Here is a 72,089-nt window from a genome sequence, read left to right as displayed (position 1 = left end):
TCCTGGCCCCTCTTGCTACAGTGACCTAATAAATTATTTTTATCAAACCTGATCTTAAGATAATTGTTATGGTGATATTTTCTCTGGTAAATATTACATGGAAATGTTTTTGAGGATTTCTTTGTTTCATTTTTAAGGCATCAGGAGTGTCAGAAAATCAAGGTGCTTTGAGCATCTCTCAATTGCCCAGAGACTGTAAATGGATGAATGAAGTGAGTTGGTGTCACTCAGAGCTGGGATTCATCCCTGGGTCTCCTGACTCCTAGTCCAGATACTGAACGTCTCAAGGGCATGTGTGACGACTCAGCTTGGCACATTCTCATCTCTGAGCCCGCGCGGGTGGCTTCTTCTGCATGACTCACTCCTCTGCCCTTTGTAACTTGGAAAACTTCCCGATCATTCTGCAGGTCTCAGCTGAGATATAGCCTGCTCCAAAAAATCCTGCCCTTATGCGTCTCTCCTTCATTCTGGTTTATGTGGTTCCTGAAGGCAGATGCCTTGTCGTTTTTTGTTTGCTCCTTTATCCAAAATTCCAACACAGTGAGCAGGTCCAGTCAAAGTTCTCAAGTCGTTGCATTATTTAATTCTGTATGAACCTCCATAAGCAAACGTAGAGCTGGCCATCAGGGATACTTGTCGAAAATGGTCTACTTTGCAACTATTTCTTTGCCTGGGCATCTCTTGTGCTTTTCCAAGGTGGCGGCCAGTATAGAAAGTGAGTAGCTGGGTTATCATTCTCATCCCCAGAACTTATCTTCGCCTGATGCTGGCTTTTCTCATTAGCTCTTATATAGAGAGCTGAGATCATTCAGACCCAGCATATGGCAATGTGACATTGCCACGACTGCTTTTTATTGTTTAACGGCCTTTCATTCAGGCTTTGCATCCCTTACCCAACTCTGCAAAACACACTCAGATGTTTAAACAATAATTAATCTAGTAGATATTTATTGAGTACCTACTACATGCTAAGCACTGTCCCAACACTGGTGCTACAGTGGTGAACAAGACAAAGAAGAATGCTTACACTGAACATAGCAGGGCAGAAGGAAGGAAAGAATCTGTGCTCTTGGTGACGACATCTGACTGCTAACTTACCCATCCTGTGGCTCCCACACTGCCAATTTCTTGGTATGTGAGCGTATATAATTTCCCTGTTGCTTACAGCCCAAACTGGCCTCACTGATGTAGTTGACTATAAATCTCTGCTTGTACTGTGCCCAGTAGAGTATAACACAGGGGTCAGGAAACTTCTTCTGTAAAGGGCCACATGGTAAACACTTTTGTCTTTGTGGATCGTATGGTGTCTCTTGCATCTAAGTTCTGCTGTTGTAGCTGGAAAGCAACCATAGATAACGTGCAGGAAGGTAGCCATAGCTGTATTCTGATAAACGTTATTTACAAAACGAAGACCTGGCCTGGATATGCCCTGCCAGCAATAGTTTCCCAACCCCTGGTGTGACAGAAAGCCCGTGGACTTTGGAATTCTTTGCCATAAACACATTAAAAAAATTTTTTTTTTTAATCTTCATTTATTTTTGAGAGGGAGACAGAGTGTGAGCAGGGGAGGAGCCCAGAGAGAGGGAGACACAGAATCCGAAGCAGGCTGCGGGCCCTGAGCTGTCAGCACAGAGCCCGACGTGGGGCTCGAACTCACGGACCGTGAGATCATGACCTGAGCCGAAGTCGGATGCCCGAACAACTGAGCCACCCAGGTGCCCCCTCCCCTTTTTTTAAAATTCTAGTTTGTCTTATGGTATATATTTAAGCACAGTAATTGGATATACTTAGTTGTTTATATTATTCGTCTTTCCATTAGCATGTAACGTCCACAAGGGAATAGCCTTGCTTCCCTGATACACTGCCAGGAGAGTGTAGAATAGGGGTGCCTGGGTGGCTCAGTCAGTTGAGTGTCAGACTCTTGATTTCAGCTCACGTCATGATCCCAAGGTCATGGATTGAGCCCCACATTGGGATCTGCGCTGAGGATGGAGACTGCTTAAGATCCTCTCTCTCCTTCTTGCTCCCTCTACCCCTCCCCAACTCTCTCTTGCATGTGGACACTCTCTCTCAAATAAAAAAAAAAGAAGAGTGTTGAGTGATGTAATAAATTATGTGCGATCGAGGCTCCTAATTATGTTTCTGATGCTGCAAGGGGAGGGGGACTGCATCTTATACATGTCGCCATAGCACCTTACAGGACCTTTCACACAAAATCTCTTCATGCAAGTTATCCGACTGCAAAATTATCTGCACAGTTATCTGACTATAGTGTTCTCTCACTTATTGCCACAAATATCACAGTCTCAGCCATCTACTCTGCAGGTAAATGCTAGTGGTGATTATGGCATTAATTATGTGATGTTATATTATATTATATTATATTATATTATATTAGTGTATGATATATATATATAGGATATATGACATATTTATATATACATGCCTTGGGGGGCAGGGATATTATTGTGATTTCCGTATTATACATAGTACCTTGAAACTGTCTGAAATTCAATAAATTCCCGACGTTCCATTTATTCCATCAATTTTGCCAATGCACTTAATTAGCTTAAAAATCAAACGGTGAATTCAAGGGAAATAGACCCAACTGAGCCCCTGCTGTAGGTCCCGGCTTCTACTTATGGACATTTTAAACCGATGATAGCTTCCCAAGAGATGCTTGTCAGTAGAATCTTACCAGCCGAGAGATGGAATCTCAGAGGGGTTAAATCACGGATGTGCAGGTCATAGGAGAGGATCTGGTGTCCAAGCCCCGCACTTTCTCTCCAAAACACAAGCTCTTTGCAGAACAAGATACTTAGTAATTACCAAGCGAACTTCCCCAAACCTGGTTTCAAGAAAGGGCAGTCACAAGAACTGGTTCCTCACGCTTCTCTCCTTGTTCCTCTCTTCACTCGGGGGATTTTTAGAATTCCTCACTTAGTCCCAGACCGTCATTTCACTGTGCTTCCTTGATGGAGCCAAAATGAGAGGCAGGATTGATAAGCTTCCATAATGTTTTTCAATGAGTACTCAAGCCTGCCCGGAAACTTACTAAAATGGATCGTGCTTGGCAAAGAAAAAGAACTTATGGAAAACTCCTTTGTAGAGCAAAGCAAGGTCAATGACTTTCCAAGTACGAACGCTTGTGTTACAGAACAAGTTTCTTTTTTTTTGTTCAAGTTTACTTATTTATTTGTTTATTTTGAGAGAGAGAGAGAGAACCCAAGCAGACCCCGTGCTCTGAGCCTCATGTGGGGCTTGAATTACGAAACAGTGAGATCACGACCTGAGTCAAAATCAAGAGTCAGACACCTAACCAACTGAGCCACCCAAGCACTCCCAGAACAAGTTAATAATCTTGTTAGAGTCCTTGATAATATAATAGGGAATTCTGTGGACAGAGTTACACATCTAGACAGTGAGAAGAAGCTGACATACGCAGGTGTCCACTTGGGTCCAGGCACTAGAGTAAGACTCAGCTCATGTGAAGTCAGCCCCATTTTCCCACCCTGTGCCTTCATCAGGACATGGGCTGCCCTTGATCCTATCTAAGGCCAAGCCTCTGACTTGTACACTGGGCTCCATTTACTTACGCTATTCCAGCACATGATTTATCCTCGTTGACTTAATTATTAACATGCCCTATATCTCCCGTCTTAAAAAGAAAACACTCCCTAAACAATCTTGGCCTCTCACAACTTCCTCCAGGCACTACCCCGTTTTTCTGCTTTGTCTTATAGCAAAGGTCTTCAAGAAATTTATTCGCTGAATTAATTTTCTCACTTCCTGTTCTCTCCCTATCTTGCCGCCGCTGGTATCTGATGCCGCTTTCATAAAGGTCATTAACAATCCCCGTCTTGCCAAATCCAAAGGTCAGTTCTCCAGCTCTCCGTGCAGTCAGCCTCTCAGCAGCGTGCGACACACTTAACTAGTCTTTACTAGAATATTCTTCACTTGCCTTCAGGATCTCACACTCCCTTGCCCCTCCTCCTCCTCAGTGGCCACTTTCTCCAACTGCTTTGCTCAGTTCCCACACCATAGAGTCTACAGGGCTGTGTGGTCAGCCCTTTCTTCTACCTGACCCTTCTCCCTGGAGATCCTATCAGAGCCCATAGCTTTACAGACCTACTATGTGCCAGGGACCTGAACTCTGACCTCTTCCTCGGACTGCACGTTCAATATCTCCTCTCGACCTCTAGTAAGCTTGTCAAACTTACCATGTGCAAAATAAAGCTCCTGGCTACTCTATTTCACAATCTCTCCTCGTCTAATTACCCCCTCATCTGGGTGAATACCAACATTACTCACTCAGTTTGTTTTCTCCTCACGTGACGCTATCCACCTACTTGCAAAGTTTTGTTGGTTCAACCCGACCGCCTTCCACCACCTCTTCAATCCCTCCGACATGTCAAGAGTACTGCAGTCTGAGATCTTTTCATTTTCCTTTGGTTCTGTGAATTCTCACTCTGCTGACTCTGTAGAACTCACATGCTTGCCCCGTTCAGAGATTTCACATCCTTTGACAACCGTTTACAAGACGGATTCCCTCAATGTGGCTCCATTTCATTTTACACTCTGGCTTATTTTTCTTAATAGCATTTACCGCCATCTGAAATTAGGTGGAGTATTTATTAATATTCTTTCCGTTTTCATGACCCTTGTATAACTGTGTGCACAGCTATTTTGCCAGGGCCTAGAAATGGACCTCGCCTACAGTAGACACTCAGATATTAGTTGAACTAGTGAATTTCTTTGCACCGAGCCCTTATATTTTCATATTACTTCTGAAATTTCTAAGGTGTTCTTTCATATAATTCTCATATAATAGTAATAGTTAATCATCATTACTCGCGGGAGCCTTGTGACTGACTCACTCGCTCTGCTGATGAAGTCTGCTGCCTGGTTTGCCTGGTGCCTGACCTGAGCCAGTGGTCAGTTCAGATGCTCTCTTTCCATGCTGTGGGCACACTGGGGACCCTTCCCAGGGTCTCTCCCAGTGAGCAGAGGCAGCTCAGAAAGCTGGTGGCCCCAAGTGAGGCACGAGTGTGTCCCATTTACAGATATAGATAGATAGATAGATAGATATAATAAAACAAAACAAACCAAAAAAAAGTGAATATTCTTATGTCCTTAATGCTGACAAGGCAGTTTCCCACAACCAATCTCATTTAATATTTACTGTGAATACTGATTTTATTACCAGTTGAGAAATAAAGTGAGAGTAGCTGATATTACCAACCCCATCCATGCCTTGGCAGGTAATTCTGCTTCTATTCATAATCAGCCCATGATATTCCTGGAGCAGAAAGACTCAGGCAAGACTTTAACGATTATAGGAAAATATCCTGCTCCCTTTTATAACAATCATCTGATGAGGCAACTATTCCTTCTTTCCTTAAGATAATAAAATGGAGAGATGCAGAGACGATAAGGGAGTTGCCCCAGGGATCAGCCAGACCCGAGCCTTGGCTTTAGATTAAGGTTTGCCATCACCCTTGACTTTCTGTGGCCCCAGGCCTGCCTCCTGTGACTTCAGACCCATCCCCTTTCAGTAGGCAGCTTTCCGGGTGCTGGTCACTACATTCAGCATATTTTATACCCTTCTTATTTTGGGGCTGTGTCCTGGTGACATGGAGGGGACCTCAGAGGTAGAGGAAGCAGGACTGCCACATTCTCTGGGTATCCCAAGATGACTTCACTGGTGGCTCATGCAGGTTACATGTGTCAGGAGGGCTTATGCCTATGCCAACAAGCCTCAGCTTGCCAGAGGTGGCATTACAGGTGGCCTTGAGTATCCTAGCCTGTGACCTTTGGTCAGGTGTGAGGCCTCTGTCTGTTAGAGTCCCGGGATGACCCCTGAAGCATCTTCATGGTGACCAACAGAAATATACTTCTCAGGACTAACGACAAAGGACGGGGTCCTCTAGGGTGCATCCTGATTATAGAAACTCAGACAGTTTAAGACACTTGTCCACAGTCCTATATCTATTAAGAGTGGCAGAGCTGGGGTAGGAACCCAGACCTTTCTAACGATTCCAAAATCTCTGCTTTGCCCATACACAATGCACATGAACTTGAGAACTTTGGGGAAATGAAAACCACACATAGAATCCAGTCTGTTTCACTCATTAAATATTCCTTACATCAACTGAAAAACTTTTGTTAGTTGCCTATCCCGTGGGAAGCCTATCTGTTTGGTGGAGTGGGGGACAGAGCCGGTAAGTGCTGGCATTGTTCCTCAGGGTAGCGTTAGGAGATGTGTGGATATTATTCCCTGTGGTCAGAACAATGCGAGCTATTTTTCTAAGCAGGTCCTAGTTGACCCTGCAGCCAGTAATTTCCTGACTCTCAAACCGAGTGGGCCTGGGCCATTCAGGCAAGCCCCAGGTGGCCCTGGGTTAGAAGACGGATGCCTGACTGCTTGGATTCATGTCCTTCCAAGAAGGCATTGTGGAAGTGCAGGCGCCAAGAGTCAAGGAAGAGGAGGAAAAAGTCCTCCTTCCGTGTGCAGTGTGTTTTCCATAACACGTCGGCCATTCAATTGGTGGGAACATGCTGCTGGCGGGGCTTATGTCCTGAGAGTGGGGCTGGGTGGGGGAAGTGCACCAAGGACTTGGAGAGACAGGATCTGCTTTCAGGAGAGGGGGGTGGGTTATGAAGACATATCTGGCCTGGAGTCGAAAAGACAGAGTTTTGTGTGCCACGAAAACGCTCTCTGAGCTGTGAATTCCCAATGGGACTGGCCAGAAGACATGGCCTTGCCTTGGACAATGGAGATAAAAATACCAAGGTTTCAGGATCATCGGATGAGTAATTCGAAAAACAGTGGTGATCCTTGTTACCTCTACTCACGAACAGCAAACTCAGCACCCATTGGGAAGACAAGATAAGCACCCCTGAAATTAGAAAGACCAGCATAAAATGGTGTTTAATTTGGACTAAGCTATGTGACATAAACCCCTTGTCCTATAGGGAGTAGAAGGGAAAGGTGGGGCTCAGAACAACTGAAGAAATCCAGAAAAACTTCAGGGCCATGGTGGAACTTAGGGAGATGAGAATGAATCCTATGACTATGTTTTCAACGATTTAGGTTAATTTCGTCAGCATGTATACATAAATCATATAATCCTAATAAAACTTGTGCAGTGAGTTTCGCTGTATTTAATGTTGTCGCTACAGGTTTCGAGAGGCAAAGTCAAGGTTTCTTACGGTGTGAGTCACAGATCGTTCATCACAATCACCTGGTATGCTTGTTAACAGAAAATCTTGAATTGCCCTCCCGTCCTACTGACTCAGAATCTCTTGGGATGAAACCAGCAATTTGCATCTTGGTAAGTTCTCTGGGTGATTCTCATACAAAATATAGTTAGAGAGCCAGAATTTTAGCTATTACTGGCACATTGGGAACCACCTGGAAACTAGAACACACTCATGCCTATGGCCTAACCCCAATGTAATGATTAGATTATCATTAGATCATTGGGGCTGAGGATTGGGATTTATAAAGACTCCCCACGATATTCCGATATTCGGCCAGGTTGGAAACCCCACTTATATTTGTGACAGTTATTTTTCCAACACAAGTAAGTTGGCCAGACAAATACAGGACACTCAGTTAAATTTGAATTTCAGATAAAAAGTGAATACTGTTTCTCTCCCCCCCCCCCCCACCACCCCCTGCCATTTGTTGCAATTATTGCATCGGACATACACTTAAAAGGTACTTGGCAAATCTGGAAACTCTAAGACCAGTCGGTGTCTCTAACACTAAAGCCCGTTGCCTTCTAACTACACTGCGGTGTTTCTCTTTCTCAGTTTTGAAGGATCAGTGAAATTGAAATAGCATTTAGAAATTTCTACCACCTTTGAAAAATATGAACTTGAGTAAATCACTATCAGCAACAGCATTTGGTAAATACCTCCCCAAATAGTCAATCAATACAGATATACAAATACTGCTGGAAACATTACATAAAGTGAGAATCCCTTGGTAAGTCAAGACCCACCTTCTGTGCTAGCTTTCCATTGGCTGCTGTAACAAATTATCACAAACTTAGTGGGGTAAACAATGCAAATTTATTACCTTGCCGCTATGGGTCAGGAATTTGACACACAGCTTACTGAGCTAAAGTCTAGATGTCTAAAGATTCTAGGGGAGAATCTGTTTCCTTGCCGTATCCAGCATCAAGAGGCCACCTACACTCCTAGGCTTCTGGTCCTCTTTTCCATTTCTCAGACAGCAATGTTACATCCCTCTGGCCATTTTTCTATAATCACGTCTCCCTCTGACAACAGTTGGGAAAGATTCTTCTTTCTTAAGGATTAGATATGCATCACCTGGGTAATCCAGGATACTCTTTCTATGGCAAGATCCTAATTGATTCACATCTTCTGAGTCCTTCTGCCATGTAATCAGCATATTCACAGGTTCTGGGAATTAGGGCATGGTTATCTTTGGGGGACAGGGGGACATCATTCTGTCGAAAATACCTCCAAGTTTATTTATTTTTATGATTTAGGTTAAAAATTGATTCTCTGAAAGCAATACCATCTCATATGATACAATACACTCTTGGGTAGCATACCGTATTATTCCTAAAAGCTGAGGTTACTTTTAACTTTTTTTAGCAGAATAAGTGGGAACAAGGTAAAAAGGGGAAGTTGAAAAGATGGCTGTTTATTCTAGTCAACAAACACTTGTATTGTGCTTACTCTGTGTTAGGTGCTATTCTAGGCTGCTTCAAAAAAGTGAACCTATTTAATCCTCATGTAACAGAACAATAAACTAAGAGCTATTATCATTCCCATTTGACACATCAGAAATGAAGTCCAGACAAGTTTATAACTTTCCCAGGTTTACCAATAAGAAAGTGGTGGGGCTGAGTCCCAAAACATTTCAGTCATTCTTCTCTCCTCTGACCTTGTTTTCATGCTCACTGCGTTTGGTGGCAAACTGAGCAGGACTCCATGAATACTCATCTTAGAATAGCATTTAGAAATTTCTACAACTTTTGAAAAATATGAACTTGAGTAAATGACTATCAGCAACGACATTTCTTAAAAACTAGTAAGGGGGGGTGTGGAACTGAAGAAATGTTGGGTCTTCATTTAGTTGAAATATTTAACTTAAGTTGAGGATGTGGGTTAGGACATCAGACAATCATCGGGTAGGGCTGAGTGAGTCTGAGCTACAAATAAGGCAGGGCCATGGAAGGTTCATCTATGACCCCAAACCATAGCCTCAGTTAGGGACCAGGGTGTGGGCTGTGAGGTCCCAGGAGATTATAAGCTCAGTTAAAATGCTGAGGTGTGGTAAGACTCTTGTTCAGGGAGGTTGATGCGGTTTAGAAAGACAGGAAAGCCAAAACCCAATATTACCCAAACTTCGCGCTTCAAAAATGCCCAGAAGTTCAATAGAGAACCTCCCTTTCCCCACACTTCTCCATGTAAGTGCAACATACATCTCCAATGCCTCTGTATGTTTCTGCTCACTGCACTGTGTGCATTTAGCCAAACCATCAAAAATCCCTTTGGAACAGGTGTTCCAAATCAAATTCATGTTCTCCAACATCATTCTAGTTGGAAAGACACTAATGAAAGGAAAATGAAAGCAGGAAAATAAACACCCTGGGTCAATGTATCCCTGCCAAGTTCTTTCATCGTCACAGAAGCACCTGGAATTCATTCAGGTGAAGAAAACCCAATGAGTAATGAATGAGTTCTCTAATGAATATTAAGGTATTGCTTCTCTTTCTGTTTCACTGCATATTGTCTGTTTGCTATACCCATTTACACCTCTGGATTCACTCTCCACCCTTGTCCATTCTGGTAGGTACCCTGGGATACTATCTTGTGTGGACTTTATGGTCCTATCCTCCGGCTTCTCATTGAATTTGGTCAATGGGATGCACCAGCAATTAAATGGATGTAAAAGGAAAGAAAGGCGACGGGTCTTTCTTCCTGTGGTTCTCTTTCTTGCCAGCAGCAGCTTGACAATGACCATGTTCCTCTTTGGAACATAGCAGCTCCTGTGGGAAATTTTCTCGGACCTTCGGCTTCCATAGGGTTCCCATAACTGCTCTCTCCTCTTCTCCATAGGAGTGGCCTGAAATACCTTTTCTAATTAGGGGTGATTCTTGGTGCAAGAAGTGAACTACAAAACAAAAGAGGGGGAAAAATCCCTCTACTAGCTTTATAATATAATGGGAAAGAGAAGGTAGACGAAGAAAAAATAAAAACATATGGCAGATCGTGACCAGTTCTAGGAACAAAAGCAAAGCAGGGGAGTGAGCTAATGAGCACTGGAACAAGGGAGGGTGTACCAATTTCAAAAAGTGTTTGAGGAAAGCATGAATGACATTTGAGTAAAGACTTGAAGGAGATTAAGAAGCAGCTATGAAGGTACAGAGAGAACAATAGTCCTGGTAGAAGGGAAAGTGTCTATAAAACCACAAACATGAGTATTCTTGGTATGTCCATGAGGCAGACTGTATTTTGAATGATGAGTACTTCTTGGACAATTTGTTCTGAGGAATGATGTGAACTGATTTGTCTTTTTAAAATAATTAGTCTTGCTTTTACCTACAGAGCATTCTTGGTTCATGTGTTAGAGAGAGAGAGAGAGAGAGAGAGAGAGAGAGAGAGAGAGAGAGAACAATTAGGAGTTATTGCAACAATCCAGAGAGAAACCATGATAGCTTGGGTCAAGGAGTAGAAGCAGTTAAAAAAAAGTGAAAATCTAGATTTACAAAGAATGAAGACTTAACAGGATTTTCTATCTTTGTCAGGATTCTCCGGAGGAACAGACCAGTAGGATCTGTCTGTTTATATATATCTCTGGAGATTTATTACGAGGAATTGGTTCATGTGATTACGCACTCTGAGAAGTCCCAAGATCTGCCTTCTGCAGGTTGCAAGACCAGGAAAGCCAGATATACAGTTTAATCTTAGTCTGAAGTCCTGAGAATCAAGAGAACCAATGGTGGAAGTTCCCATCTGAGTCCAAATGCCAGACATCAAGAAAAGCAGATGATGCAAGTCCCGGTCTGATTGTAGGAGGAGACCGATGGCCCGAGTTAAAAAGTGGTCATGCAGAAAGTATCTGAAGGTTGAGAGATTAGAGTTAAGAATGGCTCTGACGTTTTTGACCTAGCCAACTAGAAAACTGCTGTCGCCGCTAATTGAAATGAAGAGGTGTTCATAGGCACAGATGGGGTGGCAAGTGGGAAATAGCAGGAGGTAAGTTTTAGATATGTCAAATTAGAAATGTCTTTTGGGGCACCCGGGTGGCTCAGTCGGTTGAGCTTCTGCCTTCGGCTCAGGTCATGATCTCACAGTCCGTGAGCTCGAGCCCCGCGTCGGGCTCTGTGCTGACAGCTCAGAGCCTGGAGCCTGCTTTGGATTCTGTGTCTCCGTCTCTCTCTGCCCCTCCCCTGTTCATGCCCTGTCTCTCTCTGTCTCTCAATAATAAATAAACATTTAAAAAAATTAAAAGAAATGTCTTTTTAGCTTCCAAGTGGAGATGTCAAGTAGGCAGTTGGACTATAAGTCAGGATTCAAAGGAAAGGTCTTGGCTAGGGATGCACATTTGAGGTTCACCAGAGCAGGGATGGTCTATAAAGTCATACATCTGGATGTTTTTTCCTAGGAAACAAGCCCAGATTAGACAAAGTGCAGTTTCGGAGGGCTGCTTCGATGTCTTCTTGAGAGTGAGGAGGAATGAGCCAAGTCAACTTTGAAGTGGTTGCTCAGAAGGAAACAAGGGGGGGGGGGTCTTGGAAGTCAGAGAAGAAAGTATGACCAAGCGGAATGAGAGCATGCATTAAGTGCTGTTGGGTTAAGGCAGATTGACTGAATTGAGCATTTAATTGGCATTGTGGAGGGCCTTGGAGAATGAATTGGAAGCAGTATCTGGGAGCACTGGAGACCAAAATGATGCCTCTAGTTCAAGAGAGAACAAAAGGTAAAGATTTGGAGAGAATGAATGTCAACTACTCATTGAACATTTAACCATCCATGGGACAAAGAAATGAGGTGATAAGTGGAGTTGAAGGTGGAACCTCAAGGGAGGATTTCATTTTTTTAACGGAAAAATATTTCACATATAATTGTAATCAGACTGATCCAGAAAAAAAGGGGAAATTAACGATGCATGAAAGCAAGAGAACAATTGCTCGTTAACTTCATGGAAGGCAAAATGAGGAGATATGAACATTGGACAGTAGAGCACCTGGCTTATTGAATCTGATCCCAGGAAAAATAGATAGAATTATTTGGGGCTTCTCATCAGATTAATGTAGGTCAATGGTAAAAGATGATTCATCTCCACTTGTGATGTACACACGGCTCTTCAAGAATACTTTTGTTGAGTAAAGGGATGTATACTTTCATTTGCCTGGGAGGATACAAGGAAAATACACAGGTGCATGACTCAGTAGCATGGGGGAAACTCTTGGGCCAGACGGCTTTGTTCCGGGTTGACAAGGGTCATCAAATTGGAAACTGCTTTTACACTTCGAGCGGTAATCTGTTCTTCTGCACTGGTTACCTGTTGGGCCCGATTCTTCCTTCAGAGTCCTCATGGTGGCACTTCCTGTGACCGCTGACACCTTTCAGGTGCTCCTAAGTTTTGTGTGCCGCAGGTTAACCATATGAGTTTTTTGTTTTCAAATATTCTTTTTAAAAAAAATTTTTTTTAACGTTTATTTATTTTTGAGACAGAGAGAGACAGAGCATGAACAGGGGAGGAGCAGAGAGAGAGGGAGACACAGAATCTGAAACAGGCTCCAGGATCTGAGCTGTCAACACAGAGCCCGACGCGGGGCTCGAACTCACAGACCATGAGATCATGACCTGAGCCGAAGTCGGATGCTTAACCGACCAAGCCACTCAGGCGCCCCTCAAATATTCTTTATGTATTTTCATTTTGAGACCCTCCACCATTTTGGTCATTCTCCTCTGACCTTGTTTCTGCCTGCAAAATCATTTTATGATGTATGATTCTTGGAGGAGACATTGAGATCCCAGTTTGATCTGACCAGCTTGCGTTAAGCATAACTCTCACTGCGTTTTCCCTGGTCACCCCATTTGCCTTAATGCGGCCACATGTTACATTTATTCTCTTGGTAGCCGTTTGAAGCTAAAAGCTCTTGTACTCATCTCAGACCCATCGTCTTATGTTTAGACAACATCACCTAAGGGCTTGGCCTGTGATATCTCATCTAACCCTCTCAACTACCCTGTGGAGAGTGTACAGTTAATGTAATCTGACAGAAGAGGAAACTAAAACTCAGCAAGCCTATGGGATGAGCCCAAATCCTACGGCAGAAAGTCAACCTCAACCTGATAACATCCCAGGTCTATCTAAAACCCTAGCTTTTGTCATTGCCCCAGAAGGCTCCCCAACTGAATGACTACAGTACAAATACGGGTGAGGCCGAAGAGATACACACTGTGGTTATGGAGCAAATGAGACGGAGTTAATTCTGCTTTACGGGATTATGCTTATTCGGAAAATCTTCAAGGCGAGTGGCTCACCACTTCTCATTGGTGGATGTGGCATTTTCTGCATGACTGTAAGAGCTGGAATGAACCAGGAAGCGGCTTCATTACAGGGAAGTGTCTGGTTAATTAGTCACTGCCCTCCTCCTTCAGTTCAAAGACAACACCCTGGCACCGATGAGCCACCTTCCTGCCCAAGGGTGTGTGTGAGAAAGGAACTCAAGAGTTATAAGTCACCACTTATGAGAACAGTTTTGAGATCAGGTATCTGTTGAAAACCAGACTTTAAAGTGTGATTTTCAAGATGTGGTAAATGGGCAGTTAAATCGGATCGGGTTGTAACCAGAGTACAAGTGAAAAATAAGCTAATGGTCACAGGATTCCCAAACAGAGGTAATGGGACTGCGTAGGATTTACTAATGCTATCATGCAGGAGGAACATTGTGATGTAGCCTAAGCACAAACCGTGAAACATTTTGAATTTCGAAGATAATGCTGCTATACCCAATACACATCCTCATAGCCACCCCATCCCCAACCCACGTTTGACCCCGGCCTCAGCTCTGGCAGCTTTCCTCAATTCCCTCCATCTTTCATCCCATCTGTGAGCCTCACCACATTATATGGGGTGAGGCTCTATATACATTATATAGACATTATATAGACCACACCAAATCGCCCCTTGCACAGCCTTGTCAAAATGATGGCAGGACAAATGTCCTGCTCTGCGAGGAGGAATGGCCTCAATACAGACCTGTAGGTTGGAACATTTGCAGTGGGTGAAGACCTTGACAGGAAGAAAGGCACTCACTAAGGAGGCCTGAAGGCAAGTCACAGGGCAAATGTCCCTAGATAAAGGCAAGAAGTACAAAGTCACTTGGCAGTGAAAAGTAATATTGGGTCTAAATCCAGCTCTGCTTGTTCACAAGACAGGTGGTAAAGGCAGGTGTTCAGGCAGAGAAGACGGGGGAAGAGAATCTTCACATGTTTAGCCGTGTCACTCCTTTGACCCTTTCCCACCCCACTGTCTAAGCCAGCCCCTCTGGATGCTAAACATTCCCTGAAGACCCCTGCATGGGGCCATCTCTGCTTTGGCTCAAAACAACGCCCTTTCTCTTTCTATACAGGTCAAAGTGACTTCTACTGTAAGTCCCAACTCCCAAGTCACATTCATCTTGAGTCTTCAGATCTCACAGGCAGAACTAGCCTGGGTCCTATCCGTCCCATAGACACACTGAACTTCCCCTCCTGCTTCACCCTCTACTGTGCTGTGGTCACACAGGCAAAACTCTGCCTCCATCGTGTGGTTCGGGGAAGCCTGGAGTCATGGCCAAAATCGGGTTTCTGGATAGACCTGGGATGTTACTAAGCGTATGTCACATCCTACACTAAGGACATAAGTCACTTGCCCTATCAAGGGCCTCAGTTTCCCTTCCTTTAAAGTAAAAGCTGGATGAGATAATGCATTTTGAGGGCTCAGGGTAACACTTGGCACAGATAGGGCAGTTGTGACTTGTACAAAGGTGATTCCTTTTACCCTCATCCTGACCCCATCTGCCTTGTGCCCTTTGGTCCACTCCCATGCCAGGCACCTCACTATACTTTTATGTGTCCCCTTGATGCTATCCCAGTCTGGGAGGGTTATATGTGTTTTAGTTTAACTGAGTACGACATACGACTAGAAGTTTCACATCTGGAACAGACTAACTCTGTTAACACTAACTCTGGAACAACACTAACTCTGGTGTTGGAAAGAATTTGATGTAAGTATGGATAATCCAGGCTGCATTCGTTTACATGGACTGCGGTAACAAAACACCCACAGATTGGGTGGGTCACACAGCAGAAATTTATTCTCAGGGTTCTGGAGGCTAGAAGTTTAAGATCAAAGCATTGGCAGGTTGGTTTCTCCTTGCCTTGTATATGGTCAGCTGCCTTCTCCCCTGTCTTCACGTGGTCTTGCCTCTGTGTGTGTCTACATGTCCCAATTTCCTCTTCTCATAAGGACACCAGTCTGATTGGATATGATCCCACCCATATAACTTCATGTTAATGTTATTGCCTGCTTAATGACCTTATCTCCAAGTACAGTCACATTCTGAGATATGGCTGCTTAGACTTTGAAATATGAATGGAGGAGAGCACACGCTTTAGCTCATGACACACGCCGTTGTGAAAACAGACAGAGCTAGAATTTCTTGCCTGAGCAGTATTAACAACAAAGCAGCATCGACAACTCAAAATTCTCCCACCTTGCAAACCTTGGAGGTGGGGGTGACTACATGAGACCAGACATGCCTGAGAAGCTCACTGGCTGAGGGAGCTGTGGGAAGAACAAAATGCAGGAAACAGAGACAGCATTCCTACCAATGCAGCAACTTACAGGCAGCCAAGTTCATGGGAGGTGTTCCAACCCGGCCTTTGGGGTTGGCTGACACCAAGTATGGTGGGGGGAGAAGGACTCCAGACCCAGATGAAAATGAATTTCTGCCCTAGCTCTACCACCAACTGAAAAGCCACGGCCATTCTTAAACCTTCGTAAGACTTCTCTTCCCTTCTGTGAAATGAGCTCATGATGATACTTGCCCAACAGAATTGCTGTGAAGGTTCAATCACATGATGCCTAGAAAGTCTTTTCCATAGTGTGGGATCTGTTGTGAATGCTTCATAAATGAGAATTATGATTATGTTTTTTAATAAGAGTGTTTAATTATTATTACAATGAATACAATCATTATTTTGCAGAGTGAGAACGAGGACCTTGCTTTTCTCCCCGTTAAACTGAATCTACATTTTACCATTGTGGCTCATACTCTCCATCAAGGCTCTCCTAGAAAACTAATGTATTCAGGAGTGGGGGCACAGACCAATGGGTGGAGACAGGTAGCCAGGATGGAAAGCTTTACACCAGGAAGTTAGCAAATGCTACTAATCAGGGCTTTCCCCTGTTCCCTTATTGTTCCCAGCTTATTGTTACACATGTATTGGGTATTAGCACCTCATCAAGATGGGAAATAGATCAAGGAGTGCTCATTTCATCCACTCCCAATGCTACAGAGGTTTATCTGAGCTATGTAGCAAGCACCATTTTCTCTTCCCCAAATTCTTTCAGGCCTTAATGGCATCTCTTTCTCTGACCCTCCCTGATTTGTATGTTTTCCTTGGATTCCAACTGTCTTTAAGTTCTTTGAGATCAGTGGTTTCAACGGTGATCAGACAGTCTTGGACCTTTGTTCTCACTTTGAGAAACTTCTTTGTCACTTACTCTTGGCGTTCACTGGAATTCAAATACTGAAGACCTGAACTCCCAGTGTGACAGCTTTGGGAGTTGGGGCCTCTGGAAGGTTCTTAGGTGTCAGTGAGGTCATGGGGGGGGGGGGGGGCTTGTGATGACATCAGTGTTCTTATAAGAAGAAGAAAGGAGACCAGAGCTCCCTCTTTCTCTCTACCATGCGAGGACACACTGAGAAGGCATCTGCCCACAAACCAGGATGAGGATACTCACCAAAAGCCCAATCACAATGGTGCCTTCATCTTGAACTCTCCAGCCTCCAGAACTGAGAGAAAATAAGCTTTTGTTGTATAAGCCCTCCAGTCTATGATATTTTGCTATAGCAGCCTGAGCTATGACAGTGGTCCTCTGCTCCAGTCTGTGTTGAGGGGGCCAGGAATCCTGTTGTGTTGGCCAGGAGACTTAGTCACTTAGGAGACAGTTTAGTCAGGAAATGACTGTGGAAGTCCATGGGGGACATGGTTGCATGTCGTTCAGAATGGAGATGGTCAGCAATAAACACATTTAGGATCTACTTTGAGGTAAGAATGGGCAATCTTTGTGATGGATAAGATAAGGTGTGAGAGAGGCATGGGTCAAAGATGACTCCAAACTTTGGCCCAAGTACATTTGTTAAAAATGGTGTTGCCCTTAACTGAACTAGTTATGGAATATGGGAGGAGGTGTGATGATCAAGTTTTAGAGGGAATGTTCTAGAGATCTGTTTGGAGTATGTTAGAGAGAGATGCTTATGAGACATTAGGAAAAGTTGCCACATTGGTAGTTGGATGTCTGAATGTGGTATGGAAACTCCTCTCCAAATCCTCAAGTCCTGCCCAAGGCAGTGAAAAGCCATAGGGTGCTCTGCTCTTACCAATGAATTGATTAAAAAGAGGTCTTGAGGATGTATGTGTTCCTCAGGGGAAGAAGAAAGGAAACAGGTTCAGAGGTGTGAAAAGGCAAGCACAGATTAGGAAATGATATTGGTGAGAAAGTGATAGGATGGAGAGTTTGGTCCTGAAGTTATATTATCACTACTTTTCCTGAAAATCACATCATTAATCAACTGATTAATTCAACAAAAATTTATTAAGTGTTTACCGTGTACCAAGTCCTAAGGATATAGATTTACAAATTTGGCTAAATTTTAAAATCCTCTTTACCAGTTAGGATTCTTCTGTGACAAAAGATTATAATTTACAAATCTATTTCTAACTTTTATCATCTTATGAAAATTCAAGTCTGTTCATAACAGGATTTATTATTCTATAGAAGATAACTATGGCTGCCCAGCCAATGGTTGAATACTCTAGTGTTAACGAAAGCACTATTTTTGAAAACAATTAGGGGATTCTTATTTATTAAGATCATTTTATCAGCTCACTGAACAACTAGAATTTTCCAGAACTCCAGGTGCTATTTTCCAAATGCCTATGTCCCTATCACTTGCACTGTACTGTTTGTGTTATCTCTTGTTGGAGGGTTTCAGGCTTGCCTCGCCTGGATACCTTGTTGTAGGAGTCTATGTCTAGAAGGAGTAAACATTGAGAATAGAAAATGACCCTGTGATTCCAGAATTAAGATTTGGCTGCTGGTTTTGCCATTCATGAGATTGAGGTAGGGGGTAGACAAAGAAAGAGTGGATATGGTTTGTTCACAGACTGACATTTCAGGTTTGAGGTCCTTTATGGTAAGCAAGTGGGAAGGTCTAGTTGGCAGTTGGGTACACAATTCTCAAATTCTCAAAGGAATGGGGTTGCTCAGTGGGAACACATGAAAAGAAAATGAGGTGAGGGGGCAGAATTCTGGGGCCAGTCGACCCTTCAAGAGCAGGGAGACTAGAAGCATCCCATGGAAGTGACCGAGGCATTCAATGCCTTTTCCATGCCTTCTTTAGATACACTACGGTTTGAAATGAGTATTATGAATCAATTTATAGATGAGAAAATATTGCCTCAAATCTTACGGGATTTGCCAGGGATCATAAAGCTAGTACACAGTAGACAATGGATTTCCATTAATCAAGCGCTTAAACTCTGCAACACCAACTCTTACTATCAAAAAGTTGTTTCTTGTATTGATCGGGAAGCTGAATTTCTCTCACTTTTAGGAAGTTGCTTTTCTTTTGTTCCCGCATCCCCAGACAGGAGGTGATTTTTCAGAATGAGAGAACTTCTTCTTTTTTTTCTTTTTAAATTTTTTTTTATATTAATTCACTTTTGAGAGAGAGAGACAGAGCACAAGTGAGGGAAGGACAGAGAGAGAGGGAGACACAGAATCCAAAGCAGGCCCCAAGCTCAGAACTGTCAGCATAGAGACTGACTGACGCGGGGCTCGAACTCACAGACCGCGAGATCATGACCTGAGCCGAGCCACCCAGGCGCCCCTCAATCTTCATATTTTTTAAAGACAGTAGTATACATACAAAAATCAGCAATTCCAGAGGCGGACGTGATCCACTTTTCAGTTTTACTTCCTAGAACTCAGGCGAGAAACAGCCTAAAGATAGAATGAAAACGCCGAATGAGTCCTGAATAGACGCTGCTCCCGATTCTAAAAGTTGGAGCTCCGAGATGTGCTCTGACGTAGGCAAGTGAGGGAAAGATTGCAGGAAGTGAGAGTGCACATTTTCTGGAAACCATGTACTGAAAGAAGAGAATGGTGATGCTGTTCGACGTAAGTCAAGGACGGAATCCAATGTGAATTATGATTATATGTTATGTCCTAAAGATCAAGGCACTGCAAAATAAAACACAACAGAAAACCTCTCTACACAAATTTATTGAGTAGCTATTATTTCAAGGATCCTCTCACAAAGTGTGAAAACTAGCCTACCCTATGGAGATCGTCGGAATGTTGCTAAGGTGGCCTCAGTTGGGCCACTCCTGACAATTTGGGAAGGATAGTTTTCATTCTCTGGGAGTGTTCTTTACATTGCAGGGTGTTTAATATCCCTAACCTCACCCACCTAGTGTCATGGAGACAATATGAAAGCCTCCCCACTTTCTCCATGACCCCTGGGGCTCAGTAACACACCCACATGGGTATCGTGCACTCTCTGACCCCTACTTTTCAGATGAGAAAAGAAAATTCAGAAAAGGAAAGTGTCTTGTGCAAGTCCAAACATGTATTTCCTCTTGCTCTTAATTCTTGGACCAGAAAGCTTTTTGATTTCACTGCTACCTCAAGTACTAGTAAGCACTTTGAATCACTGATTCCTTCGGTCAAACCCAATTTCTCTTTGAGAATCAGAAGTTGGAATTGGAAAGAAACTTGATCCAACCTCCTCATTTAGCCAATGAGAACACGAAACGCAAGGGCAAGGATAACTTAGTGGATTAAATTCAGGCTCTGGGAGAAGGGTGATAACTCAGGCATTGCTGAAACCCAGATACTTCAGTGAAGTTGGTTTATTGTAGAGTGTTAGTGTTGGAACTGACATCGAGGCTGAAGGAATAAATGGGTGGCTGGGGGACAGGGCTGATCATAGTGGCGTCACTGGTGATGTGGATGGCATAGGGCACATTTTGCCACGAAACTGACGTGCAAAGGGCAAAGAGATGAAGTCGAGGTCGGGGTCCTGGATGTTCAAACGTATAATCATGACTTAATGTTAGCAATGGTAATTATGGTAGCTGTCATTTATTTATGCCTTACTGGGTGCCAGATACATTACCTTTCCCAGTTTGTGGACCACAGAATTCATAAAGAAGATACAAGCATCAGGGTTAAATAGAAAAGCTGGGGCTCTAGGGTTCTGACCCAACTCTGGCTGTGAATTACCAGCGGGTTCTGCTTCCCTTGGGTCTTTAAATACCTGGGAGTTGGAGCATAACACAGATAAGGTCAGAGGTGACAGGCACCTGATGTGGTACATCCCCTTCCCACATTTTGCCTGGCCCCATTCTCAATCTGGGCATTTTCTGTCCTTTGACAAAAATGTTCCGCTTCCTCTGCTCTCTCTCACTTCCACCCTCTTCTGGCTGTCTTGTTTCCACTCTTCAATGACTCTGGGTGTCCATGCTTGCCCATGCTGATTCCTATGGGGGGAGGGGGATGTACTGCTTTCCTGGGTGTGTGATTCTAAGAGGTCACTTCTTTGGGCCTCAGTTTCCTCATACGTAAAGTGAGAAATCCCTCCCCTGGAGTGCAGAGGGCCACATCTGAGACACGAATGCTTGCTGTCAGCAGTGACAGGTCACAAAAACATTTTCTGTTATCAGTATCGTAATCCTGAATTTATAGCTAAGGATAAGGGTGTATCTCAGAGTTTCTAAGTTTTGTGGCTTGCTATGTGTAACTGGGAAAAAATACAGTTATTTGCATTTAAATACAAGTCTAAATCCCTCCCGTCCAAAAGCGGTAATAACTACCCCAAATGAATTATACATTTTCTAATTTTAAAAGGCCGTTTTATGGAAATGAGGTTATTTGTGCTGCATGGTACGTTCTTGTTGCATCAATGCGAATGCCAAAGGGTGTGATTTATCCAGACTACACCACCAATGGGAGGAAAATTTAGGGACTTGGTTTGTATCACATTTTAAACGTTCTGTAAATACATTACCTGCAAAGCCCCTTGTGAGGAGGGAGGAGAAATAACCATCGGGGCCCTTTCATATTTTCTCAGCTGAGCTTGGTGATAACAATTTGCTCTAGTTATCCTGCGTGGAGTGTGTGGTAAATCCGGAGGAAATGTGATCTCATTTTCAAAGATTGAATGCAAGCTGATTTGTATGTACAGTCCAGAATGATTTTGTGAATGCCAAGTCCTACTCTGTGTTTATAGTCACTGTTCCCCAAATCTGAGTGTGTAAATCCAATTTGGGTGTTCAATTACATCCATTTGAAGAGCACTCTTTAATACAAGTGGCTGTGTTAGTTTTCGGAGTCAATGACAACAGCCATCTTTTTTTTTTTGCAGCCATGATGGGTAGGGATGGCGTTCCTTGCTGGGGTGCATGTGACTTTGGCCCAGGAGGAGCATGGCCACAAGGCCTGGGGAGACTCCTTGGACTTCATCACATACTCCATGCATATGCAGTTGGGGAAAAGTGGGTGGGTTGGAAGCCTGGCTGAAGAGAAAAGCTTTCCTGAAACCCTCCTCATTATTCATTAATGAATAATGTCTTTTCAGATGTAGAATAATCCCCAGGGAAGAAGAAAAGCCTACCAAAAAATACAAAATGCTAATGATGCTTTTCCCATGAAGTATAAATAAGCAATGATTTTTTTTTTTTTTTTTTTTTTTTAAGAAAGGAAAGAAAGAGGGAGTGAAACAAAAACAACTTCCTCTGGGAACCAACCGAAAATACGTCTTGTGTGACACCGTTAAGAGTCGCTTCAACTCTTGGGGTTTTCTACTTTTTAACACTTAAGATTAGGAGGTTGTACTAGTAATGTTCAGGGCAGAGGGGCCAAACCTCTCTTCTTTTTTTAGTGAGAAGTAAGTGGAACCCCAATGAATAAAATAAGGCGAACTGATATTTTACTAGTAAAATTGACTTCATAAAATTCATGTTTGTTTATCTTAGTGAGAGTCAGTGGGAGCAAAGAATCCATTTTAATAAGGGCAGCAGCTAGAAATTTGCACTCCTTTGGACAACCTGTGGTAAGAATTAGGTTTTTACCTCGTTTAAAAAACCACGGTTCGTTACTGAGGTCAAAATGTTGCTTTTAGTCCCGCCCAAATAGACATCTTTTGCACCCGTACACTCAGGTACCTGAAAAGAAAGAGTTGCCCAGGTCTGCGTCGTAAATAGCTATACTGGTATGGTGAACTCGGAGAAGATCTGGAACTCTGAGATGGTCACAGTGGCCAGCCCGCTATCTGGGAGGCCCCAGCTTTATTAAGAACGGTGTCCCACTTCACTCTCAGTGTTTTCATTTGGATGTCCACGCTAGCTGGACCCTGTGGAGGTGTATTTACCGAGTGGGAGTGGGAGGTCCTTCCTGAACTGGTACAGAGAGGACAAAGAGGTCAAGAGGCTGCCATGCTGGCCCTGAGAGGGCGGAGCCTTCCTTCCTCCGCCTTCGGATATAGGAAAAAACATGCTTACTGACATTCCAGACAACATGGTAACCCTCCCCACTTGTCTAGTGTAACCCGGAGGACATCAAATACCTATATTTCCTTCTCCGATACAAGAAGCTAGTATGGCGGTGGTGGACGCAAGGACCACGATCACTCTTTCCAAGATCTCATGCACCAGCAAAGTGGTCATGATTCCTCCTTCCCTGTGGGGCATATCTGATCTGAGGGGACACCTTATTTATCCTCCGGATGAGAATCCTTTGAGAATGAAATGGGACACTGTTACCAATAAAGATAGGTCAAGGGCCAAAAATGGAACTGTTTCCTCCCCTACAAGAAGACACTATCTTCACTTGTCTCACTGTCCTGCTTTGTATTCTTATCCTTATTTTAATGTTTTCACAGTTGAGTCAGGCAATGAGTGCTCTCACCTGGGTACAACAACAATGATCCAGAAATCTGCGATACGTTTGGAAGAATATCTGTGATTTGGAATTATGTGACGAGGAGATAATTGTTCAATATGCACGCAACTTTTATTTCCATAGTACTTTCTTTCTGGCGACGACACATCCCTTTGAATAAACAGATTTACGGTGGGAAGTATTTTATTCCTGGGAGATACCTCTGTCCTGACTTGGTCCTAAATCATACGACTCAACTACCTTAACTAACGTAACAAGGGCTGCTGCCTAGGGACCGAGCACAGATGAAAGACAATTGTAGTAACATTGCCTAGCCCAGTTGTCTCCTTTCAGAGGTTTTATGACCACTGTGTTGGTCAGAGTTCTTAGCTGCAAAAACCAGAATTCACTCCAGTTTGTTTAGACAGCAGGCTGTCTATGAATGGAAATGGGTAGCTTGCTGAATTATTAAGGGATCTTCCCAGAGCCTCTGTGCAGAGCTGGCCCACCAAGGAAAGAGCTGCACTTGCCTAAATCAAGAAACTGCTGAATCAGGAAGTTGCTGCTATGGCGAGTAACGAAAATGGCGCAAAAGGAGATGAGGAAATACAGGATTAAAAAAAAAATCAACCTGACCAAGGTGGCGGGATTTACAACTTTGAGGACCCACCTGTGAAAATGTCAAAACTACCTACTTCTCAGGTGTTCTTTGCCACTCGTTTTATCTTCTAAATCTCGTGCTGCCAAGCTTCTTGAAGATCCTGCCCTGTTTACCTGTGTGATTCTCTCTCTCAGTCACCCTTCTTTCCCCACTCACCTCAATTCTGTGCCTAGTACAAGCCCCTGCCTTTGCATGGTCTTGTCCTCTCTACTGAAGTCTCTCTCTCTCTCTCTCTCTCTCTCTCTCTCTCTGGTATCCAACTCCAGTTTGGAGCACCATACACCTTTAAACAGGGTGACTTTCCTAGGGGAAACCAAATCAAGCTTCAGACTTATGCCTAACTCCGTGTCATTTGCTCAGGACATTACCCTATCAGACATACCTGTTCCTGACCTTGGATCCTTTGGACATGCCAACTTTCATCCATCACTTGGTCCCTCTCATACTGCTACTGTGGACAGATGAAAGGCAGGCAGCTGTCTAAGGCATCTTGGGTTACTTTTACCACCGGTTAACCTCATCACCTCACCTTTGCCTGTCCAACAATTTCAGACACAATCAGACTCCTTGAACTCTGGCTCATCATGAATTTTAATTCATGACCGGCCCATGATTCTTCCGGCTTCTAATCTCCAGTCACTGGTTACTCTTTAAAACCAGTTGGCACTTTAGGCCTGCTACTTGGCATTGCCTTTCCAGCTTTGACCTTTGACTATTTCCTCGACCACAGCTTATTTTTCACCACTGGATCGTGCTTCCTTATCCTTTTATAAATTGCTGTGTATTACTAATTCACTCTGCCCAGTCAGGCAAGTCTGTTCACTGTATCTCAGCTGAATTCCCCTCAACATCCTTTCCTAAACCCAGATGTCTCCCTGATAGACTCAAACCACTACACCCCAGCCTGTGAGGATGCTAACCGTTGTGGTCCCAGAACACAGAATAATGCCTGGCATACAACAGGCAGACAATAAATATGTGCTCAGTGATTGAATGACCCATCTAGAATTCTGGGGCCCCTCCTTCTCAGTGAGCTAAATGATGACTTCCGTTTCTTCATTGAGGTTGGTGAGTCTTCTTGTGGAAACTGGTGCTCGAGATGAGTAAAAGGCATGTGATGGAATTTTATGGTGAACTTCTCTGGTATATTGGGTAAAATAATGAATGCCTGCAATTCTCAAAACCTTATTGGAAGGAGCTTAAATTAAATCGTGGGTGATTAATCAGACAGGACTTGTGTAGTCTTGCCTATAAACGATCAGGAGATTCTACTTTGTACAAACGGTGCCTTTCCCACCCTGAGATTTGACCGGCCGTAAAATAGTTTGTCTAGTGTAGAAAATTTCAAGTTCACATTAATAGAATTCTATCATAAAATGTCACTCTTCTTCCCTCCCTTCTTCCAAGCACTTTATTTTATTCAGTTTGACTAAAGATTTCTTTAAGCAATTTAGCAGAACACGAGCAAAATAAAGGTCTCAAAATGTTAGCAAGCGGCTGTGGGAAGCTAGGCGAATGAGTATGAACTGCTGAGAGTCTCTACCTTCCCACAATGGCAGAGTGGGAAGAACACAGAATTTTATCCACTTCTTAATGTTTGGGCGAGGTCATTAAATTCTGTGGGAATAGGCTCTTCATCTGCCAAAGGGGGCAACAGCAGCCTATCCAACTGCTGGGTGGGGCAGGTGAGAGCACATACGTGGCATTCCTAGTACACCACCTGGTCTGTAACGAGTAGTCAAAAATGCTAGTGAATAGGGCTTCTGGATTTTCAGTGTGTGAGTCCTGTCCTTCAACTTAACCTTCATGTACTTCTCATGAATCTGACATATATGCTCACTCGGCTGGGATATCTCTCACATGTTCTACAACGTTGTATCCACATCCAATCTCCTACCCTGACACTCAACCTCACCGTCTCTTCACTCATATCTGTCAACTCAAAATTTTCCTGCTTTGCTGGGGGGTGGGGGGAGGTGAGGGGGCTGGGTAGTTGGGGCAAAGCTGGAGAACTGTGTTAACGAAACACGGAAATCTTGTGGCCACTCATCCAAGGTGAGGCAGGAGAGAATGCCGTGATCCTTTGGTAACACCTGCCAGTGGTCCGGCACGAGCAGGGGTGGGGAAGAGTGTAAGACACTGGCCATTCGAAATTAGCGTGAGGTGTGTGTAAAGGGAGAGGGAGAGGGAGAGGGAGAGGAGTAACAGAGAGCTTTCCATGGAGGAGAACTGAAACCCAACTGTGAAAATTCAGGCAAACGTAACGCATCTGAAATGTTGAGAGATCTACAACCCATTTGACTATGGAGGGACTCCGGGCTAGGGAGCAATTGATTCTACCCTGGGAGGAGTGAGGAATGGGCAGATTTATGGGGCCTGTAAATCTTAGAGAAAGAAGATGATATTAGCTGAAAATAGAAAGGTCCATTCTTAAATCACCCTGTGAATGGAATAAGGAGCTGAAGAGAATCTCGTCTTTTACTTAAGACAGTCTATAAAAGCTGAGAGGGGAGGGATGGGTATTGACAGTATTAATGAGTTCTCTCTCCACCGGTCCCTCGGCTCTTTGGCTCAGACAAGGAACCTCGTGTGTCCCAGGGAACTGAGGCCTGAGGAATGAGAAGAGTGTCTCTGACCTTGTCAAAATGCATTTTTGTCTGAATCAAGGCACAGCAATTTATCTTGTGAGATAATCTCTGTTCAGGGTGTGAACATTTCTTTCTTTGTGATCGTTGGTGACTACATCCTTTCAAAGACAACTCCCCAAAGATGTCATTCTATGAACTGAGAAAGAATTGTTTTCACACACAGGACTGTGAGTTCTGAGGCTGTCCAGAAGAGTTTAAATAAATCCTCCTGACACAGTCTCAGAATCTTCGGTCAATTAAAATGACGACCTGCTCTCTTAAATCCACAAGCCTGTATACAAGGACTGGCTTTGTTGTAATCCAACAGAAGATTAGCTATTCTTTTGCAGTGAAAAGTCACCTCGATTCTAGAGTGCCATAATGATAATTGTTCTCCTTTGCTTCAGACAGTAGCTTCTTTTTAATTTTTATCAGCACACCGCAGACATCTGTTGAGATATTAGCCTGCATGCTTCCATATACATTGTTTTCATGTGTAAAGAAACAAAGAATGAAAAACCTAACCCCAGTGATATTGGAGTCAGCATTCCCAATTCACAGACTCAGACCAAACCTTGGAGTTGTTTTAATCTCCAGAAATAAATATAAAAGCAATACTACTTAATTCTTTTATTTTTTAATTTAAAAAAATTTTTTTTTATTTATTCTTGAGAGAAAGAGAGACAGAGCATGAGTGAGGGAGAGGCACAGAGAGAGAGGGAGACACAGAATCTGAAGCAGACTCCAGGCTCTGAGCTGTCAGCACAGAGCCCGACGGGGGGCTCGAACTCACGAGCCGTGAGATCGTGACCTGAGCTGAAGTCGGACGTTCGACCGACTGAGCCACCCAGGTGCCCCAATAGTACTTAATTCTAATCTTATTTTGTTCATTTAGAGCCTAGAAGAAACATCTCTACTTTCTGTTTCTCAGAACATCTTTGGGGATTGAGTTTCTTTCTCTCTTTGGGAAACACTGATCTTGACGCCCGGAATGCTCTCCACATCTCTTTTTATGTCTTTTTATTCATACCCCAAGGATAACCTGGGTTGCCAATTTACAAAAGCTGTCTTGGTCCACCCAGGAGCATACTATCTTCTTTACCTCAGGAGTATTCAACGATCACTGGAAACCTGTCTTTTCCTGTCTTTTACGTGTAATGATTTGGATATGTGCATAGTTGTCTGTTCAAGTAGCTCATAAGCAACTTTCAAACAGGGACCAGGCAATACCTACTATTATGGGTTAAATTCTGTCCTCCACCCCACCCCCACATTCTTATCTTGAAGTCCTAACCTCCAGTTCCTCAGAATGTGCCTTTATTTGGAAATTGGGCCATTGGAGATGTATTTAGCTAAATTAAGATGCGGTCATGCTGGAGTAGGGTGAGTCCCTAGCCCAGAGTGATTGATGTCCTTATAAAAAGGGGGGAATATGAACACAGACACCTGTCTAAGAAGATCTGAAAATGAAGACAGAGATCAAGGTGATGAGTCCATAAGCCAAGCAATACTGAGGATCGACAGCAACCACCAGAAGTTAGGGGAGAGGAATAGAACAATTTCTTCCTGACAGTCTTCAGAAAGAATCAATCCTGTCAGCACTTTGATCTCAGATTTCTAGCCTCCAGAATGGAGAGACATATATAACATAAACTTCTATTGTTTAAACCACGCAGTCGGTGGCTGCAGCCCTAAGCCAACTAATACACACACCATCAGGGTCCTGCAAATTATGTCTTCCTGTGGCATTGGGATCAGAAAAAAAACAAATATTCTAGAGGCGCCTGGGTGGTTCAGTCAGTTAAGCCTCCAACTTCGGCTCAGGTCATGGTCTCGCGGTTCTTGAGTTTGAGCCTCACCTCGGGCTCTATGCTGACAGCTGGGAGCCTGGAGCCTGCTTCAGATTCTGTGTCTCCCTCTCTCTCTGCCCCACCCCCATTCATGCTCTGTCTCTGTCTCTCTATCTCTCCAAAAAAAATTAAAAATTTTTAAAAACGAATATTCTAATAAAATCTATGACACAAGTCAGTTACATGACGCCTCATCTCTATGAATCTTAACCTAATCAATTTAACGTTATATTAGTAACAACGCTTACTTTGTTTTCTTTACTTTCCGTGAGATTTGAAAAAGGTCACGTGAACAAAGACATTTTTTAAGCTGTAAAGCACCTGACAAATGTTAGCTCTGAGTATTTTTGTAGACGGCCAGTGAATCTTTGTTGATGCCTTGAATAAAGGGAAATTAAATGTGCCAGATGTGAAAATACATATAGAAACTACCATTAATGTTGACCCCAAGATCACTGATCCTGAGAAGAACCCCCACCTAGTGAGAGCCACTTTTTGCAAATATTCACAAGGGTTGTGTTAAAAGGGCTTAAGGTTTTACTTGTTTAGATTACATACTCTAAATGTTGACACTTCAAGAGTGTTTCTCTGATGAGCACCATCGACAAGGGCACTTGCTAGAAACACAGAAGTCCAGGCAGGCTCCACCCTAGACCTCCTGAATCAGAGTTTGCATTTAATAAGTTCCCCAGGTGATTGGTATGAATGTAAAATGCATCTCCTCTGTAACTCACATTGCTAGAACATTTCGTGTGTGTGTGTGTGTGTGCGCGTGCGCGTGTGTGTAGAGTAATAAATAAACATTCTATGCAACCAATGGCAGTTAATATTGGTAGAAGCCTAAGCTTTGGAGTTTGACAGATCTGATTTTTCATCACACGTCCACTATTTAGTAGTGTCATGAGGTCATGGCACTACGACGGGACCTCAAACAAGATGATTTACCTTGTGACAACCCCAGTCTCCTAATCTGTAAAGGGAGATAATAGTATTTAATTTGCAGGATTCTGGAAGAAGACTAGGCATGATGTATATATAAACCAACAGGAAGACTTCTAGTAACCAAAATATGCCTGGGATTCTGTATCGCTAACAAGTGCCCATTCTGGCCCTTCATTTCGAATTAATCATTGTAGAGAAAGAAATCTGATTTTTCTGGTGGATCAGGGATCTCAAAGGGTACCAAAGACTTTCATTTGTCCTCTTTCCTGGGAGGAGGTATTTGGTGATGGAAGAGCCGAAGAGAGTTGATGCTCACAGCGATGGCGCCAGTATCCTCGAGAGGGAGCCTCTGAGCTTTCCTGCACCACCAGCTTCCGTTTGGAATGATGGAGCCATCCCTGAATACGGCATATGTGGCACCAACACCTCCTCTGTCTCAGATGCTGTGACACCCCCATCAAAAGGCAACCCTCACATGGTGTTCTCCATGGGAAACACCTCTTTCTGATGCAAGTATCTCAGGCACTATTGAGCAGAAGCCTTCTATTCCTACAGAGACCGTTGTCAGCTGATTTTATTATTTTGATCTTTTGAGCATGTTTTCAATGCCAACAAAAGTCAACACGTCCTTCTGGGAGAAGCCATCAGAGCATTGGTAATGAGCTGTGCGAGAGGTTCTGTCATCGGCATACACTCTGGGGAAACAGAGGCACTTTGTTCCTGAAACTCACATGGTGTGACCCGCTCGTTGTGTGAAGTGTTAATATTTTGCTTCGTGCTTGGTTCCTGGTGCTGCTGCCAACAGTAAGAAAGCTTTTGGGGAGTTTGCTGTACATTTTGTGAAAACTGCATGGAACCGGGCCAGATGTCAATGTGTGAATCAGAGCATTTCTCTAGAATTCGTGACTGTTCACTTTATGCTTTAGCAACGCCATAGAAGCTAAAATATCTATGTTGGGAAAGAATGACGTCTGCTTTCTCGTCCTCATTTGGATGATAATATCATGTAGCCTGTGGATGATGATGGCAGTCAATGATTGCTTTCTCTTGTAACTGCAGTGAAACTCTCACATCATGACAATGAGGTCCTTAAAGTCCAGCAGTTTCTGCGGCCTTCCCCATGGAAGTAGTTTACGTTATCCCAATGAATCCAGAGGCATTAGTCTATTCTGTTCTGCTGAGTGCAAGATTTGGCAGTTCTCTTTTTCCCTTCTTTTTTTCTTTAGTTTTTATATTTTTCAACATTTCCCTAAAATAAAGGTAATCTTGGGATTTATTGACTATCACCTAAAGAAATTATTTACATATAAATTAATGGTAAAGAGAGAATTCGCTTAATATTTATTATCTATGTAATTGTTATGTGTATTTTGTAGTATACAATTATTATGTATGATATGTGTATTATATAATTATATACAGATTATATACATTGCATATACTGTATATGTATACTGTATATACATATGATGTATATACAGTATATACATTATATACAGATATATAAATGTATATAATTATATATTTTATAATATACACATAATAATTATGAATATGACATTGCACATTATGTAGAAGGTATAAAATATATTTTCACTTATATATTATAGAATAAAAATATAGAAAGAAAAGCACATGGCAAATGCTTGATTCTCTTCCTTGTCTACCCCACCCTTTATAGGAATGGTTGAATAAATTCCCCACGTGGAACACATATTACTCTCACCAACTTTGGGGAAATGGTTAGATCTGGAAAAAGTAAGGAGTGAAGGATGCAGACTGGATCGGGGGTGTGGCTGAGAACAAAAAGTACACATGTCCTTCAGAAAGAGAGAGTCCTTGAGCAGGCCAAGAAGAGGAAGCAGAATGAATTATAGCTATTTTTTTAACTATTAGGAAGTGCTGTCCCAAAACAAAGCAGAATAGCCAAATATTATCACAACTGGAAACAGGAAGTTGGTCTGGGTTACTATTCAATAACCATTCAATAGAGGTAACGGGAGGGGCATATTATAATAAGAAGCATTATTTTAATGATGATGATCCATGCTTTTATAAAGACTTTGGCAATTGGAAACCAACTTCAGATACATAAAGAAGTATGCCGATGTCTGCAGATTACTTGAAAATGCATCCCAAAAGAAGATGGATTGGTGAACAGAGTGATGGATAGAGGGACAGGTATGCAATAAAGTAAATGTAGCAACACGTTCGTCATAGACTTTCGCTATTATACAGCTATATGCGTATTTACCATAAAGTTCTTTCAGCTTTGCTATATGTTCGGAAACCTCCTAACAAAATGTTAGACAACAGTGACTTCCCAGACTTGACCCCATGCAATTACCTCTGCAATCTTGGGAGTTACTTATTGTCTTCCTCATTTCCTTCCTGAGGAAACTGAGGCTCACACAAATGGTGTGTGCGGTAGTAGGTGTGGCAAAGCCCCTGGGACATGGCGGGAAGGTACAGGGGCTCTGCTTCTGGCTGAGTTCCAAAGTACTTGGATTGCTGGAGTGGAACAGGCTCAGGCTTTGGAACGTGCTTATGCCCAAATCTCACCTTTCCGCTTTCTGTATGATCTTGGGAAGTGCCATGTTGGAGGCTTTGAGCTTGTGTCTCATCTGTCGAAGGGTGAAATAATGCCTTATCAAGGGTACTGTGGACGATAAACAAGAGAACCTGTGTAAACCGGTGGCCTGCATGTTTCTTTAAAACCCAGATATACATCCGGTCCTTCCAGTGTCAGGGTCAAAGTAGCCCAAAGCAAGGCAGGAGGAAATTAAGATTAAATTGGAGATGTGAACTAAGGTGCTAATCTTGGATGTTGGATTTCCAGGGCAAATACCAACTTTTCTTTATTTGTAAGGCCATTCATTCTACAGATACAGGACCCCTTTGATGTTTCCTGTTGGGTAGAATGACTCATCATGCCATTTCTTACATCCTGGCATTTTTGGTCATATTTGCATTATTTCTGCTTTCCTAACCTGCATGCTTAGCATCTTACAATTAAGTGCCAACAGCAGGTGTTTGTCCCTCTGTTTTCATTCCTGTTTAATCTTTTCTCTGCGATTTAAAAAAAAAATTAAATGTTTTTATTTATTTTTGAGAGTGAGAGAGACAGAGCATGAGCAGCGGAGGGTCAGAGAGAGAGAGGAAGACACAGAATCCGAAGCAGTCTCCAGGCTCCGAGCTGTCAGCACAGAGCCCGACGCGGGGCTTGAACTCACAGACTGTAAGATCGTGACCTGAGCCGAAGTTGGATGCTCGACCGACTGAGCCACCCAGGCGCCCCTCTTCTCTGTGAGTTTTAATAAAAATTGTGAATGACGGTCCAACCCAGAGTTGGCTGACCTCATGTTGCTTTACCACGCAGCACTCTGTTTCTTTCTCCTCCTCCCCTCCAAGCACCGTGCCTGTAGCTAAATGTGATGGAGTTTCCAGTTTTGATCAAGGCTCTTGTTAAACTTCTTAGCAAAGTCCGGATTCCAATGGCTTGCATTTCACTTGTGAATGGGAAGAGAATTACCTCCTGAACTTGCAAGGCTGGCCCACATTCCTCACTTAAATTCTCTAAAACTGTGTCATCTGTTCAACTGCTTTCACGGCCAAACCCGGAGCCCAGTAGTGCTCTCGGGGTGTTTCCTCTAGACTGATCAGCCATTATCACCTCCACCCCCACCACGCACCCTCCCTGTTCCTCTCTCACCTCAAGTTCACAAGCAAAGATTTTCAACATGGCTCAGAACCATCTGGGGAACTAGCTGAACAGACTGGGATCAGGGATTCTTCATTAAGGCCGCACCCTAGAACACTTTGAGGAGATCTGGAAACTGGGACCGCCCAACTCCCTGAGAGCTCCACCGAATTTATCTGGGTGGTGGTCATGCTTTAGTAATCAGAAAAGGTTTCCAGGTGATTCCATTGAACAGGCAAGGCGGATAACCACAATCAAATGTCTCAGAAGTGGGGGCAGGCCATGAAACAGCATTCCTTCCCAGCATTCCTCACCCCCTTATATTTCATAGATCTAAAAATGCGGCCTTGATCATTTCTAAAATGGGAAAAATAAGAGTATCTGCATGATAGTGTTGTGGTAAGGAGCAATCAGTTTAAAAACACATGCCAGTAACGTAGAACATATTTTGTAATTTGTTCTGATTGCTTATGATTTAAATCTTATTTATTGGGGGGAAAATATAAAAAAAGGAGGTTAATTGACACAGTCTTATAACTAGTTAATCACGTAATAAACACTTGAACTCAGAACTTCTGTCACGTAATCCTCTTTTTATTCCCATTTTTTTCCATCACACTATCTGCCATTTATTTGCCTTAAAGAGTAAATTGCTAGGGGTGCCTGGTGACTCAGTCGGTTAAGTGGCCGACTTCAGCTCAGGTCATGATCTCATGGTTCGTGGGTTGGTTCGAGCCCCACGTCGGGCTCTGTGCTGACAGCTCAGAGCCTGGAGCCTGCTTTGGATTCTGTGTCTCCCTCTCTCTCTACCCCATACCCATTTGGGGAAGCCAGACAACAAAGGGGCTGGCAGGCCATAAGTTTCTAGAAGATCTGCTTACAGACGTGCCAGCTGATGTAGTGTGATGGCACAGCATCAGTGCGAGACAGTGTGAGCGCGTAGCCATGTCCCTGTATCCCAGTGGTCTACAGGAGACCTTGGTACTCCACATGCCTGGAAGGAGACCTGATGTTCTCGAGAGCAAAAAATCAAGCCTAATGGGGTCCTAAGTATGGGGTCTGTAGGATCACCGACTTGCGTAGGTGCTCTCAAAGTGGTCAGGGACAGTGCACCTCCAGGGACACTAATTCACAGGAGACAGTGATACAGACATTGCTGGCATGAATCTCCAAGGATCCAGAGGACGTGTTGGGTGGACCTGAGAACTTCTCCCAACACACAGTTTCTGTGAGGACACCAATAAGCTCCTCCGTACACCCCTAGGGCATCTTGGAAAGGAGAGGATAGGGTGGGAGATGGGGGGGGGGCAGGAAATCAAAGACTGAGTCTTACCTACAAGGACACTTACATTATTGCTTTGGTGAAAGATGGCTCGATCGTCCTTGACTTAGATGACACCCCCCTACCTGGAGCAGCTGATATTTGAGAGAGGGCTCTAGTGAAAGATTCATCATTTATGGGCAAAATAAAGGACATACATTTTCTGTAGCGAAAGACACACACACACACTCACACACACAAATGTCTTCTTAAGCAATTGGCATATGTGACTACTTGTCTACATGTGCTTGACATGTAGCTATTTTAAGTTTCATGTTTGATAGTGTTCCAAAGACAACATCTTAAAACCCAGATGTTCTGGTGCCTGACCACGAATAAAGACTCAAGGAGGTCTAATCTGTGAAGTCCCCTCAAGCATCAACTGTGATTTGAGTAATTTTCGTTTAGCCTTAAGTAAACTCTTTCAGTTGTCATTAGGCATTTCTAGTTTTATCATTTGAAAATTGTGTTGTATCTTCTCTAACTTTGGCAGAGATAACGATACTAATGTTAGACTCTTTGGAATTTTTGTTTGTTTGTTTGTTTTTTAATTCATATAAATAAATGTCGCTTTGGCCACCAATCCAACAGGTAAAAGGTTTAATGACTCAACACAGAACATGTGTATTAAATACACCATGATTTCCCTTCCGGACTGAGGAAGGGCCCAATAGCCATGCACGTCTATGGTTTATACCCAAAATCTTGGGTCTAATTCCTGTTTTGTCATTTCCACGAATGGTTGATCTTGGACAGTGGACTCTGGCTTGTTTACATCATCTAAACTCATCTATAACTTACCTCTAACTCTAACTCATTGGGCTTCCCTAAGGGAACAAACGAAGGAAAGGATGTAGCATGAATAGAACATTGTGAACATTATATTCCTCCTTGTCTCTTGTCCCTAGAAGAACACAGACCCCCATACAAAACAACTCAGGAGGGTGGATGCCCAGAGAAATGCTGGAAGAGGTTTTCCTTGTATTTTCTTTTGCCTCTTTCACCTGTTTAATTGATTTATTTCAAGCTGTTTCATGAGACTGATTAGCTATTCGCTCATTCAGCTCTATCATTCACCACACATTTTCACATTTTCTTTTAACACCTACTGTGTGTTAATCATGGGAGTAGACATTGTAAGTAGGTGGATGAAAAGTTTATCTCTGGCTTTTGGCAGAGAATGGAAAGGCGGAGGCACGACCCAAGCCAAACACAAATATGCTAAAGGCACTTGGTGAGCAAATAGTAAGGGTAAGCTTTGGGCAACTAAGTCACACAGAAGGAGCCTTTAAGGAGGTTAATTAAACACAACTTAAGCAGGGACGCCTGGGTGGTGCAGTCGGTTAAGCGTCTGACTTTAGCCAGGTCACGATCTTGCGCTCCGTGAGTTCGAGCCCCGCATCGGGCTCTGGGCTGATGGCTCGGAGCCTGGGGCCTGTTTCCGATTCTGTGTCTCCCTCTCTCTCTGCCCCTCCCCTGTTCATGCTCTGTCTCTCTCTGTCCCAAAAATAAATAAACGTTGAAAAAAGAAAACAACTTAAGCAAATTCACAGAAGTTTCTCAGAGAAGGTGCTGGTGGAGCTTATCTCCAAAGATGAGTTTGAGAGATTAGGCGATACAGAAGCATTTTTTTTTTCCTTGAGAAGAAACAAAGGTAGAGTGTTGGAATGTAGAGGGGGTGGTGGTTTGTGATAAAGAAAAGGTCTCCTGGGGGTGCCTGGGTGGCCTAGTCGGTTAATCATCCAACTCTTGGTTTCCGCTCAGGTCATGGTCTTGCAGTTGGTGAGTTCGAGCCCCGCACTAGGCTCTGGGTTGATGGCGCGGAGACTGCTTGGGATTCTCTGCCTGTCTGCTTCTCTCTCTCTCTCTTTCTCACACAAATAAATAAATAAACGTTAAAAAAAAATAAAGAAAAGGTATCCTGAGTTGGGTCACGAAGGCCCTTGCATTCCCAAATGTTTATTGATGGACAGGTGCCCTTTAAGAAATCTGGGATCCAGCACTGACTGTGGCAGATGAGGTTTCTTTTGGGGCTACGATCGAGATGAGAGGAGACCGAAAGCAAAGGGTAGGCCTGAGCTTTGGAGATACTTTGAGACTGTCATTAGTTTGCTGGGGAGTAACTAGGACAATGACAAGAACGTGATAGATGCTAGGGAAAGAGGACAGAGGGCAAGTGAGGGCAATTTTTCTAGAGAGGGGCCTTGAAACCAGAGGAGCCATCCATGTGAAGAACTGAGGGAAGGGGATGTCTAGAAGGGGGAATAGCATGTGCAAGGGCCATGAGGTGGGTTAGGAAAGAGCCTGGTGTATGTGAGAAACTGAAAGAAAGTGGCCCACGGCCGGAACTAGGAGGTGGAGGGAGGGGCAGGAAGTCAGGTTAGAAAGGCCGGTGGCGGTGAGGTTTTGCAGCAAGGGAGTAACATGACCTCTTTTTCAAACATTTTCAAAAATCACCGTGATGGCTCCACGGAGAATGCACCATTGGAAACAAGTGCGGCCTGGGGAGCCCAGGCAGGAGGCCGTGCTGTGGTCCAGGTGAGGGAGGTGATGACAGCCCGGACAGTATTATTTTACTGAGCTGCTCTGCGAATGGTGAAAAGTGGCTGTGAAGTGACACCACTGTCTCCCTCCAGGCTGCGTGAAGGAGAAGAAGGAGAGGAGGAGAAGCACACTTCTAGAAAGCAGCAAGAAACGAGTCCCCAGTATCTGGATTTATTTCCACGTGTTGACAGTTTGCCGTGACGTCGCTCCGGTAGACAGTCTGAACCAACTGGACGGATGATATCGCGTTTTCTATAGATAAACTGGAACATGTTGTCAAGGTCACTCATCTAGGGTGAAACCTAACTCAAACCTGAGCCCAGCCTGGGTGCCCCACAGAGCTCCTTTCATGATCTCGCGGTTCCCTTTCCTCCTACTGTGATGCGACACATCACGGGGCTGCTGTCTGGGAGGCTGAGACAAGCTGTCAAAGTGTGGTTGGTAGGCGAGTTCTCTAAAACCCCTCAACTTTAATTCTGCTCAGTGATCCCTCCCAAGGCCAATAGCGAGTAGCTCTAAGGGTTTGTGATCAGAGCAGGTGAATTCACGTGTGGTACGTGCAGCCTGTCTGCCACGTTTCTTCTTGGAACCACAGCACCACGTACATTGTTTTCAATTATGGAAGAGAGAAGATGGTGGGGAATAAGAGTCCTCGATTTAGAAGAGGAGAAATGGTAAAGTTCCAAAGTTCTGGTTCTCTGCGTCTCTCCAAACGATAATACAGAATACAGAAAAGCTAGTGGAGTTTGGTGAGATCCTATCACCAACTTACTAGGCAATTGGCTGACTTCTTCTGAGGTACCATTTTTGCATTCAGATGTCCTAGAACATCAGAAACTTGGAGTGGGGAGAACACATAGCAGTGCTGCCTGGGGAAGCATCGTAAAAATCCCAGGGAGCCCAAGTAGCTGTTTGCCGAGACTGATAATTACCAGCAAGCAATTGTCAATACTCCGAACGTGGCAAAAGACAGATTCGCTAGAGCTTGCAAAGTCCTGATCTTTTATGTAGACTAGTGTGTTCATTTGGTGCACCTCCTAGCGCCCTGAAAATGTAAGATTTTAAACGTTATGTTGTAATTTTGTTGAGGATTTTCTCTTTTAAAAAAATACTGTTTCTATTTGCCATGGCTGTACTGAAGTAGCCAAGAAATCAGAAATACGTGATAACATTTCCATTTTAAGACTCTTACCTTACTGTATGTTTGGTGACAAATGCATACAACCACAGATGAATGGTCACACTGGCCTCATCCGGGGTTGCAAGATGACCTTCAGGACTTCACGCTCCAGTAACGCACACGTGGAGATGATTCTACTTTACGGAAAGAAAGAAAAATAATGGAACGCCACCACCACAACGATTTCATTCTTCAAAAGATATATATGCACACGTCTATGTGTGAGTTTTTAAAATAGTTTCAACTGATTTTTATATCCTCCTCTGTTGTGACAGCACCTGCACCTGTTCCCAAACAAAAGCACAACGAGGGTTCAGGGGTCATGTGCCATTACGAAGCAAGTTAAAATACAAGAGCGGGGTTTCTTGTTCCTTAAATGACCTACCACACCCACCACTAACACAACTGAATAAAATATTACATAAGCTTCTTTTTTAAATTTTTTAAAGAATTTTTAGTTATTGTTGACAGACAGAAAGAGCATGAGCTTGGAAGGAGCAGAGAGAGAGGGAGACACAGAATCCGAAGCAGGCTCCAGGCTCCGAGCTGTCTGCACAGAGCCCAACACGGGGTCTGAACTCACAAGTCGTGAGATCCTGACCTGAGCCAAAGTTGGAGGCTTAACCGACTGAGTCGCCCAGGTGCCCTATTATTTCATAAACTTCTTAAAGCCATCCGGGGTGCCTGGGTGGCTCAGTGGGTTGAGCGTCCGACTTCGGCTCAGGACATGATCTCTCGGTTTGTGAGTTCAAGCCCGGCATCAGGCTCACTGCTGTCGGTGCAGAGCCCCCTTCAGATCCCCTGCCCCATCTCTCTGCCCTTCCTCCACACTTCTCTCTGTCTCTGCCTCTGTCTCTCTCTCTTGCACTCACGCTTCTCTCTCAAAAATAAATAAACATTGAAAACAAATTCTTAAATCTATCTAAAAGCTTACAAGATATCAATGAGTTACTGGGACCCACTCGAGGAAACATGGGACCCCGGTGAGCAAAGAGAGCATTGAAACCATTCTGCTCTGACACATGGGTGATCTCTGAGCAGTGAGAGCATCCTATTCCATGGTCTGTGTGGTGTGGGCTGTATCCTCCTTCGCTCGCTCACCCTGCCCGATCCCTTACTTCCCCTTCCTGAAAAACGTGGCCTTCCCAAAGAAAGTCCCCATACCACATCCTTATCTTGGCCTCTGCATTAGTGGGAGCCCAAAGACACCTGAGTACCAGGAAACATGTACAAGGATGTCGATATCAACATGGCTTACTGCAGATTGAACCTGGAAACAAAATGAATGTCTATCAACAGGGGAATGCAGGGGAATGTCTAACAACAGGGGAATGAGCCCAGTGTTGGCTCATTTCATGCAATGCCATGTAGCAAATAAAAAAGAATGTTCCAAACAACACGAATCTCACAGACATAATTTTGAAAAAATAAAGGCAAGGCAAAGAAAAAAAAAAGAATATATACGGTGCTATTTCACTTCTTTAAAGTTAGAAAACACACAACACTAAGCTATATTTTTAGGGATACATATAGGTAGGAAACTATAGAGACAAGCAGAAAGTGATGATCATGGACATTAGAATGTATCCACTTCTGGGGAGAAGAAGATGATGGGGAAGAAGGGAATTTGGGGTTTTTGGCCACAGTCTACTAGATAATGGGTACATGGTTACATGGGAGCTTGCTTTGTGATTACTGATCACATTGCATCATTATTTTATGGTATTTTTTTCTACATGTTTCATATTTGACCCTGTAATGGATTAATAGATACAATAGGAGTTAAGAAATGGAGGCCAGGGAAAAAGAGGTATTAAATAGTATTAGCTGCTCTAGGTCAGTCATATTTGGAATTATTTTGTTCAGCTGAGCAAACATTGATTTCATGTTTTCCTACAGTGGTTTTAAATCTTTTTGGCTGGTATCCACATAAACTTTCCTGTAATTTTGGTGGTGATGCTATTAGGGGGATATAATGATTCCTGTTTAATGAATGAGGAAACTAAGATGTTGGGAGGTTATCTAATTGCCCAAAGACAACTAGCTAGCAAGTGGGAGAGAAAGAATTAAAACCTTCCCTTTCCAGCAGTACTTCAAGCCTACCTGGGTGGTACTGAACCTGTATCCAAATTTAAGGTCCCCACGGTCTTTGCCCATTTTCACCAACTTTCCCTCCAAGCCTAGAAGGTGATATGGAATCCCAAAATAAGACCTGCTTGTGATTATTAACATAGAGGAAAAATTCTTCTAAAATGCCACACTCAGCAGATAGGAGGCCAATCCTCACTTCCCTGTAAATCTAGCAATTTGGATCATTTCCTAGGATTTACCCTGAAAGTGCCAGTCCTACAGGGGAGTCAGTTACCAGTCTAGAACTGTCTCTAGCTTCCTTTTCTTTGGAGCTTTCTAAGAATGACCATAATCAGCTGTATTGGGCATGAGGGTTGCCAAGTAGAAGCTTCGACACATGCTTGAATGCATGATTTTATGTGAAATAGACACACGGCCTTGGATTTGATGATAGGTATGTGGTCAGGAAACTGGAAGATCGGATATGTGTAGTGATTCTTTGCTACTTAAGGAATTTGTCTATAACCTACAAACAATTTAAACTGTTTAATGAATTTGTCTATAGCCAAAAGCATGCATTTAAAGGAAGGGAAAAGGAGGGGTAACCAGAGAGCTAAAGATAAAGGTATCAGCACCTCAGGAACTGAAAGCAAAATTTTTTGAAACGATCATATAATATGTGAGGATTCTGTTTGTAATTACTGTTTCACACCCCCCCCATATATATGAGAAATTCTATGGAGAAATGTGCTGACATTGTATTTAATCCTCATAATAACTCTAAGAGCCCTGCAATGCTATGTTTGATTTTACAGATAAGACATTCTATTGTAGAGAGTTTTGGTGATTCCCATGTTCATACAGCTCCTGAAGTTAGAGATTCCAAACCTAGGTCTCTCCAAGTCTGTCCTTTTACTAGCAGTGTGAACAAGGTCAACATATACAAGTTCTTAGACCCATCCATTATATTCTTCCATTTCAACAATGAAATTTATTGTTTTCTGCATTTTAAACTTCGTCCATCATAGTTGGTTTTTTTGTTTTGTATTGTTTTGTTTTTAAATCGTACAGCTGAAATTCCATACAGAAGAGCATGCATAGATGTTGTTCTGGATGTACTCTAAACAGCATCAGACAAACTGATGGCTGACTACAAATGCATGATCTAGGTGAGTTACAGAATACTGAGATAGAATCCCAACCCCTGGAGGTTCTGATTCTATATTTGGGGATGTGACTTGAGAATCCATATTTGTCAAGCCTTCCTGGAGAGTCTGACTACAACTGGATTTGAGAACTGCTATCTCGGTGTTCTTTTTATACCTTTATACCAACATCTTTCTCTTTGGTTTTGCCCAATCAGGATTCCTACCGTTTTGCTCTTGCTGGGTCCTTGGGCTTGAGGAAAGGTAATTCCGCACCCCCCCCTCCCTGATTTCTACAGAAATCTACCCTGTGACACCTGGGTATTGAGCTTCTATTCAATCATTGGATATTCCTATTTCTATCGTGACCTAACCACAGAACCTGTTACCGGCTGGCTTTAATCTACCTTGCTGGGACCCCTTCTTCATCTGCCCACAGCCTATCTAAGGAGGACATTCTATTTTCCAGGAAGAAATTTTTTCAAAAAGTAGATAATTTATACTTATGCTTTGTTCATTTAAGCAAAGCGACAACAATCTATTTCAAGGGGTAGGCAGCAATTGTTGGATGTGACAAAGAATGTAGGAATTGTTCCAGCTAGCTTCCAGGCCTGTCCAATCTGAAAGCTGGGCAATTTCCATAATAATTGGGAGATAAAGTATAAAATATCTGTCTATCCTTAATTATTCAGGTTAAGAAGGAGGCCGTATAGATTTCCCAATGAATATCAGCAGAGGTGACATTAAAAATATTTAACCACTAGGATGGCACAAATTGTGTCTGAGCGGAACAGACATTGGTATGGCCAGCCATCATGGCCACTGGGCACAGTCTTGGATATCAATACTTCGTCCAAATAGGAAATCATAAAATGTGGAATCATTTATCTAAGTGTAAAAAAAAAAAAAAATCACGCAGAATTCCAAGAATTGATACTATCAGTTTTCCTTTCTTTTAATCCTCATTTTTGTTCTGTCATAATATTGCATAAATGAATTTTCTGCATGGCTTTCGGGGTTGGAGGGTGGTGTTCCTTGGTTGATTTGATCACGTGCCTTGGGATTAGAGATCAAAAATCACACAAATGATTTAGTCTAATGAGAATCAAGTCGTCTATTCTTATTTTGAAATTGATTTCATGGATTCATAGATTTCTTGATTATCAGTACTGAAAGGGCCTTATTTAAAAATGAAGGGATGGGTCAGGGAAACAAAGGGCTCATGTTCCCTGTTAATCCACGAAATAGTGGGGTAGCAAATACCAGAAGCCCGATCTGCTGACTTGTCACAATTTGCTGCCCGTTCAACAGAGAGATCATGCCTTTTTTCCCCCCTTCAGCCTAGTCATTAATTTTCAAACTAATAGACAGCATTTTCCCATCACATTTTCTAGACAATGGCAATTTAAAATGTTTGGTTTTTATGTTCCCTCGGTAAGAATCTTTCTGCGTCAGAAATGGGCATGCTGAAAAAAAAATAACATAATTAGTTATCTCTGCATTATTCAGATCACCAACTGCTGAAAAATTCTGCTCACCCAGGGAAATAATCAAACGATTCATTAATAGAAGATAAATAATGAATAGAGCATAAAAAAAATTCACATACATTTGGAATATAATATTTTTTAAGTTCCAAATACTGTTTTACATGGGGGAAATGACACACAGGCCTTCTAGGCAGATTCATGTCTTTTCGAAAGAGATGTCAGTAAAGCCTCCCCCAGAGTCTAATAAAACCAACAGTGGCATCACTGAGTGTAAACACCACCATCACAAGATGACATAGACTGTTCAAATCCTTCCTTCCTTCCTTCCCTCCTTCCTTTCCTTCTAATGCTTATTTATTTTTGAAGCAGAGAGAGACAGAAGGTGAGTGGGGGAGGGGCAGAGAGAGAGAGAGAGACAGAATAGGAAGCAGGCTCCAGGCTCTGAGCTGCCCAACGCGGGACTCGAACCCATGAGCCTTGAGATCATGACCTGAGCCAAAGTCGGATGCTTAACCGACTGAGCCACCCAGGTGCCCCAACACTGCTCAAATCCTAAAGTTCTTTTATTAGATGACTCTGACCTTTCCTTCATCTCTTCCTGCCTCCTAAGACTGCGTAAGATGCTCACTTTCATGCATCTGTAGCATGCTCGTGTTCCTCCTTATATGGTATTTCCAACACTATAATATGATCCTCTTATATACTTATCTGTATCCCAGGATAGACTTGAGCCTTTGTCACAGAGTGCCTGATACATAATAGGGGCTCAGTAAATGTGTTCTGAGTGCAGAAACAACAGAATAAATATTCAATGAATATGCAGTAAATATTCAGTAAGTATTCAACTTGGCGATATCTGGATCCAATTTCAAATGGACCATCCATTTAAAAGTTCCTGCCCCCCTTCAGTGCCCGCAGCAACAGAAGTAGGTGTTTTCTTTCCCGATTGTTTATGATAACAATAACCTAGGCCTGGAGCTACAGAATTATCGTGTAGAAACTATCAAAAGCTGCATGAGAACAAAGCTGAAACAAACAAAGAAAAAAGTTTTTTAAAAGCCCAAGTCCGTAGGGAGATGCCACTGCTCCCATCCGCCTTATTTAAGCATCTGGATTCAGCCACCCCTGAGCTATAGGTACTGCCAAGTTTTTCAATTATATGAGGCAAAAATTTCCTTTGAGCCTAAACCAATTTGAGCTGTGTTTCTGCCCCGTCACTTAAAACCAAAAGAGTCTTGACTCACCGAGAGAAATACCAGGGATGGGGACTTGGCTAGCAGTTGAGTATTTTCCTCCTTCTAGAGTTGAACTTCATGCAATACAGAAATCACTATGTAAGGGACTGTGGATATGCTTGGGATAGAGAGCAACAGGGGAGTCCGTGTGCCTTGGGGCTCATTGCCCAGCTGGCCGGCGATACAACTCTGAATGTGGCTATAATATAAGCAAAATGAAGTAGCCAATATTCCATCCTGGAGAGGTTTTTTGTTTGTTTTTGTTTTTGTTTTTTGTGCATGTTCACCGACCTTATAATTATTGGCATGCTCGTAAAAATTTTACATCAAGTGAATCGTAAGATGTTTGTGAATAATGCATTCTATCATTCTTTGGATAACTTATGTTATTTCTATTACAGTAAAATAAATATACATAAGTAGTGTGATAGGATCCATCCACGTGTTAGCCAAAATCTTGTCACCTGAACCAGTGGTAGGCATCTTAACCTCACTGAAAAATCAGTATCAGAGATGCACATATAAAGTTCCACGGGAGCACAAAGAACAAAGAATGGGCGTCCATCATGAGCACATTTGCACTTGAAACATTCCCTCTGGCAGAAGTGTGATGGACAATTTGCTGGATTGAGTCTGAGGCTGTGATTCCTCTTAAGAAGCTATTGAAAATGCCTCTGAGTATTGATCAGTGACTCATCTAAAATGGTATTACTGAGGACAGATCCAGAAGGAGTAGGTATGGGAGATGTTTAAAGGCTAGGTGATCAAGATTTGGTGCCTTCTTAGGATGAAATGAACACACAATAAGAATTGGGTCATTGCTTGTGTGTCATTAACCAGGGAAGGGAATCAGAGGAGGAAAAAAGTGTAGGGATGGACCAGGGGAGATTAAAAGTTGTTTCTGGGGACAAAGAGCTTGACTGACTCATGGTACACTGTGGTGGAAAGCCTTATAGACAGTAGGAAATGTAGTCTGGATTCCTGAAAATGCTGTTTACAAACAAGTACCTCAATGTCAATGAGCACATTGCAAGAAAGGCTTAACTACACGATTCACTTTTGATCCTCCACTGGTTGAGACCCACCCCTATTCTTGGAGATGACGTTATCATGATGATGACATGGTAGACCAGGAATTCTTTCTCCCCAAATGTCTTGGAGCACAAGTCCCCTTCTGGGGGTTGGAATTTTGGCAGGAACAGAGCACTGAATCTAAGTGCTAAAAAATAACTTACTTTTCACCTGCTCTCATTCCTTAGACTGGTTATCACCCTCATCCTAGATAAGATGTAATAATAATTCTATGATAACTGCTTATAATAACTCTGCAATCATTCTGTTATTAAGGTAACAGTAATTAATAATTGTTTACTCTGCCTAATCCTTCCGATTTCAAGGTTCTGTGTAGTTTATAAAAACACTATTATGGGAACCATCTCATGTAGTCCCCATAGGAATAATGCAAGTAATGTTTATAAGGCCAACATTTTTGATCAGCAAACTGAGAAGCAAATACTTGCCTGAAGATGTCTGCTAACAATCGATGAAATGTCTTCCACTATGGACTTTGGCACGGATTCTGGAGCTGCTCTCTTTACCAGCTGTGTGATCCCAGGAAAGTTCTTAAACCTCTCCATCTTTCAGCCTACTGATGGATGTCCTACTCCCTGTGTGGTAGGTTTGTTGTGAGGAAACAGCAACAGACCCACATTGCAAGGTAGAGACCCACTCTTAGTGCAGATGGTTCTTATTAGGGTTCTGTTGGTATTTGAGAGGAGAGCAGGTCTCCCTTTGGGACTGTCTGCTGGATCAGCCTTTCAACCCAGGGTTTCAATTCTGAACCAGGCTGCCCCACCACACTGGGAGCACTGGGCCACCCTCCGTCTTGGTGGCTCCCTTCCTCCCCCATCAGTATCTCCTCTGTCTTAGGACTCAGGCACTCCATCATACTGGTTCATTGGCCGTCTTTTCTCCTTGCCCAAGCAGCCTATGAGCCTCTGCACGGTCAGGCTTTCACCTTGGTCCCTGCCACTGGATGGATGCAGGCACATTGTGGGCTCCAGCATGACAGCTCTCGAATGAGATATATTTTGCCGAGTGGACACAGATATGCTGTAGGCAGTGGTGGGGCCAGCAAGGTGACAGGATGAGAGGGCCAGTCCGTTCAGGCTTCTCCTCAGAAAAGCCTGCAGGAGTTAGACACAGATATAGATGTACAGATATCTATGTTGATATAATGTATTTACGCACTTGGAAATTTGGTACACGAGGAAAAGTACAAAGAAAAAAGTCTATTCTCCAATCATCTAGGTTTATCTTTATCAATATACCTAACATTTATTAATAATATATAATATATAATATATAATAATTGGCATATAAAATAAAATTATATATACATATATGTGTGCGTGTATATACACACACATGTGTACGTGTGTGTGTTTGTACACACACACACACACACATATATATACACACATGCGCAAGTGCACACACACAGGTTCTATTCTAAATATGGTCAATATATTAATGTATTTAACCCTTACTATTCTACGTTATAGGTTCTATGGTCATTCCCATTTTACAAATGAAGCACAGAGAAGTTAAATTTACGTTGCTCAAGGTCACACAGTATTTTGCTTTTTACATTGTGTGCGTATAGACAACAAACCATATGAACGTGGATTTTCTTGAAAATATACAGATTCATGCATTTACTCAACATTTTTAAAAGTAGCCACTGCGTGCAAAACACTGTTCTAAATGGTGAGGATACAGACAAAACAGCAAGAAGGAGCATGGGTTTTTTTGCACATGACGGTGTCCGTGGGGTGTGGGGGGTAAATCACATGCATCCTGCAGCCAGCCTGTCCATGCTCAAGTCATCTGGGTGGTGCTTACTAACTGTATGCTCTCCTGCGGGTAACTCCATCTCTTCATGCCTCAGCTTCCTCATCTGTAAAATGGGGAAAATCACAGTACCTACCTTTAAGAGTTGTGCTGAGTAATTAGCAAGTAAACACACGTGGAGTTCTTGAACAGAGCCAGGTACATGGTGAGGGCTATGTGTGATTTTACCTTCTGGAGGGAGAGGGGGAGAATTAAGTATTTGCACAAATCGGTGCTCTGGGATAACCCAAGTGCAACGATCTCCCAGAGAAGATTTGGGTGCTTGAAGGCTGTGATGGGATAATCATGGATCTCATGAGAAAGAAAATCTAGTCCTTACAGGGGTGAGGGGTACTTAATGGGTAAGTGTGCTTCACGTGTGACAACAGAGAGAGAGAGACTGTCTGTGGGGTTGAGGTGTGTGGAGAGGTGGCCAGGGGCCAGGTCCTACAGAGCTTGATGAACCAGAATTTGGATATGATGCTAAGGGCCATGTGTTCCTGTAGCGGAGGCTTAATTTGACCCCTACACTCATAGCTCTTAGGGTTTTGGGCTGGGTTTGGGAATTATGTTGACATGAAATAGATTAGCAGGAGAAAAATGCAAATTTATGTAATGTAAGTTTTACATGTCATGGCAGCCCTTATAAAGACATAAAGGTACAAAGAAGCCCTTAGAGTTGAATGGTTATATTCCAAACTGGACAAAGAATAATAAACTGTGGAAATGTATCAAGGCAAAGTTGCTGAGACAAGTGTAGTTAGTGGGTGGAAAAGTGGCTAAGAGGGTTAGTTTGTACAGATTTCTCCCAGTTGCCAGCTCTCGGTGATAAGGATGTTACTTTCCCCTGGTAGTGGAAAGACCACTTTCTTCTTCTTCTCCTTCTTCTCCTTCTCCTTCTTCTCCTTCTCCTTCTTCGTTAAAATTTCTAATGTTTATTTAATTTGAGAGAAAGGAAGAGAGAGAGAGAAAAAGAGAAAGTGTGTGTGTGTGTGTGTGTGTGTGTGTGTGTGTGTGTGTGTGTCTGAGTGTGTGTGTGTCAAAGACAGAGCTAGAGCAGGGGTGGGGCAGAGAGAGAGGGAGAGAGAATCCTAAGCAGTTTCCAAGCTGTCAGCACAGAGCCCAATGTGGGGCTCGATCTCACAAATCCGATCATTACCTGATCATGATGAGCTGAGGTCTGAGTCAGATGCTCAACTGACTGAGCCACTCAGGTGACCCCCTTTTTTCTTTTAATTTGAGAGAGGGAGAGAGAGAATGGGGAAGACGGGCAGAGGGGCAGAGGGCAGAGGGGCAGGGAGAGAGAGAGAATCTAAAACATGCTCCACTTCAGCTTGGAGCCCAACTCAGTACTCGATCCTGGGATCAAGATCTGAGCTGAAATCAAGTGTCAGATGCTCAACTGACTGAGCCACCCAGGCTCCCAGAAGACCTCTTTCACGGGGGGATTATCTCTTGCTTTTAGAAAGAAGAAGGGAGTGTTGGAGCATCCTTTCAATACCTGTTGTTGTTCAAGAGCCTTAAGCTCCAAATGAACCTTATGTCCAAGTGGCATACTGGGGGACGGAGGGGTGACATGTTCTGCCACATTTCAATGTCAATGCAGGATTTTCATCACGATGTGACATCATATGATTTATCTTTAAAAGAGTCCCTTGGGTTACCTTCAGAAGAATGGCCTGCAGGCGGGCAATATTGGAGGCACAACAGTAAGCAGGGGCTGCTGTACTTATCCAGGTGGGAAAGGGTGGCGACTTGGTTTATTTACAGGGGTAAGAGTGGAGACTGAGAAGTGGACGGATTTAGGGTATGCTTAGAACGCAGAATGGGCCAGGTAAGAGCACAGAGAGGGAGACAGACTGTAAAATGTATATATCTCCTGGAATATGGGAATAGCAACTGACCAGATGGCAGTGCCTGCCATGAAATGGGGAAGACTGGCTACCAGGTCCTTTTTGGGGAGACAGTCATGTCTCCTATGGGTGTCTTAAAACTGAGGGGCGCCTGGGTGTCTCAGTCAGGTAAGTGTCCAACTCTGGCTCAGGTCATGATCTCACAGTTCGTGGGTTTGAGCCCCGAGCTGGGTTCTGTGCTGACAGCTGGAGCCTGCTTCAGATTCTGTGTCTCCCTCACTCTCTTCCCCTCTCCTGCTCAGGCTCTGTCTCTCTCTCAAAAATAAATAAACATTACAAATATTTTTTTTTTTTTTAAATTGAGATGCCAATGAGAAATCTAAGGAGAGGGGTGCTTGGCCGGCTTAGTTAGTGAAGCGCGAGCCTCTTGATCTTAGGGTTGTGAGTTCAAGCTCCATGTTGGGTGAAGAGACTACTTAAAAATAAAGTCTTAAAAGAAAAAAATCCCTGGGGCGCCTGGGTGGCTCCGTCGGTTAAGTGTCGGACTTTGGCTCAGGTCATGATCTCGTGGTCCGTGGGTTCAAGCTCTGCATAAGGCCCGCGTGGGCTCTGTGCTGGCAACTTAGAGCCTGAAGCCTACTTTGTATTCTGCGTCTCCCTTTCTGTCTGCTCCTCACCCACTCGCAATATGTTTCTCTCTCTCAAAAATTAATAAATATTTTTAAAAAGATTAAAAAAAGAAAGAAGAAACCCAAGGGAAAATGATGAATAGATAAGCAGTTGGACATAAAGGCTGGAAATCCAAGGATGCACGAGACAGGGGATACAGGTGGGGATATAGCCTGCTTGGGATTCTCTTTCTCTCTCTCTCTCACTAAACAAACAAACAAATATTTAAAAACAAACAAACAAACAAACAAAACCCACCTAGAGAAGGTGTGTGGATGAGAGGAGGCAGAGCTGAAGACTGAGTCTTTACATTTAAAGGACATGGAAAAATGCTTTCCCTGTTCCCTGCAAAACCAGTCTCCTTCCCCCTCCCCAAGGGTAATGACTAGTATGAATTTGGTACAACCAGTGGGCACCTTTCAAGATCATTTTAATAAAATTGGCATTGCAATATTTCACAAATATGGAATCTTTACGAAGGAGAATACCACAAGTGTATCCAAGATATATGTTAAGAAATAAAACTTTCCTTCCCAGGAAAGCATAACCCCTAAGCTCAATGTGAGCTGTTACTCTCTGCCCATGGTTGATGTACTGTATCTTTGCCGTTTACGTTGGTTTGAATATTATTTAAATACTCTCCTGAAATGTCCTCTATAAGAGCTTGCCTTTTTCACTCGTCATTTTTGTCTGTGAGATTAATTCCCATCGATGTATAGAGGTGTAATGGATCATTTTAACTGCTATATAGTATTCCCTTTTCTGTCCTAACACTTTTTCTCATAGTCAAATTGCTACGTTTGAGTTTATTACAAACAATGCAGACGGGGGCATTCTCACGCATATGTGTTCTGACACAGCAAGCAACGTTTATCTGGGAGCAAAATTTGCTGGGTCATTGTGTATCTGCATCTTCCACTTTTACAGATAAAGCTGCATCACACTCCAAATCAAATGCACCGATTTATACCTGTACCATTCATGTTCAGGGTTTCACGTGGCTTCCCATCTCAATCAAACCTTCCAGTTGTCAGACTTTTAATTGCTTGCCAGTTTCGGAGGTGTAAAATGGTATCTTGTTGAGATTTTTAGCTTGTTTTTCTCATGTTACTAATTAGGTTGATCATCTTTGCTCTTTTTTTTTTTTTTGGCTGATGTGTTCAATTGTTAGCAAAATAGCTTTTCGTGTTTTTGGCCGTTTTTCTATTAGACAACTTGTTTTGTTTTTCTCACCTGGTTCCAGAAATTCTTTATAAAGGTTATATGTGTGGTCAATAACTGTTCCAAGTCTTTTTTTTTTTTTCTACTCTACTATTTTTGTTAATGGTTTATTTTAATAAAGGAAATAAAGTTTTTATATTTCCTGTAACTGAATTTATCAGTCTTTTTCTTACTTGTCATGTTCAGAAACACTAAGTAGAGTCCTTATTTATGAGATCTTACTGGCATAATGATATCATATATCTTCTTCCAAAAGTTTGAAAAGTTTCCATTCACGAGGTCCAGGAAGCATCGTCTTCCTTTCCTTCTGCTCAGCTGCAAGGTAAGTCATACTGACATTGAGGTTGGAATTTTTCTTGTCTATATGTTCACTGAGAATGCGGCCCCCTCAAGTCCTGGGCTTCCGTACCCATTCTGTCTTAGCTGTTCATCATGGCAGGCCCAACATCTTGCTCTGTCCCTGTGGACATCATATTCAATAGGAAGCTCACAATAACCAGAGATTGGATGATTACTTCCGGGTGGCTACCGGCTTTCTTGACAACTCATCACTCAAGATTCGAGATCCTACTCTATTTCCAGGCCGGATTGTCACCAGCTAGATCCCAAGACCTGCCTTTACCATTCACCTGCTGGTACCCATTGACCTTTGTCCTACATTTTCCTTGTGTTCTTCTTTCCAGCTTATCTGGTAACTCAGGCAAAGGAGCCTACAGGCCTCACATCCCATTATGGAAACTGAAACGACCCCTCCGGCAATAATGGCTGCCTGAGGAAAAGACCACCGGCAGACCAGTTTGAGCTAAACCCCTGCCTCGTGCATACACACGTAGATCATGGAGTGACGTCTCGAATGATCAATAGCCACCTTTACCTCATTATGATACTAAAGTCTCTGCCCAAGGAGGAACACAGCCTCATTCACAGAACGTCCGATGTATGTACAGGGGTCTTTCCTTAAGGTGCAGGCACTTGCGAGGTCTTACGTTCACCTAACTATTCATCCCAACTGTAAATAGAAGGGACCCACTCACACCCTTGCTCTGGGAGTCATGGCTTTGGAAGTCACTCCTCCCATGATCTCCTTATTTCCCGCAGATAAAGTTTCCTCTGTGCGACAGCCCTACGTAGGTGTATCTGACTCACCAAGCAGTGGACTCACCCTGGTTCAGATACAAGAGGATTTCTAGTATTTTCTGGCAATCTTGATTCTTCATTTAAACAGATATTTAAAAAAAATTTCCTATAAGTTTGTTTCTTAGCAAACTATACCTTTAATTTTTTTTTAAAGATCTCTGGATCACCATTTTATCAGAAACAAACGTCCCATGACTGTTTTTTTTTTTTTCACCTTTAAATATATGTGTGGTAGAAAATACATGGTTCATTTATTTACTTGCTTACATAACTTTTAAAGAATGCTTTTTCATTAAAAATAAGTTCTAGGGGTGGCTGGGTTGCTCAGTTGGTGAAGCGTTTGACTTCAGCTCAGGTCATGATCTCACAGTTTGTGAATTCGAGCTCCACGTTGGGCTCTGTGCTGACGTCTCAGAGACTGGAGCCTGCTTCTGATTCTGTGTCTCCCTCTCTCTCTGCCCTTCCCCTGCTCATTCTCTCTCTCTCTCTCTCTCTCTCTCTTTCAAAAATAAATATTTAAAAAAAACTTAAAAAAAGTAGAAATAAAAATCAGCTTTTAGGATCTATCCACTCATGAGTGTGGTTCACTTCTTACCCTGATGAATATTTATTATATTAAATTAATCCCCCAAATGTGTGAAATCTTAGTGGAAAAATTTAATGGAAAACAAGAGTCCTTTGAAAATATGTAAACAAACGCATTCGAATAAACCAATTTTCAGCTTCTCTCCTCTTAGATCTATACACCTACATAGAGGAAATCTTACACGTTGCAAAAAAAAAACATTGTTTTCCTGCATTGCTGGTGTTAATCATGAGCACCTCACCCTCATTAAATTATCAGTCTTGTTTCCTTGTTTTGCTTCTTCATGATTCCCAATTTCTTACTTCATGCCCCTATGCTGTTCCCAGCTGGTCCTTGTGAAACTCCATCAGAGCAGATAATCAAATGTGTGGCATGTATCCTTATTGCGACCTTCGACCCAAACAGCTCATGGGACAAGGTTCTGGATATGGGTGCAGGATTCCTGCCTGCATTACTATGATCACCAGAACTGAGATAGCTATCATCTTATTGAACACCTACAACAGGTCAGATGACGTACCGAGTAATTGACGTTATAAGGAAAAAGGTTTTGAACTCTGTTTTCTTGGTTAAAAAAAACCCCTGAAACTCAGCAAAGTTAGACAACCCGGTCCATACTACAAGTGCGGGTTTGTATTCAGTGCTTTCTGACATTTTACACAAAATTGCACGGGAGCAGATATCCGGGAACCAATGGCTTCTGAGTATTCTATTCAAACACAATATTTTCTCAATCATTCTGCCTGAAATCTGTCTGAGATGGTTTTTTTGTTTTTTTTTTTTTTTTTTTTTTTTTTTAAGGACTAGGCAATCGTGTTTTGCTGGGTCAGTCTTCACGGATTGTACTTTCAGTGTGTGTCAGTCCGTTGATGCTGCATTACAAGCACCCCAAAACCAGAGGTGTAAAACCATGTTTGATCTTACAGCACCTTGGGCTGGAGAGATGTTCCTTAGGGTCTGATTTCTACTGGGCTCTCTAATGCATTGGGGGTTAGCTGGGAGACGAGCTGCTGTCTGGAGCTAAGATGGTCTCACTCCGATCCCTGGCAGCTGGTTGGCTGGCGGCAGAGATGCCTTGGTTCTCGCCACATGGTCCCGCCTGACCCAACAGGGTAGCTTGGGCTCTTCCATCCGGCAATTTCAGGATTCCAAGACCAGCTTAGTGGGCAAGCCCCAAAACACAAGTGCTTTCAAGCTTCTGCTTGGATGCACTGTGCTTCTGCCCCGTTGACCAAAGCAAGCCACGTGGCCAACTCAATTTCAAGAGGTGGCGAAATCCACTCCGCTCTGTCACAAAGCAAAGCAGAGAGCGTCCAGGGACAGGGGGGATTTTGTGGCCAGTTCCGCAATCGATCACAATCGCGATTTGCTATTTTTGTTTTATTCACGATTTCACACGCCCTGGAAATAATAAAGCTGTGACGATCGCTCCACGCGAACATGCTTTCTGCCAAAGTTTGGAGATTGCTTTCTTCAAAACATCTTCTGTGGGGGTGTTACAGAAGAATCATCAATCCCTCTGGTTTCAGTTACAAAAAGAATACTCTCAGGGCTTAGTGCTGATGGGAACTGTCTCCCTCATTACCCATAAACCATTTGTTTCCTGCATCACTTCGACTGTGAAGAAACTGATCCTATCCCCTGCTGCATATGAAAGTTGGGGTCAAAGTCTATGTGATGGTGTCTCACTGTGATTCTGTGGTTTTACCGACTTCCACTCACGTAGGTGGGCTTAGGCTTCGAGTTAGAGTTAGTGTCTTCACCGATTTTCTGATAATAGTCATAATAGCCTCTAAACAGGTTTTATACATTTTTACATTGCCTTTTCTTTTTTTTTTTTTTTTAGTTTTTATTTTAATTCCAGTTAGTTAACATATAGTATTATACTAGTTTCAGGTGTACAATACAGTGATTCAACACTTCCATACATCACCTAGTACTCATCCTAAGTGCCCTCCTTAATCCCCATCACCTATTTAACGGGGTTTATATTTTTAAAGAATACGCTTTCTAGATTGTTCTGGAATTCTAGCATATGTAACTTTTAATTCACCAAAACTTCATATTGTGTTGCCACAAGAAAACAAAAGCAAAAACAACCCAGAAAACAAAACGAACAAAAACATCTCCTATATATATATATATATATCTTCTAAACACCAGGCAATTTATCCATAATACATTTCACCCTTGTTTTACCAATTACTCAGAAGAAAAGCACATCTGAGCAGTTACGTAATCAATTTGAAATCAGCTTTACCCATTACACATGTGAAGCTCAGGTAGGTTTGTTACCTGGGCACATATTTAATCTGTAAAGTAATTTTGTTCATATAAAGATCAACATGTTACTGTAAATATGAAATTAGATTATGGATGTGAGAAAGCTTTGCAACACCAAGAGGAAGAACATTTTGAATCCTGAGAGTCAGTGTAGTTTGGTGGAAACCTACAGAGACCTGGGTTTATAATCAGCTTACCTATTTTCTAATTGGAGTGATAGAGGAGGGGGGAAAAAGGAGGGAAAAAGGCATGTGTCTCTAATTTTTAACTCCAAATTCAGCTGTATAAACATTTTAGGCACCTACAGTCCGTCAGACCGAAATTGAACTTGGGATTAATGGGACTTAAAAAAATGTGACTTCTTCCAAGAAATTAAACACCTAACGTTCAGTCCTTGGGCCAGAGTACTTTCTTTCAAATTGTCCCTGCAATAATTCCTTTAAAGCAGCATTTCCATCCAGAGACTTGGTAATGGGCCATGGCTTGGGCAAGGAAACACACAGGTGTTAATTTTTAGTCACGTGTACCACGCCAACTCAGGAGAGTGAGCCGAGAGGATGGCCTCACGGGTGGACCATCCCCCTTCCTTTACACGGATTTCTGATTTATCACTGGATGCCAGCCTGTACGTGTACAGACGATCTCCGATCCCATCTTTCAGCACAGATATATTTACCTAGCCCAGATATTTTTCTTGTTCATTAACCATTCATGAACATTTCTCCAAAGGTACATTGCATTATTCATACACAAATAGATGTTCAGGAACTTAGTAACTGTTATCCGGGACTCGCTGCTGCAGGACGGGGAATTTACCAGGATCTCCGTACCAAGAGCACCGGCGGAGCTCCCACCTTCAACATCACTGTCACCACGACTGCCAAGACGCTAGTCCTGCTGATGGGCAAAGAAGGTGTCCACGGCGGGATGATCAACAAGAAATGTCATGAAATGGCCTCCCACCTGTGGCGTTCCCAGTACTGACCTCGTCCACCCCTCCCCCCCACCACCCCTCACTGCTTTTGCACCCCTCTCCTTCCCATACACACACGTACACCATTTTTATTTTGGGGGCCATTACCCCACACCCCTTGTTGCTGCCAAAACCACATGGGCTGGGGGCTGGGGCTGGATGGACAGACACCTCCCCCTCCCTGTACCCCTCCTGTGTGTGGTTGGAAAACTTTTTTGTTTTTTGGGTTTTTTTTTTTTCTGAATAAAAAAGATTCTACTGAAAAAATGCTTAGCATGGTCTGATCATGGAATATATATACTCTGGTAGTTCAGGAATCAAAGTTAAAACGTATTTACCATCTAGAAGAATGATTTGTGGTTTGAAGAATATAAAATGTGCTATTTCCCATAGCAGCTGATATATATATATATATATATATATATATGAACACACACACACATATATGTGTACATATACACACATATATGTGAGTATATATATACACACATATATGTGTGTATATATATACGTGTGTGTGTGTATACATATATATGTGCGTGTATTTCATACTCATATACATACTTTTATGAGGTTTAAGAATTTTGGCCAGTTAATATTCTCTGCTTAAAGCAAGCAACAAACAAAACTCTACTCCATATTATCAAAGTAACATCTCTATACTCTTTTATGAAGAGTGAGGGAGCAAAGATGGTAAAACTAGGAACAGGCAGAGAAAAAAAAATTGCCTGTACTCACTACGGCTCTGTCTTTCTTTTGCCAAAAGCAGTCATGTAATAACGTCAATTAAACTTTCAATGAACTTCAATTGAGAGCCTTCCTGAAGGCCTTTTCCTAAAGGAACCATGCACAGTAAGTACCATAGAACAGCTTTTCTCTTACCTTTTTTTTTTTTTTTTTGACTCTTTCAAGCAAAAGAGCAAATCAAGTGATTGGCATTCAGTGAAAGAGGAACCACCTTACCTGCAAAGAAGCAACTTCATTTCTCAATACAATTATTTTTGTAATTACTTTTTTTTGAGGGGGGGCCTATATTTTCAGTAACAACAATTGCATAGGAAAACTCATTATAGATCCTCATTCTTTCAGTAATTTAGGTTGTGAGTTGTATTCATAAAATTATTTTCTGCCAGAAAAAAAAAGTGCTTCCAGCTTCATGCTTCATTTTCAGAGCAATAACTATAGAAAGATTGACTTCTCCTAATTTCTCCCAGAATGCGATGAACGTAGATGCTCTAAGGAATTGGACTGGATTCATTCTTACTGAAATCAGGGAACATAATGAAGGATTTTGCCAGCTACCTGGTGTTGACACAGACTCAAAAGAAGTGGCTAGGGAAAAAAAAAAAGCATGTCACTGATGCCTTCGTTGGAGAAATGTGGTGGCAAGGCCGGGCCAAGTGTGCAGAGGGATGAAGCGATGCCCCCAGCACAGACGTGTTCGAGGAGGACATCGTGCACTTCCTTAAGCATCTCCACTGCCTTCATCTGCAAATGGCAGGCTTCTTCCTCTTGCAACTTCCTTCTTTTAAATCTGTGGCACTACAGGCAAAATGGGTCCCTGTGCCCACCCACCGCTACACTGTACTTCCTCAAATTATTCAAACAAAATTTTTTTTTTGAATGAGACATATTTCCCTGAACTGAGCCTTCTGCTTTTATGCCAGAATAAACCCTGTCTACAATGATGAGCACGATGGGAGCAGAATGTTTTGTCTAACGTAGTTAACCGTATGCATTAATAAATTCTGAGCGAAACAATGACTGCCTTCACATTCCAGGATTTTTGAAAGCATTTACTTAGGATATTCTCTGTATAAGCCAGAAAATTGAGTCTTTTAATCGACTTCTTAAAAAGTCTTTTATTTTCTTCTAGTAGAATGGTTACCGCGTATGATGACAAGGGAACTGCTGTTTATTATCTACATTGTTCCATGAATTTGATAGACATCTTATTTGGGGGGGATTTTTTTAACTTCATTTTTAAGAGCAGTTTTAGGTTGGCAATGCATTGAGAGGAAGGTGTAGAGATTTCTTGTATATGCTGTGTCCCTGCATGCCCAGAGCCTCCGCCTTTATCAACATCTCTCACCAGAGTGGCACGTTCATTGCCATGGATGGGCCAACATTGACGATCATCACCCAGCGTCCATAGTTTCCATCGGGGTCCACTCTTGGTGGCGTTACATTCTATGGGGTTTTTTTGACAAATGTCTAATGACATGTATTCCTCATTATAACATCGTGCAGAGGATTTTCCCTGCCTTACAAATCTTCTGTGCTCTGCCTACTCATCTCTCCACTCCCACCGTTAGCATCCAGTGATCTTTTTTTGTCTCCATAGGTTTGCCTGTTCCAAGCCACCATAGAGATGGAATTATACACTACAGAACCTTCTCAGATTGGCTTCTTTCACTTAGTAACGTGCACTTAAGTTTCCTCCACGTCTTTTCATTATTTTACAGCTCATTTCTCTTTATTTCTGAATAACAGTCCATTGTCTGGATGGACCACAGTTTACCCATTCGCCCACTGAAGGACATCGTGGTTGCTTCCAAGTTTGGGTAACAATGAATAAAGCTTCTATAAACATCTGTGTGCAGGTTTTTGTGTAACATGAGTTTTCAGCTCCTTTGAGTATGCACCAGGGAGCACAACTGATTGTTTGGCAGTTTCCTATAAAGCCAAACATACTGCTTAGTGTTGTAGGAAACTACCAAAGTATCTTCCAGAATGGCTGTACCCTTTTGCATCCCCACCAGCAGTGTATGAGAATTCCTGTTGCTCCAATTCTCAACAGCATTTGGTGTTGTCAGTGCTCTAGATTTGGGGCATTCTAATAGATGTGTGGTGAATGGTACCTCCCTGTTTTCACTTGCATTTTTCTGATGATAGAGAATGTGGAACATCTTTTTCTTTTTACATGCTTATTTGATATATATATATATATATATATATATATATATATATATATATATATAAAATATATACCTATATCTATATCTCTATATATCTCTATATCTATACATTATATATATATATATATATATTGACACACATACACACACACACACGCACATGCACACACCCGTACACATTTTTCCCCCTTTGGTGAAGTGTCTGGTATGGTCTTTGGTCCATTTAAAAATTTTTAGTGTTTATTAATTTATTTTTTGAGAGAGAGAGAAAGAGCAAGCCGGGGAGGGGCAAGCTGGGGAGGGGCAGAGAGAAAGGGAGAAAGAAATCCCAATCAGGCTCTATGCTGTCAGTGCAGACCCCAACACGGTGCTCAAACTCACAAACCATGAGATCGTGACCTGAGCCAAAACCAACAGTCAGACGCTTAATTGACTGAGCCACCCAGGCACTCTTTTGGCCCGTGTTTAATCAGGATGACCAATATCTCATTTTAATCACTACAACAGATAGGTCACATACTAAGATCCGCATTTTATGGCCTGGAAATTCAGGTGAACGGTGGTTAAGAAATATCTTCTGATTGCTCACAATCAGGATTAAAATTCCTTCCTGAGGTTTGACACCCATACTCAGTGGTTTCAAATGGGTTATCTTCTAGAATAGATACTGTGAATTATCAGAGACAATTAACACCAGTGCCTCTGTATTTTCCGACATACCTCAACTCACTCCACTGCTGCTCGTTAATCATTCCTTGGATTCTCTCCATCTCCTGGCCCACTTGCCCCACAATTATTGAATTAATTCTGTCTGAGATGGGAAGTACTTATGTTTCTTCGATCACTCTTTCATGGGGACAAGTTCTAATACAAGTTCTAATATTATCACCACTCGCCTCCATGAGGCTGACTAGATTCAGGGCCTGTATTCAAGTTGCTGCCCTTGAAAGTTAAGTCCCTACCTTTAACCCCCAACCTGGACACAGGGATCTTGTTATTTATTTATTTTTTTAAATTTTTTTTAATGTTTATTTATTTTTGAAACAGAGAGAGACAGAGCATGAACGGGGGAGGGTCAGAGAGAGGGAGACACAGAATCCGAAACAGGCTCCAGGCTCTGAGCTGTCAGCACAGAGCCCGACGCGGGGCTCGAACTCACGGGCTGTGAGATCGTGCCCTGAGCCGAAGTCTGCCGCTTAACCGACTGAGACAAGGCAGGGAAGGAAATAAATGAAAGGTGTATTCTCCAGCAGGTTACACCTGTGGACAAGCACTCAGCCTTGTCAGGAACCTTGGAACACAGTGTAGAACGTGCCCCTGAGTCATCCTGCCCAGGGTAGAGGAGGTTGGACTTCTCATGCTTCCATTTCCACAGGTCAATGGTGGAGAGCCACTGTTAGGGACATACCTCTCAGTACTGTTGATCTACAGTAGAGGTCCATAAAAATCCCACAGGCAGAGAGTTCTAGATGTCTGTAGCAGGAGGCTGTTGGCAGGTTCTGGAATGATAAGTTCCAGGAGGAGGTGGGCAGGACACCAATAAAATCTGTTATAATTGTTGTTTTACAAACTCAACTAAAACCTCTGTTCTGGATATCCTGTCAGTTTGGGAAGACAGACAAAAAGCTTGCCACCATAGAGGACAGACCTAAGTTTGAAACTCAGCTCTTCAATAAAGAACTCTGTAACCCTGGGGCAATTAGTTGATGCCTTTGAGCCTCTATGAGGGATAACAATAGTTATATCTTTAGGTGATTATTCCTTCTGTGTGATGGTGAGGGTCATAAAGCACTTGTTCCAGACATTGAGTAGGCCTCTCCAGCAGTTTCTATTTCCAATCCGAAAAACACTCCTTTCCCCCAGGCGATCAATTGCAGAATAGCCCCACTCTTGTCCAGACAGACACCTTATCCCATCCTCTTCTAAAAAGGAAGTATTTTTAACCTTCAATACCAGCAGAAAGCCACAGGTGAATACCTCAGTGGCATTTGTGCAACACAGATGTCACATCCTGACTCAGATTCCCCACTCTGGTGGAAGATCAGGAACCTCAAAGCTTTGCATTTCATGGCACAAATGATGGAAAAAACTGTTTCAGAAGTTCTTGAACCAGGAGATTGAATTAAGAGCTGAGTGGCAAAGGAGTGGACACAGATGGGTGATGGGCAAAAGAAATGTTTAGGTCAGTAAACAAGAGAAGGAAATCTGGAGGTGCCGGGTGGCTCAGTTGGTTAAGCCTCCGACTTCAACTCAGGTCATGATCTCCCGGTTCACAAGTTCAAGCCCCGCATTGGGCTCTGTGCTGACAGCTCAGAGCCTGGAGCCTGCTTCTGATTCTGTCTCTCTCTCTGTCTCTCTCTCTCTCTGCCCCTCCCCCACTCACACTCTGTCTCTCAAAAATGAATAAATGTTAACTTTTTTTTTTTCTTAAAGTAGGAAATCTGAACTTCTCATTGAGACCAATAATAGGACACAAGTGTTTACAGCGTGTGATCAGGTGACTCGAGGCAGATGGCTGACAAGGGGGAGCAGAACAATGTCCCTTGGCGGAGGGGCTCCTACTGTCTGGTTCATCCCTGTAATGTCCCAACACGTAGAATAGCACCTAGAGTAGAATGTAGTTCACATGATTGTTGGATGGATAAATAAATGATTGAACCCTCTTAGAGTTTGCCCTCTTGAGATATTTTTAGAAAGACAACAATGCAAGAATGTGCCAGGAACAGAGCGACTACTTGCAAAAGCAGCAGGTGTTCTCTCAAACTTTTTCACCTTACCCACTATTGTCCTCTTAGACAACAGCAAATGGATCTTCTTATCGGTCCTTAAACAAATCCGACACTTCATTAACTCTGCCGGCGCACCCTGTATTCCCACTGCTGGAGACTTTCCTCTCTTTAGATTATCCAAATCCTTTCAACAGAAGTGATATCTCTGTCCTATAACCCCCAACCTCCACCCCAAGTAGTTTCGTGTCTCCACAATGCCTTTAACCAGCCTCCTATCCTGAACATACACATGCACATGCCTGGTGGAGAAAGGTGGTCCATTACGTCTCTAGTTGATGAATTTCTCATCCATTGTCATCTTGGTGAAGCTAGTGTCCCTTCCATCAACTCCTCATAGAATTAATCTTGTCTGACGTGATACCCCTGTGGCTTTTTACATACACCTCTGTTAGTAGCACTTATTTCCTTGTTGTGTTTTTACTTTTGCTTTTTAATAATCACTGGAATCACGTGTATGTGTATATGTACTGAAAATATAAAATGCAATCCATGGAGGCAACGATCATCTTTAGAACTGAAAATGAATCACGTCAAAGAAGATCTAAATAAATGGAGAGATTTTCCGTGTACCTGGATAGGAACAGTCAATATGGTCAGGATGTCTGGTTTTCCCAATTTGATCTATAGGTCAACTTATTTTGTGGATATCAACAAACTGATTCTAATGTTTATATGAAGGGACAAGAGACCCAGAAGAGCCAATCCTATACTAAAGGAGAAAGACAAAGTCAGAAGACACACTACCCAACGTCAAGACTTCTATAAAGCTACAGTGATCAAAACAATGTGTTATTGGCTTATAGATCAATGAAACAGGATAGGACAGAGAGAAAATAGACTCAGGCAAGTATAGTCGACTGATTATTGACAAGGGAGCAAAGGCAATTTTATAGACAAAGGATTGTCTTTTGAACAAATGGGTTGGGGGGGAGAATGCGAGGGATAGGTGGAACACAGGGAATTCTTAAAGTAGTGAAACTATTATATATGCTACTGAAATCATAGATGTATGTAATTATATATTTATCAAAATCCATACAATATACATCACAAAAAGTGATCGTCTCATCAACTATAACAAATATATTTTGCAAAATGCTGATAAATAGGAAGAACCGAAGGTATCAGTGGTGAGGGGTATATAAGAACTCTCTGCACCTTCTGTTCAATTTTTCTGTAAATGTAAAACTGCCTCGAGAAAATTCTATAAAAAAAATAAAAAGCAACTACCATATTCACCAAAACAAATTTCTCAAACAAACCAATCGAGCATGGTTTTATGGACTGACATTTGAATAAATTAGTCATACACTTTCTTGAAAAATTTACATTGTATATTTCATATCGTTTGTAAAAGTCTTCCACGTTTAGGAAAGCAAAAAAGCAATGAAAATTCATATAAAATACCACTACCCTGACATAAGTACCATTACATTTGGTAAATATTTAAGAAATGAATATTATGTATTTCTTTGTCCGCTATTCATTTGTGACATTTGATTGGTTATGATCTTGTCTTACTGGAGTGTGGGCATCCTGAAACCAAGGACTGTGTTTCTCCTAACATCCATTTCATAGGACCCTGCGTGACGTCCCTGACGGAACCTGTTATTTTAGTCAATTGCTTCGTTACTCATCAGGGCAAGCATCTATGCTCACTTCATCTGCCTCCTTGTAGTCCCACGTGTGTGCCTAGGATCAAGTGGGTAAAATGGAAGCAGTTGGATAAGCGGAAAGCTGTGTGACCCCAAATGGCCACAAGTGGAAGCAATGAAATAGAATGAGTCAAGTCAAGTCTGATCCTAGCCACTGCGCCCTCTCTGTGACAGCAGGCTGGCAAGCTGACTCCTCTGAGACTTCATCTTCTCTTCTGTAAAATGGGTGGTTATTAAAGCAGACACATCATCCTCCTCACAGCACGTCGGGTGGTTCTCAATTCTTTGTCTCAGTACCATTCTCTGAGCTGACTCAAGAGCTAAATCGTGCAGCTGGACTCTTGCCAAAGCAGTTAAATAGATTTATTTTGACTCTGCATTTTTAGTTTAAGCTGCTCTTTCTGACCGAACAAGCCCCAGAGTTGAAGGCTTGCTATTTATATACAACGTGACTCTTTTTTTTTTTTTTGCAGAGACTATTTTTAGCTTTAGCTAAATCACGAAGATTTTATGTCTGTTAAAATAAATTCAATTCATGTGGCAGAGATTTTTTGACTTACAAGTGGGATGCAAAATCATTTCCCGAAGAGTAAAAGCTAGCACTTTTAATTTTTCCTTAAGTAGTTTAAGAAAATGTAGATAACCAGGTCATCTACTAGAATGTCAGACCTAAGAAGGACTTAGGAAATGATCTGGTCCACCTCCTCTACTTAAGGATGTGGAAATTGAGTACCAGAGAGAAGCAATGTTCAAGGTCACATGGTTACCTAATATCAGAACTGAGATCAACAGCAAAGTGCCCTAGTCAGTTTCATCAATCAATCAATCAATCAATGAAACTGACCGAATATAACTACTCCTAAGATATCATTGATAAGTCATGGGTAAGTGTGTAAATTCTTTGTCCCAGTGAGGGGAGGTTTCTTAAAATTAAAACCTCTGAATCTGAATCATTTTCCTAAGTATATAGCTTTAAAGTAGGTGTAAGTTAAGCACATCTAAGTAGGGTGTTTCTTTGAAATTTCGTTTCCATGTGGACAGAGAAGTAATGGTTCCAACCATGTTGGGTATTTCTTTCTGTATAGACATTCTCTGTTCTTCTAAGTAAATACTAGACTCGGGTTTCTGCTTAGATTATGGAAGGCATATAGACCAGTCTGGACCTCAACACAGCCACAAATATCCTCTCTCATGCCATCTCCCTCTCTACATTCATTTTTTTCTTTTTTCTCTTTTAATTTTTTTTAATGTTTTTATTTACTTTTGAGGGAGAGAGAGAGAGAGACAAAGCACAAGAAGGGGAGGGGCAGAGAGAGAGGCAGACACAGAATCTGAAGCAGGCTCCAGGCTCTGAGCTGTCAGTCAGCATAGAGCCCGACGCTGGGCCCGAACTCGTGAACTGCCAGATCATGACATGAGCTGAAGTTGGACGCTTAACCGACTGAGCCACCCAGGCTCCCCTATATTCATTGTGATTTTTTTTTTTTCTTCGCATCTCTGGTCATTGAAACATTTTACCATTGTGTGAAGGGTGAGTCAAAGATGTAAGATTGAGCTTAGTGGGGAGGAAGCTACTCTAGTCTTTTTTTTTTTTTTTTGAGAGAGGGAGAGAGAGAGAGAGAGAGAGAGAGAGAAATGAAGCGTGAGGGGGATAGAAGCAGAGGGAGACACAGAATCCAAAACTGGCTCCAGGCTCTGAGCTGTCAGCACAGAGACCAACATGGGGCTCGTACTCACAAGAGTCAAGATCATGACCTGTGCCAAAGTCCACCGCCCAACTAACTGAGCCCCCCAGGTGCTCTGAAGTTACCCTAGTGTTAAACTAGACAAGACTGAGTCTCTACATGGTTTATCTAAGCTCCCTTGAATCTACCTGTTGCTTGAGACAAAGACCCAGCTACTAGTAAAGTAGTTACCCTGTCTTTTATTTGCCCTCTTATTCTCCCTGATGGCCTGCAGAGAGAAGTGGCTGACCAAGGCAGGATAACAGTATCCCTGGATCCCCTGGGCTAACTACCTCCACCATCTTAACATTATCTCCTAACCTTACATCACATCGATGGGATCTTCAAGAAGGTGCACTTATCACATATCACACACTATTTGAACCGTATTAGATACATTCTTTCTAACCCTCAAAAACACTGCACAACAATAAAATCTGAGATCAAAGAATGGCATTAGATCTCTAGAATGTTCTCTTCTTACTTCCTAACATTAATGGGTATAAACCAAGGCTGGCACAAAACCAAATGGTAAATTGGGTTGATCATTCAACCGACACCACCGACAACCCTAACAACACATCTTAAAGATCGCATTACAGTAGTCCTTCTTTATTCGTGATTTCACTTTCCATGGGTTTGGTTACCCCTGGTCAACTGTGGTCTGGAAGCAGATAATACTCCTTCTGAAATGCCATGAGAAGGTCAACAGTAGCCTAATGCTATGTGACAATGCCTTCGTCACTAACCTCCTTTCATCTCACACGTAGGTATCTTATCATCTCACATCGTAATCATAAGAAGAGTGAGGATAGTATAACAAGATATTTTGAGACAGAGAGAGAGACCATATTTATAGAGCTTTTATTATAGCGTATTGTTATCATTATTCTATTTTATTAGTCATCATTATTGGTAATCTCTTACTGTGTGTAATTTATAAATTAAACTTTATCATAGGTATTCATATACAGGAAAAAAACCCACCATGTATATAAGGTTTGGTATTATCCATGGTTTCAGGTGTCCACTGGGGTCCTGGAATGTATCTATCTCCCATGGGTAAAGGGGGACATCCGTACCTGTTTTATGGTTGTAGAAATTGAGTCTCATGGAAATTGTATGAGACGCTCAGAGTCCAACAGTTTAGTTGTGACATAATGGAATCTAAAACTCAGGGACTGCAATTTCAGATATAACTCTTCCCATAACAGCAAGACTATATTTGGCTTGAGAAATGATTGATGTTCCCTTTGAGAAAATGCTTTTTAAAGATACACACATTTGTTCATGGGCGTGCCTGAAGTTCTGGGAATGCACTACAAATAGAATAATCAAGTAGCACCACAATGAGCCAACTCAGGAGTAACAAAGAATTTATTAAGATTCTCCATCCTGACCTTGCCATGGCTGGGAATAAACAGCAGCTTTTCTTACAGACCGCTGAAAAAAAATCAGAAGGAGAGGCTGTGAGGTGTCATGAATTCCAAAGCCTTCTCAACCAGATGGGAAGTTCATGAACAAGGTAAACAGAGGAAGCTTAGTGGTTGTCAATGTATGTGATTTAAGAAGGTACCAGCTACTGTCAATAGGAGTGATTTGTTCAAAACTAGTCACTTTAAAATCAGTGGAATCAACACTATTTGTTCAACCTTCAGTGTCATTACCATCTGTTCTGCGTTGTGAAAAAAAAAAAATCTTTATTAAGTAAAAGACCCAGGTAAAATGTCACTTCTGTAAAAACTTTACATGTGCCCTAGTTACATTTTTACACATCTTGACATGGTCATGCATATTATTATGTATTTTAAGTATGATAATGAGCTTATTCATTTGGCTTTTATCAAGAAAGCAGGCTCACTATGAGTAATATGGAAGATAACTAAAAGAATTTCTTATAGAGATAAGCCATAGGTAACTGCGGGAGCTCGTGAAGAAGTCTAAGGAAGGCTCTGACCTCAGCATCTGGCAATAGACCAAACGTCACTGAAGGTTAGCTAGGCCTGCAGTCAGGAAAAAAGCTAGAAGTACAATTGAGGACAATGAGGACAAACTGGGACCCACATCTATCACTGCTTCCAACCTCAACAATATAGGGCACCTGGAGAAGCTGATGTCCTTCACCATGAGGCTGGAGGTTCACCCAGTCTAAGACATGGAGAAGCCACTGGAGGGAACACAGGGTCTAGGAACAAGAATCTGGGAGTATGTGCCTAAGTGGATTTCAGAGTTGCTATGGACGGGTGACGTCCACGTGTACTCTTGTCTTCCTTCTTGTTCTAAAGGAGCATGAGTAGACGTTATTTTGGAACGGCTTCGCCTTTGTGTGTGAGAGTGGGCATGGGGTCAGATAAGTTGTCTCTTTCGTTTAAAAGTCTTTAGATTGTAAAACTTAAACGTATTTTGGGGCGCCTGGGTGGCTCAGTTGGTTAAGCGGCCGACTTCGGCTCAGGTCACGATCTCGCGGTCCATGAGTTCGAGCCCCACGTCGGGCTCTGGCCTGATGGCTCAGAGCCTGGAGCCTGCTTCTGATTCTGTGTCTCCCTCTCTCTGTCCCTCCCCCGTTCATGCTCTGTCTCTCTCTGTCTCAAAATAAATAAAACGTTCAAAAAATTAAAAAAAAAAAACTTAAACGTATTTTGTTTCCACACTTTCAGTGGAATTAAAAACATTTCTTATAAAATATAATCTATAGTGTACAACATGATGACCATAGTTAATAACATTGCAGTTAATAGATCATATGTCATCTACAATAATGTAGTTAATAATGTTATATACTTGAAAGTTGCTGAGATTAGGCCTTAAGCATTCTCACCAGAAAAAAAAAATTACTTTTCTGTGTGAGGTGATGGTGTGTTAATTATCTTGGTCTTCATAACCACTCTCAATGGCTGTGTATATATATATATATGTTATATACATATACATATATGTATTATGATGATTTATATATATACATAATTATGATGATTTATATATACATATATATGCACATATATACATATATATGCACATATATATGTATATGTATAGACAATATATGTATAGACAATATATGTATATGTATAGACAATATATATAAACATATATGTATATGTATATACAATATATGTATATGTATAGACAATATATATACACATATATAAACATATATGTGTATATATATAAATCATCATAATACATATATATCATCATACATATATAATACATATATATCATCATACATATATATACATCCCATATATATATGATATATATACATCTTATATATATCATATATATATACACATCATCATACATATATATATACACACACACACACATATATAAATCATCATATTGTAAACTCTAAATGTATACAATTAATTATATTTGTCAATTATTCCTCAATAAAGTTTGGGGGGGAAATTCTGTAATTCATAAAAGTAATGTGACCTTGGGTGCCTGGGTGGCTCGATAGGTTAAAAAAAAAAAAAAGTATTTTGACTGAATGAATCCAGAAACCAAGGATCTGTATTTAAGGTGCCACTCTCAAGGAGCCTACTGAATTGGAAAGATAGATTTGGGCCTTGAGGCTGAGCCTAATTCCATGACGTGATAAGATTTTTGCGGGATCTTGGGAGCGAGCAAAAGTATTTTAAATTTAAGAGTGATTCCCACAATTGAGGCTGGGTGCCAGAATGCCTAGGTGTTTTAAAAAGACCTTGCCATTCTTTGATGCTTCTCCCATTGACTCTTTCTCTTGCACTAGGCTCTGTGACTGCCCTTCTGATAGATTACAGGATCAGGGACACTTTGCCAGTTTTAGGTCTTGGCTGTAAGAAATTGGCCACTTCCACTCCCTGCTTTTGGGATGGCTGCTCTTGGAATGTAGGTCCCATCTCGTGAGGAAGCCCAGGACACATAGCAAGGCCATGTTTGGGTGTTCTAGCACTGACATTCATTCACTCTTCATTCACTGACATTACTGGTAGGAAGCAAAGCTAAAGAAAATACCTGTAAACTTCCTTTGGAATCTCTCTTGTGCTATAGAGATGTTAGTTCCCATTACCGTATTTTCCCTAAGACACCCGGCTCTATGCTCTTAACTATCTTTTGTACCTTCCTGGGGAAATACCAGTGACTGTTTTTCATTGGGGCTGGAGAGAGTTGGTTGGGGCTGTCTCAGGCCCTCTTGGCCTTGGTGTCCACACCATCAGCTTCACTTGGTGACTCATGCTGTGCTATTTTCAAATACTGTTTCTTCCCGATCCTACTATCTAAATGAGCTGTCACCACTTTCTTCCATAGACTCTGCTTCGTTTTCATTACAGTACTTACCACAATCTAAAATTATCTTGTTCCCTTATATCATCATTCCCTCATAATTATCTGTCAGCCCCTTTATGACATCAATTTGTTTATTTTCTGATTTGTTTAGCAGTATCTCCTCAACATTTAGGAATGCACTCATCAAATATTATGAATTTCGTACACATTGGGCAGATTTGAATGAATGAAATGCACAATATTAATTCACTTTATGTGGGAAGGTAACTGTGCTGCTGTCTGTCTGGTGTGACCACTATTGTGCTCAGAATCTGGACCATAAATATTACTTCTACATCATTCAGCAAAGTACAGACAGTAATTAAAATATGTACGATTTTATGAAGGCATTTACAGAGATTGAGATTGCGTGAACTATTTAGTGAGAACTATATACTGTGCCTTTACCTTGAGTGTAGTCATGCAGAGCACAAATTGCATAGTAACTTCTAGAAACCCAATATTCCCTCGCACATTCTTCCTCGGCTCACTGTGGCTTTGGGAATTGCATTCACACAATACACACACCTCAGCCTTCTCTACCCTTGAGACAGTCGCCTGCTTATTCCAGAGCCCTTGATTACACTGTGGACAGAAAATGTCCCATTCCGCTTATTTCGTGGTTATAGTTCACCTGACAAGAGTGTGATTTGTGAGCGCGTGTCTGCAGAAGTAGCTCACCGATGTGGTCTTTGCCACCTGGTCAATACGTAGTAGCGATCAATCCTGAGGGGTTCTCACTTCCTGGGCATTGATCCTCTTTGGGGATGGGAATGAGGTTCAAGGGCCGCTCTTTTTTTTTTATTGGTCGCACGCTTGCCAAATCGTGTTGAAGGTGAAAGTAGACTGCCTTTTGCAGAGAAACTGAGCTCTCGTGGCATCATGTAATGCTTTCAAAAACGCTTTCTGGCCGAGGCAGATCAGGATCTTACTTAGAATTCATTTCAGCACCGCTAATATGGAGGCACGGAAGCCCCAACATTCATTACATGCTCCCTGAACCTAACAAGTCTTTTCTGAAGGACACAGAAGAACAGTGACAAGGGGGAGTTTCAGGGTCGTCTGTAAATAAGTTGTTCTAAAAAGCTGGATTCCTAAAGGCTGAGCAGAGGCTGAGCTTCATAAGATGGGGAGAAAATCCCCTTACTGTCTTTCCTCAGGTAGATGACCCAGTGCGAAATCAAACATTGAAGGTTTTCTTATTTCATGGGACTGGGTTGGAGGGGCAACGAGTTAAACAGATTATACATTATTTCCACAGAGTCAGAGAATGTGAAGAACATTGTTTTGTAGATATTCTGTGTGCCATTTTTCCTCCCCTCTGTCCCTAATTTAATCCGGCAGCACTCTGCGAAGGTGTGGTGAGAGATAAAGAGGGAGAGTTTGTTTGGGCTGCCTTGCCAAGCGATTTGAAAGGCTTCTTAAGGACTGTGAATGCCGACTTGAAGGGTAACTGGTAGATGCTGACAGGTTTAGGCAGTAAATTACTTTGTCAAATTTACAATTTAAAAGCTACCTCTGGCTGCAGTGTGGGGGGATGAATTGGAGTATGCTGAGACTATAAGCAAGAAGATTTCAGAACCTGCTGCTACTGTCTCTAAGAACCAGAATAAGAGAAGCAGGGGATAGGGATCCTGCGGAGAGGGCATGGAGGGAGATCAGGTTCTGGAGAGACCTCCTCTTAGTGGTGGCTTCTGAGCAAAGCCTGGTGCCTTTCTAGGTCCGGGCTCTGATTAGTATGTCCCCCACTCCCACTCCACCCACCCAAGCTCTAAACAGCCCAAGGTGGGGAAGAACATGGAAGGAGTCAACCTGATCATACCTACCTTTGATAGAATGAAAAGGAAAATCACCTGACTCTTCACACGGCCAGAGGAACTCAGTTCAGATGTTTGCTGACTCTTTATCTTCAGTTCACTAGTAAGACACCATATGTAAGGGAAACACACGCACACCTTCCATCTCAACACTCAAGCCCTTTCATTAACTTACGTTGTAAGTTAATTATGGAAACTGCTGGCGAGATGGTTGGAGCCAAGTTTGGCTCTGACTCCTCTTGGCAATTCCTAGATTCAACTCTACCCTTCTGGGATCCTGCATCAACTTTCCCCTAATTGTCACTGGGAGTCTGCAACAGAATGGGACAAGGGCAGGGCAGGAACTGAGTCAAGTTTCTCAGGGAAGCTGAAACGCGGATGGCATTTACAGAGCTGGAATTTGGCTCAGAGATGGGGTTGGGGTGTGTGTGATCCAAAGGTGGCAAGTGCTGAGTCACAGGATTCTGAATAATGACTGGAAGGTTCAGCCCAAAGTGTGCAAATTCAGTCACAAGCAAGGGCTTTCAAAACTCCAACTTCTAAACACCACGGTCTTACATAATACATATATTTGACTTACATGTTTCAGGCTATGCGCCCTGGCAAATAATGGTGTTACAATAACATTGATGTTGGTAATAATGAAAATGAAAGAAGGAGGGGGATAAAAAAAAATAAAAGAGGGAGATGGAATCACAATAAACAGGGAACAGGTGATTCTACCCCCATTTCTCTGCTCCCCCGAATATTTCCATGATCGTGTGTGACATTAGAGATAGGGATGTGCTGTTGGAGTCTGAGTCTTATATTTAATATTCATATTTTTCTCACCACACGTTCCGTAGAAGCAAGTCAGCCATGTGTTCGGTGCTCAAGGAAGGAAGAAAAGCAATCTGTCCTGTCCATATACTGGAGAAAAAGCAGGATGTGCTCATTGAATGAGAAATTCTTAGTCCTTCAACGTAACCCCTTACTGAAGGATTGTGGAGGCTGATTTGGACTTAATTTTAATATTAAGCCTGGACTTCAGAACCGACTGTGATTAAGACCAGATGAATGGCCTTCTGTATGTCCATGGCAAACCTTTGGGGTAGGCTTCATGTCAGTATTACGATGGATTGCCGTGAGGTCAGAATTATTATTTTCATTATGCAGATGAGAATAATGAGACTCGGGGAATCAGCTACCAGCCAATTAGTAACCAGGCCCATGACTAAAATTTCATGGAGTCATTTTTCACCTCCCGTCTGAAGGCGCTGCTCTAAAATTTTCCTTCTTGGTCTT

The sequence above is a fragment of the Acinonyx jubatus genome, chromosome B1 (assembly GCF_027475565.1).
Source record: "Acinonyx jubatus isolate Ajub_Pintada_27869175 chromosome B1, VMU_Ajub_asm_v1.0, whole genome shotgun sequence".
In the NCBI taxonomy this organism is placed as follows: Eukaryota; Metazoa; Chordata; class Mammalia; order Carnivora; family Felidae; genus Acinonyx; species Acinonyx jubatus.
Note: the sequence above shows the minus strand (reverse complement) of the source record.